Source organism: Podarcis pityusensis, assembly GCF_964106645.2.
Source record: "Podarcis pityusensis genome assembly, chromosome: 6".
Lineage (NCBI taxonomy): Eukaryota > Metazoa > Chordata > Lepidosauria > Squamata > Lacertidae > Podarcis > Podarcis pityusensis.
The window spans coordinates 40,156,039-40,227,816 of record NC_138030.1 but is presented as its reverse complement, the minus strand read 5'-3'; the positions used below and the strand labels follow the sequence as shown (position 1 = coordinate 40,227,816).

The 71,778-nt window shown below is 43.1% G+C and overlaps 2 protein-coding genes across 6 annotated transcripts; both read right to left on the bottom strand.

Annotated features, from left to right (window-relative positions):
• Positions 1–4,613: 4,613 nt before the first annotated feature.
• Positions 4,614–28,435, bottom strand: RAB29 (RAB29, member RAS oncogene family). 3 transcript variants are annotated; one of them, XM_081009113.1, is made up of 6 exons: positions 28,135–28,435; positions 27,629–27,856; positions 10,681–10,752; positions 9,149–9,330; positions 8,299–8,420; positions 4,614–7,674 (listed from the first exon to the last, which is right to left on the bottom strand). In XM_081009113.1, exons 2-6 carry the CDS (start codon positions 27,750–27,752, stop codon positions 7,545–7,547), a joined length of 630 nt encoding a protein of 209 aa, XP_080865239.1. In that variant the 5' UTR covers positions 27,753–27,856; positions 28,135–28,435; the 3' UTR covers positions 4,614–7,544. The 3 variants fall into 3 exon arrangements, with proteins under 3 accessions (XP_080865239.1, XP_080865240.1, XP_080865241.1); XM_081009114.1 differs by having other exon boundaries at positions 28,144–28,435; XM_081009115.1 differs by having other exon boundaries at positions 28,164–28,435.
• A 7,762-nt stretch (positions 28,436–36,197) lies between these two features.
• On the bottom strand, positions 36,198–71,574 carry SLC41A1 (solute carrier family 41 member 1). 3 transcript variants are annotated; one of them, XM_081009083.1, is made up of 11 exons: positions 71,427–71,574; positions 68,063–69,410; positions 56,299–56,406; positions 47,126–47,197; positions 46,513–46,657; positions 46,270–46,416; positions 44,775–44,922; positions 44,203–44,282; positions 42,577–42,711; positions 40,902–41,050; positions 36,198–36,460 (listed from the first exon to the last, which is right to left on the bottom strand). In XM_081009083.1, exons 2-11 carry the CDS (start codon positions 68,447–68,449, stop codon positions 36,275–36,277), a joined length of 1,557 nt encoding a protein of 518 aa, XP_080865209.1. In that variant the 5' UTR covers positions 68,450–69,410; positions 71,427–71,574; the 3' UTR covers positions 36,198–36,274. The 3 variants fall into 3 exon arrangements, with proteins under 3 accessions (XP_080865209.1, XP_080865210.1, XP_080865211.1); XM_081009084.1 differs by having other exon boundaries at positions 68,063–69,405; positions 71,427–71,566; XM_081009085.1 differs by lacking the exon at positions 71,427–71,574 and adding an exon at positions 71,187–71,282.
• Between the last annotated feature and the right edge of the window lie 204 nt (positions 71,575–71,778).

The following is a 71,778-nucleotide window of genomic DNA, read 5'->3' as shown; positions in this document are numbered from 1 at the left end:
TACAAGGCTATTGACCAAAGCATGACAGCAGTTATTTAGGGATGTTAATAATCTGTGGAACATGGAAGTGTTCTCTTCCATAACTGGGGAGGTGCTCAAACACCTTAAGAACGTGTGTACATGAGGTACCACCACATTATGCCACCCTGTTATGTTATTATGTTTCCATCAGTTTATTATGAACACAATGCTGGAATGGATTCAATGAGAACCTAATAGCTATTGTTACTCTTAGTACCTTTCATTAATTGGTCAAATCTCTTGGTGAATCCAACTGAATTATTGGTAAGATTGTATCTGGTACCAGGCAGCACAACAGTAGAAGTGTGCACTGTCCAATTTTTTATTGAATTGTAACCTGGGGTACAATTCAAGCACCCAACTGGGAGCACAGGGTTGAACAGCATGTCAGAGCCACTGCCGGCATTCAAAGATCCAGCAGCGGAGCAAGCCAATCGAGCGCCTGGGGCAGCACGCATGCCCTGTGCCCAGAGGCGGGGCCAGCCGCCCACAGGGCAAGGCGGGGCAGGACGCTCCGCGAGGCCTCTGAGGAGTCTGCTTGCCTCCTCCCACTCAGCCACCCTACAGCTGAGGGGGAGGCGGTGGGCAGACCGTCTGGGGCAGCACAGAGCACCTGCGGGCGCCCAAGCCACCACGTCACTCCCAAGAGAGACGCATGGCTCAGGCGCACTGCAGGCCCTGCTGTGAGTGCCGCCCATTTTGTCACCCCCCTCAGTGGTGACACCTGGCGCGACCCGCCCCCACTGCCCCCCTTCAAAGACCCACCACTCACACTGGGCACGATGGAAGGTTGGGGAAGAGTAATTGTGCTGATTTTCATTGCACCACTTCCAGGCTGGCACAGCAGACAAGCACACCACTGGTAGCTGGACCAGCTGAGAATGCAGTGGATCTTTGGCTGGCTTAACTCCACATCCTCACTGCCTCCTTTTCCAAAATACTGTTCTGCGGGTGCAGAAGACACACCTCCGGAGCATCCAAACCCCTTCCAGCAACCCAGTAGGATTGGGATTGCTCTGTCCATCTGCAGTCCTAAAGTCACATACTAGAGTGTAAGTTCCATTGAAGTCTTTTGATTAAAGAAGCCAAGGAACATACTGTAAATAAAGCAAAGAACAAAGCAACCCATGCCATACATTAATTTCACTGGATGCCTCCACATTCCAACTCCATGTTCTGTTCTGTTCTCCCCTTAATGGGCACCACATACTCATTTCTTATTTCTGGATTTCTTCTGCCTTTTTACATCTCCTTTCTCAGTACTCCTCTGCTGATATCTGAAAAACTTCCTACCCCTCCAGCTCATACATCATGACTACAGTCATACCTCATGTTACGTTTGCTTCATGTTAGGTTTTTTCAGGTTGTGTCCCGCAGTGACCCAGAAGTACTGGAAAGGGTTACTTCCGGGTTTCGCCGCTTGCGCATGCGCAGAAGTGCTAAATTGCGCTTTGTGAATGCGCACAAGCGCCAAATCACACCACACACCTGCACAGATACGGCACTTCAGGTTACAGGCTTTTCATGTTGCGAACGGGCCTCCAGAACGGATCTCATTCGCAACCAGAGGTACCACTGTACTATTCTGCCAGCAATATTAACTCCTATAATTCTTGATCAACAACCACCAGTTTAATAAACTTTCAAATTCTCCAATGTGTTTCCATGATATTCAGGAAAGAAACCCTTACTACTGAAGTGCTTAGTGATTTATATGGTCTCTTAAAGGGCAATTTCAATCACCTGCTTTATTGCAAATTCATTGTTGCCATTATAGGACAACACGCAACACTCAGTCCATGAAGGCCAGTGTTCTGTGTAGAGGCCAGTGTAGTGAAGCCCAATTGTGTATACTGCTGACCCACAATCAAACAGTTGCATTGGGAACAAAACAGACTTTGCTGAGGGTTATTTTGCTCCTTACACGCAAACTGTCTTGGTCTACTGATAAAAATTAACCTATGCACTTGTTCATGACCAAATGAAGGCCTCATAAATCATGGCAGTTCATCTTATTCTTATCAGATCATCAAGTGGCAAGTTGAACCATCGTCAAAATGCACACCACCCACATTCAGGGCAGAATGCCAGGACTGACCACTCACCTCTAGTGTGATCTGTGCCAACACAAAATCTGGATTCATACTGATGGAGCTTTTCACGACCAACATAAAGAAGTCAAAACAGATGCCATCATCAGTTACTTTCTTCATAGTACTGGAAGTGCAACTATTTCTGCAGTCTTTAGGGAAAAATCAGTGTACAGATAAAATGTTCAAAGGCAGTATTTCACTAAATAGTTGCACTAATGGAAGGATTAGCACTAGCCCTGCTGTCCCCAGATCTGCTCTGGGAGCTTGGTAGAGCCCCCAGAACAGATTCAGGGGGTGAATGGAGTGAGGAGAGGGGGAGATCATTCCATTGCACAAGCAGAAATCCTTGTAGTGACAGAACATTTTGCTTAGTTGAATAGATCCCAATGTTATTACCCAATGAAGAATAGTACAATCAATGTCTATGACTAAACTTAATGCCCAACTGTGTCTAGCTCTCCCATCTAAATCTCCTCCAAAGTTGTGCAATATATTTGGGGAAAACAGGAAGCAATTCAGCTGCTATTTTAACCAACATTATAGAAAACCCCCTACTTTACCTATACAGTGGCTGCTAGCTGCCATACCTCCTTCCCAAATTCTTCCACAACCACAAAGCCTTAAAAAGCACCCAGTCCAAAAGACCTGATGATTTAACCAGAGGGGTTCCACAGTCCTCCAGAATTCATCATTTGGAAATCACCGCAAATTTACCTGTATGCACATATTTAGGGTTGTTCTAGCAACTTATGTCACCACAAAAAGCTTGAGACACAAAATGGATTAAAGGAAGGGCCTTGGAATCACCTCTAGTCAATCCCAATAAGCAAAAAAGTCTGGATGACACCCACAGTTCCATCCCACAACTGCATAAACTGAGAAACCAGTAGATGTGAACAAGCAAAGTCAGGCTGATTTCAGATTTTTAGTTTTTCCAACACTGCATTGGTTTATTGAACAGCACAACTAAAACCTCATTTGTCCTTCTGACACAAGAACAAATACTTTTAAACATATAAAACAATGCAATTCAAATGTGTATTTAAAAAATATGTGAGATTCTGAGAAAAACACCAGCTGTTTCAGGTGAGTTTTCAATGACCATTGTTCAAATTAATGGAAGGTGGTCCATTCACTTTCCCCGTGAATGCTCCACACAGTTGTAACATTTCAATTTCCCTGGGGCAGGGAAGAATCACACTTTTGTTGTGCATACAACATGCAGTGTAACATCCAGACAAGTAAATGTGACATAGTCATATTGGTAAGGAAGGCACAAGTAAGAGCATATAATTTTCTCATTTAAAAAAAACCCTTTTATTTATACTCTTGTTTTTAGGGAATTGTTCAATTTATGCTAAAGTGCTTTTATATTGCATGATAACTTTAATAACTTTTTCAAGAAGTAGGTTAAAAATATTTAGCACCAACTAAAATATTGGGGGGAGGGGTAAAAACTACTGTGCTAAAATAGTGCTGACTGGCAAAGGAGTGATTAAAAACATTTCTATTTTTGCTAAAATGCATTTTCTTCTATGCATTCTTGTGCAAATATGTGTTTTTAAAATGGTTTTAGCAAACTATGAGATTAAAAACACACTGTTAGAATGGCAGAAACTGGAGATGTAGCAGCACTGAGGTTCAGATGCATGGCAATAGGCTCACTCAGCAGATACAACTCTGTACATTTCAAAACCATGCATTTTAAAAAGAAATGGAAAAGTAACACTAAGGAGCCTTAAACCCACCAACACTGTGCTTTCAAGAACAAACAAACCCCAAAGTTGGCTTTTGAGCAGACTGAGAACATCAGTTTGAGGTCATATAAATGGCCTGGAAAAATGTGAGCCAACAAAACATGGATTAAGCCTCTCATGTGGACATGCCCCAGATATCAAACCATATTACTAAGGCACTGCTTGGTGCAAACCAGTGGGGATGGGAATCTTAATTCAGCACATCCAGTCTCTACAGTACCCATGCTTAATTGAGTGTGATTTTGTACTCTCGGGGGAAGTGGCAGGAATTGTGCACTACACATAGGCAATGCTGCTACAAAGCAGAATAAGGATTTAATTATACAAAATCGTACATCATACTTTAATTTGGGGGAGGGGTAGAGGAATTTCTTCTGGCCTATACGTAGTCCTAGAATACCATCTGGATGAAGACAACCATTTATAGAATCTCACGGCTTGCAATCAAAGAACTGCAATCTGATGGAGAGAGGGAGGGGACTGAGCCATAAATAAAGCACAATGAATTTACAAACCCGAAAACAGTTTCGTGAGCAACCTTGCTTAAGGCTACCAAGACAGCTTTTCTTGTATGCTAAGTGGAAGGTTTAGGAATCTCCAAGAAGAAATACATCCCCCCTCCCCTAAAAGGAAACAGCAGCTCCCATTTGAGCCTCTCTCTAGCAAATTGCTTTCAGTTTACTTCCAACCAGAAAAAATGGCATAAAAGTTTTAGATCAGAAGCAATCAGTATAGCATGAGGTGTAAAAAATAAAACACACCACTCTGTTTTTATTTTAAAAGCTTACATAAAATAAGCACTTCAAGCGAGGTAACATGTCCATTATGTCTTGGCAGAAAGAGTTTTGCACAGCACTTAGTACCAACACACACAGGATTTAAACACTGAGACATTTCTTGTTTTGCAAAGCACTCTTTCAAATGTGAAAGTTCTAGTGTTTTGATCATATACCTTGCATTCCAGTTGGTCCTCTAAAGACAGCCCTTTGGAAAGTCAGCTGTTTCCCTAGCTACCTTTATATGTTTGCAAGTCAAGAATATACAGTAGCAGCTCCATGAGATAGTGGCTTGAGAGATTTTAAAATTTCTCATCAGCTATTCAAAAGGCACAAAAATAGAACTGCATGTGGAAAAGATAATGTGCATATATTGTCAATGTCTACCTATACAATGCTATACACGGGTTCACACAGATGGGGGGGGGGTCCTACAACTCCACCCAACTTAGTGCTCTATGTCCATCATCCTTGACCATTGGCCATGAAGGCTGGGGCTGATGGAGTCCAACTGTGGTTGGAGGGCAGGTTTACTGACTGCAACTGCCTCCCAATACCATAGCACATCAACCATTGTTGCATAGATCTCTCCAGATATATTAACTTAGACAACCAAACAGCAGTTGTAAGTCAGTGCACAAGTACATTCAAAGGGAGATATACAAAAACTCTCTCCTATAGATCACGGCTGTCAGAGATGTTGCTTGAAACAGCTCATGTCCAATGGATCTGTGTGCCAATAACCCAGCAGTAATTTCTGCCAGGCAGCTGTCAAATTCTGCTTTATATACAGCTTTTCGAAAATGGTACAAAGTGGAAGGGCTAGTGCTGTAGTTCAGGTGTATGACTGTATCATATATACTTTCACCATCATGTGGAAAAGGAACTATTTCTAGAAAGCCCTTAGGTTCTTCTCCTACCACTTACTTAATTAGTGCAGGCAGAAGTTTTAAAGACCTCAAATCTTTGTAATTTGTACTTCCAATTGCACAGAAGCAATCTAAGGCTAGTTTTGTTGTGCTCCCATTTCAAAGAGTACAATGAGATATTTGAATATACCGAAACACAACCAAGTTATCTAACATTGTTTTTTCTATAGATCCCTCTTCAATAACATGGTGCCGTCCAGATGTTTTGGACTACAAGTCCCATCAGTTCCAATTGTTGGGAATTGTAGTCCAAATCTTCTGGAGGGCACCACGTTAGTGGTCTATAGAGTATCCCCTTTAAAAGCATTTAGCTTGAATTTCTCTGTGGTTAGTACTTCTACCTGCAGTTTTCAGAAACAGTGCAAAGAAACTTGCCGGTGTCCTTCACTATCATTTAAAAACATTAAAAATAAAGTTATTACCATCTTGAACGATATCTAGAGAGATTCCAGTTCCCCATCCACTGCTTGTTATCCTTTTAGCAGCAACTGTTTAATAAACTTTATTTACAAAATACATAACCTGTAATACCCTATAACAAGAACGAGTCCAATGGATAAATAATGTGCCTTCTTGTCTACATAACTGAGAAAATGGTCCGAATATATATTTTATATCTTATCCAGAAGTTGTGCCCATTAGCCTATTCAGACAGACAGTTTGAAATAACTGTAATGTTATCAGGCAAAGATTCAAACATTGCAAGGCTTTAATAGATCTTTCTTTTTTGGCCTGAATAAATTTGCTTTTACCCAATCATCCAGGAAATTTCAGAGTTTGGTTGAATATGGACACATTATTCATCCACAGAATCTTTTACCCATTACACATGCATCTCCTTGGCTGTTTATTTTTTTAAAAATAGATTAAGAAATTTAAGCACCCTAATACAACTCACCATTTTGAAAAGTTAACCTTTCTGAATTATGAATTTTTAAAAACTGGTAAATTACAATTTTGTATTTTCTGCAAAAACAAAGGGCAGGAAACGGCTGGTAGCAAAAAGGTACAGGAGAGATTTAATTCTTGCCTTCTGTCCTGCTGTGTTCTCTATTCTGCGTTTACCCCCTCGGTTCACTAAAACCCATTGACGTGCTTTCAAGATAGCATTGCATGATGGCTATCTACACCCACATATTACGGCCTCCGAGAGGAAGTAATTTATCAGAATATGAAAGAGGCAAATGAGATCCTACCAGGGAAAGGGCTATAAAAACATAAAAACATTGCTACTGCTCTAATAAGGTGCATCAATGCAAAGCAGTTTACAGCTTTTACCTCAATTCATTGCTGGGCTCACTAATGAAATGGTCACAGGAAAAGGACCTGACAATTGTATCTCCCACATAAAAGCAGGGACAAAAAAGGCCAGAGTCCCTTTTGGTCTTTTTCCTTCAGCTTAAATGCAGCCACTCTCAGAAAACACACACACAAAAGCAGCAATAGGCTTATCCTGGCAAATATGGCACCTCAAGAAGGGCTGTGGTAAGAGAGAGTTGTGCAGCTGTGTCACAAGGGGGGAGAATCACAGCATGTTTCCACAGAGGATACATTAAAGGCAGTCTGCTTCAAAGTGCAAGATTTAGCACGTACGCTGGTTAGACACAGCCAGGTTAGCCAGGGCTTTGCTTTCAGAGCTCCTTGTGGCCATTCTTCCTGCTGTGTAATCTTCAATCAACTGTGGTGGAGACTTTCCCACAAGTACAAAAGGCTGCAGCGAGCAGAACAATCTCCTCCAAGTTAGCCCAACTTGCAATGAGGAATATAGAATGGGAGAAGTGTACCCCAGTGGCCCATAAGCAGGCAAGACTGTGGCTTCCATCAACCTTGCTGGGATGCCTTGGTCTTCTATTGCAGCTTACAGCAATGCCATGAGGCAGTTCAGTACTACTTCTTAAGAAAAGACAGTACTAAGTTTCAAAGGCGCTCTCGACCTCTGATCAGATGCAGAAGCCTAGGGAGGTGCAACTAGCAGCACCCCCAACTGGGCGCGGCGGCAGCTTGATGTAGATTGATGTAGTCTCCACGGCCTGAAAGAGTGATGTCCGTGTCACCTGACGACGTCAACAACATCATCATCATCTTCTCAATAAGGACTCTAGGAAGAAGCAGGATTAGGTTAGAAAGAAAGAACAGACAGCACACATTCCCCAGCATTCCAGGAACCAAATCACAGGGGAGGACTCTCTGCTGGGGACCCCTTCTGTTCAAACCCAACACAATGTGACTGTGGGGTTCTGCATTTACCTCTGAGAAAACATTACCTTGTTGACAGACATTGTTTGCAATGAAGTTGTTTCTCTGGCAAGAGGTGGGCTTGCTGAGGAATGAACACCATCATGGACCCAAAACAACTTCCGTTTTTAAAAAATAAGCAAGGCTGTGGTGCCTTACCTACAGAGGGTACAAGCTTGTTCCATCTACTGACCTAATCACCTGAGACCAAATCTCTATTGAGCATTGCATCCCAGACCTTGGCCTACAGCCAAAATGGTAGCCGTATCACTGCAAATCACTTAAATACCTGTGGCGCTGCCTGTCTCACTCCAAACCTAGCTGCAACACTGCATCATAGTGAAAGCATGACTGGATATTTTGGAACTGAGTGAAGTTGGAATTCTCTTTTTAAAGACCTCACCTCTTTTGTCATACGTTATCCATAGGCCCATACTTAGGGGATAATTACCTCTGGAAAAAACATTCAAAAATTCAATTTGCCTACCTCATCGACTCATTTACATTCTTGTTTTCCTTGACAGAGGTTTCAATCCATCCGGTAAAGCCATTCTCTTTACTGAACCGATCAATTTCTTCTCTGGTCACAGCCCATGGATAAAGGTCACACTGGAAAAGAGAATTTAGGAAAGTACAAGTTCATCTTTAGAACAGACAGGAAGAGGTGTACAATTCGTTTTCTGCCTCTGCCACAAATCTGCACACGGCCAGATCTATCCAGCAGATTATAAGGCGATGCTATAACTATTTGTGCTGCCGCAGTTTGGATTAGCAGGGTAAAATGATGAGACATCTGTGCCTCTTCTGCCCCTGAAAAATTTCTTATTACTGTTCAAAATAAACCCCTCAAGTTCAAAGCAGAGTTTGATAAATGTGCAGATATTTTATATCCTAAGCAGATGTTTCAAATATGTTTTTTTCAGGGTCATGAAAGATGCCCACTTGGGAATTTCCTCACTTCCTTAGTGATATCAGGAACAATTTTAGATGGGGAGGGGGGATGAAAGAAAGGGGGGGAGAGAAAGGGATCCTTCTCCTGCACACTTTTAGCTCTGCAGGCCTCAAGACCTTCCCCACCCTCCCTTTTAAAAACTGTGGGGAGATGGAACTGGGTCAGAGGCCAGTGAGAAGACGCATTCTCCAAGCTCTGTTCCATGCCCCCTTCTTTTTAGGCCCCAACCCTAATTCTCAGCTGCCGCCAGTGTTCACTGATAGCATGAGGACAGCACACATGCACGGCTCTTATCTCCCAGCACTTTAGGGGAGTTTCAGAGGGCTTATCGCCTTTTTAAAAAGAAAGAAAAACAGCTGGAAACACTCAGTCTACGGCCACTCACTTTATTAGCCAGCAGCAAACAAGGAACGGGGCTTCCATCCGGCAGCTTCAGTTTACTGTCCAAATCATACTTCCATTTCTGGCAGCTGGTGAACGTGCCAATACTGGTGACATCAAACATGATCACACAGGCCGATGCCTCTTTGTAATACAGCCGAGTCATAGACGTGAAACGTTCTTGACCTGGGGAGGGTTTAGGTGACGAAGGAGTTTTAGCATTACCTCAGATTCATTCCTAGGCAGCTTCCCCCTCCACATTTGTTTGATCCAACATCAAGGGAGTTGTATCTACTTTACTGCCTTCTGGCAAGGACAATGGAAAACTTGACAAAGTGGGATGACTCGTTCACAGGATGGTCAAACCGTGGTCCTACAGATGTGGCTGAACTACAGGCTCCATGATTCCCAACCATAGGCCATGCTGGCTGAGGCTGATGGGATTTGTAATCCAACAACGTCAGGAGGGCCACAGGCTACCTACCCCACCCTAAAGATTTAATGCACCAATGGATAGGAAGATGAAGCAGTGCCGGATTTATGTATAAGCTAAACAAGCTATAGCTTAGGGCCCCACTCTCTTGGGGCCCCCCCAAAAAAACTTAAAGGGAAAAAACTGGATGTGCATTTCCAAAACATAAGATAAAAAACAAATAAAATAAAACCTATATACAGCAACAGTGTTTTGTGTTGTGTAGGCTCCTATTGGTTACGTACAAATGGCTTTAGATACCTATTAGGTCCATAAATTACCATATAGCATATTTTCAACACAAAAAACAGCGATAATTTGTTGCTGACAAAGGACAGCTGGACATATAAAGGGCCCCATTATCTTCAGTAGCTTAGGGCCTCATCAAACCTAAATCCGGCCCTGAGATGAAGGGGACCAAAAGAAACCTGCAAGAACTACTAGGATTCCCTGATGATTGCCAAGTTAATCCACGGTTTGGAGTTCACCAATTTCTGTACTGCACCAAAGAAGAAATGTTGTCGCTTGTGTCTCCCCTCCCATTGCAGCTGCCTGTGCCAAACTCACTCTTTTGAGGGAGAGGGGAAACTGCCTCAAGAATTTATTTTTTTATATCAGTTATCCTTACTGAGAAGTCATACTGGTAGGTAAGTAACAAACCCTACACACTGCTGAGTTTTGCTTCCTAATTTTATGGCAGTAGCTTCGATTGCTGAAGAGACAAGCCACTTTTTAAATGGGCTGTCTCTTTGGCAGTGGAATGACAAAGCAAACAAATACACATGCCTCTTAGTCACCATTAATTGTAATAACCATCCATCAGCACCATTTTTAAGGCGTTACCCCAAAATTGCCATTTCCAGACTTACACAGGAAATTGCATAAACTGTATCGCTAAAGAGGTGAAACACAACAACACATGGATGAAAATTATACAGCTACTGTGTGGGGGAATTTTCTACCCCTTTGGAACTATCTTTGATCGATAGAAAAAGACAAACAAATCTGGGGGGGGGGGGGGATTTCATCCACCACAAACCAACAAGTGACTCTTCATAGCTTACCGGCAATATCCCACAGCTGCAGCCTCACTGTCTCAGACTCTGACCACTGTACCACCTTCAGAGCAAAATCCACTGGACAACCATGGAAAGAAAGAAAGAGATAAAATCAGTTAGGGGTTGAATAAAATCACTGTGTAGTGTGCTCCGCTTATGAGTACTTCTGCTTCAGGCCTGAGGGGCCTTAAAAGAGGATTAAACAAATGAATGGAGGGTAAGGTTCTCATGATGGCCAAGCTCTGCCTCCATGCTGGAAACATCAGGAGCGCAGCGTTCTCTTGTGCTTGGGTCCTGCTTGCAGGTTTCCCACAGGGATCTGGTAGGTCAGTGTGAGAACAGGATGCTGGAATACATGGACTAGATCAGGCATAGGCAAGCTCTGGCCCTCCAGATGTTTGGGACTACAATTCCCATCATCCCTAGCTAACAGGACCAGTGGTCAGGGATGATGGGAATTGTAGTCCCAAACATCTGGAGGGCTGGAGTTTGCCTATGCCTGGACTAGATCCAACAGTCTCTTTTTATGTTCTTATAACGGATATTAAGGCACTACACTTGAATTAGGCTGCTGTGCAACACAGCAATTGCTTCTACACTACTGCCTTGATACTATTCACGTTCTTCCTTCCAGCAGATGTTAAGCCCAGGCTATAGCATTTCTTGAGTACTGCTGACCTCAAAGCGTATGTTTATGCTCCAGTAAATCACAGAGAAGTGGTGGAAACAGACAACCATGTAGATGTCACTTTAACATTCCACCCCATTCCCCCATACAGCTTTAACCACACAGAGAGCAGTCTACAACCATGTGACAAGCCAACGGCTTCTCCAGATTCCTGTGGCCATCTGTTGCTATCCCAGACAACTCTGAAACAGAAGAGTGTGCACACATTATGTGCACGCTCACGCAAGTAATACATCCCAAATCCTGGATGATTGCTTCTATGTTCATGGATCCAGAATTATTTCCACCGAAAATATGATAACTAACAGCAAGAATAAGTATATAATAATTTCCCCTTGAGATAGAAGTCTTACATATTTCTTAGTAAGTCTTTTTTTAAAAACTCCCATCTGTATACCATGTTGATATGTGCAGGACCACTCTGTTCCTGTGAAATGTTTTAACTGCTTTTAATTTTGAATTTTTAATGGTTACAGCCCACCCCCGGAACCCGTTAGTGAAGGGTGGGAATAAATTTAATAATAATCATTTATAGATTGATTGCATATTTATGTTCTACCTTTTCTGCAAGGAGCTGAAAGTGGTATACATAGTCCTCCCCCTCATTTAATCCCTACAACAACCCTGTGAGGCAGGTTAGACTGAGAGTGATTGACCCGCCTAAGGTCTCCCAGTGAGCTTCATGTCTGAGTGTGGATTCGAACCCTGCTCTCCCAGGTCCAAGTCCAGCATTCTAACCACTACACCACATTTGCTTGGTTCTCAATCACTCTGGGTCATCATAATCATCATGGTACAGTACAGTCTTGGGCAGACATGTCAGGTAAAAATAAATAATAATAATTTATTATTTATACCCCGCCCATCTGGCTGGGTTTCCCCAGCCACTCTGGGTGGCTTCCAACAAAACATTAAAATACAATAATTCTTCAGATATTAAAAGCTTCCCTAAGGTAAGGCAAAGAGGGGGTAGATAGCTGAGAGCTCTCTCCTCTTCAGGTACTTTCCCCAACCAGCAAGATCAGGGCTTGGCAAGGTTTATCTTGCCTGGGCCAGATCGGTCCCGCAGAGATCCCTCTGTGCGTGCCTGTGATTTTCGGCACCACGGAAGCAAGTCACTGCGCTCCACTGGCTTAGCGCAGTGCGCGAGCGGGCACCTTGTTTTGGGAGCAGCTCATGGGCTGGTCAAACGACCTCCACAGGCTGCTTCCGGCCCATGGACCTTAGGTTGGTGACCCCTGAGCAAGATGCTCTACCAAGCAGCTCTCCCACCTGGTTGTGGTGCTTCTGAATGGCAGATTGGTCCACTGCAAATCAGCAACCATTCACAGTTTAGGAACTTAGGACGATGTCTTATATTGAGTCAAACCATTGGGTCCATTTAGCTCATTTGTCTACACTGACTGCCAGCAGCTCTCCAACAGGAAATCTTTCCAAGCCCTATCTGGAGATGCAGGGAAACTTCTGCATGCAACACAGATGCTTTATCATTGAGCTACAACCCTTCCTTAAATTTAATTGTCGATGAGGGAGTGAAACCGGTAGGTATTACTCAGACCTGGGGGGATGAACTAGGAGAGACCTGATGTGACCCAGCTTTGGGTACTTGGTGCAGCATCAACATAAGCTTGTAACTGACGCTTGGCCAGAGAGACAAAACAAGAAACCCTCTGGTGTACTGCTGACTTTGTATCCTCTCTGACAAACTGGTAGTGTCAGAGAAGCCCAGGATGGCTGTTTCAACAGACTCAATATTTATTGCTGCCATGATACCCATGGAGCTGTTTCAATACACCACTGACCCACGTTTATGTAAAAGTTTCAAGATAATTTTTTTTGGGAGGGGGGAGAATACATCATTGACCCAACACATATGGCAGGGCATACATTAAATCTGTGGGTGTGAGCTGTAATAACCCTGTGACCTTTGGGTTGATGATGGAAGCCCTTCCCTGAAGGGTTGGACGACTTGTATAGCTTTTCCACCCAAAAGACTAATTAAATTGAATGGATTCCTGAATTTCCCCAATAAATTGTCCATTTGTCAGGTCTGTCCATCCTGCCAAGGCCTCAGTCTCACTGTGGCAACGACAAGATGGAGACAACTGTCAAAACAATCAACCTCTTCATCTCAGTGGAACTCAAAAAAGGCTCTTGGGTTTGCTGGAGATAGTTATGAGAAAACTTCATCTGCTGACCTTCTGCCTGTCAATTTTATCACTGCATATGCCCTTCCCTGATTTATTTTGAGTCCACCATCTCACCCATTTACAACAAGAAACGCTTTAAGCTGTTGAATTTCTGTCCACTACAGCTGTCAAAGGCACAAGACCCCTGCTCTTCCCCACAAAGCCAAATCTAAACCTTTCAAAGAACTTAGGTTTCACGAGTCATAACCCAGATGTGTTACTGGTCATCAATGGACCACTGCTTAGAAATGCAAATAACTGTGAAGTATAAAAATGTCTTAAATACAAATATATTTTAGGCTGGCAATTCTACATTCAGTGCAAGCCCAGGCATGGTATTTCAGATGGCTGTGTGTGTGTGTATGAAGGGATTTAATGTTAATAAGTACAGCAGTGTTATTATCACTAATCAAACAGTCACCCAAATACACCCATTTAAGTGTTTATACCAGAAGCAACATTTTCCCCTTTGAACGGGAGAGCAATTAATCACCAATGCCCCACCACAGCTACTACAGTCTTAACATTCCATACACACACATATACAGTATTTCTGCAAAATGCCTACTACGCTGCAGGGTACACTACTGATTGCATTCACACAGCACTTTATTCCAGTTTCCCAGTATTTCCCTAACTGTCAATTTTTGCATTACATTTGATCTTTCATACAATGTAAAAGCAACTTCCAGAAATTCACCAAAATATAGAATATAGAAATATAGAGCTGGCTCTGCTTTCGTTTCCATGTTATTTGCAAACAGATTTTTTCTGGAAGCAAATAACACTGAAATGACCCCTACATTTGTGCTATACTCCACTATATTTCTGAAAGTGGCTTTTACGTTGTGCGAAAACTCAAACATAATGCAGAAAGTAACAGGTAGGGCGATGTCGGGAAACCAGAATAAACTGCTGTGTGAATGCAGCCTCTGTCTCAACCCCTTCTCCCCAATGTTAGCATATTGCAAGACTGATGCAAACCATACTTTCTCAACCACAATACTACCTTCTCCTCCCCACCAAAGGGCTAGGGATATAGTAATGATGGATTCTATTTGCATTAGCATGGTAATTTAATATGTTTACATTTCCGGGAGGGGGGGGACACACATCATTTTTTGCATGAAATTAAGCGCAGGTGGAGCTGTGGTCTAAATCACAGAGCCTAGGGCTTGCCAATCAGAAGGTTGGTGGTTCGAATCCCCACAATGGGGTGAGCTCCCGTTTCTCGGTCCCTGCTCCATGCCAACCTAGCAGTTCGAAAACATGTCAAACTGCAAGTAGATAAATAGGTACCGCTCCAGTGGGAAGGTAAACGGCGTTTCCGTGCACTGCTCTGGTTCACCAGAAGCGGCTTAGTCATGCTGGCCACATGACCTGGAAAAACTGTCTGCGGACAAACGCCGGCTCCTCGGCCTTTAAAACGAGATGAGTGCCACAGCCCCAGAGTCGTCCGCGACTGGACCTAACGGTCAGGGGTACCTTTACCTTTTAAGCCTGAGTTAGAATTAAATGTTGTCTTTGCTGCGACCTTTTGCTGTTGGGTGGTCATGCTCCTACACAGTCACAGTTACACTGAAATCCTACAACTCCAAAAGTTAAAGCCTTTGCTCACAAGGGAGTTGCTCTAGCCCCCTGATCATTTTGGCTGTTCTTTTCTGCACATTTTCTATTCCATACAAAATCCAGATGTGTCCAGACCTGTATACATGCTACCCCTGAAAAGAGTAGGAGGAACCTTTGTTCTCCTTGGGGGTTGTCACTTATTACAGCCAATAGGTGCCCTCGACACTTGTGCAATCACAATCTACGCTGCACTTGCAAAACAAAGATAGCACTGTCTAGTGCTTTTTTTCCCCCTTAAAAAAATGTTTAGGGGTATTCTCATTTTCCTACTCATATTGAAATACTGCCCCTCAATGAGGCCGAACGTAGATTCACAAAATGTTTAGGGGTATGTGTACCCCTGCATATCCCCAGAAAAAAGCACTGGCACTGCCTAGAAATCACAACACATTTTTGTTGGCTCAGTACGCCATGCCTTGACTGCCAGGAACATACAATATCCCATAATGGAAGCCCAACCCCAGGCAAAGAATGTGTGGCCTGCACATTTCAATTAAGCAAGAAAGGGCATTTAGTTTGCAAAATAAAAAATAAGCCAGGTAAGCACTCTTGTGACAAGTCTATAGTATGTTCTCAGGATGAGCTGCAAGTTCATTAATATCTACATATTATAATATTATATAAACACACACACAGGCAGTTTGAGGACTCTAGCTGAAAAACAGAATATAAAATCTACCAACAAAATACATATTTGATGGATCCGAGCCTCTAACAGCAATGCTGGCAAACAGCCATAACGTTAAAGTAAAATAAGCTGTAAACTTGTAAGTGGAACTTTCCTCCCTCAGCCTCCTATAAAGATGAATCTATTGCAAATGACTCCTTGTCCAATTCCTCCCCATTCTCCTCTTCATTGGATCCTCTTAGTTTACCCTGCACTTCAGTGAAGTGTGTTTAAGGAGCATATTCTGTGAAGCCTTAACCCCCAACAGAAAGAGCAGCCAGAGATAATCAGATCATTTTGATTCGGGTCACCCTTATATAAAGGGGGTAGTTTAAAGTAAGGCGGCTGGCCCGGCTAATCTTGCCCTAGTTTGGTTCAGTTCTTTGACTAATGATCTTATAGACTTAAGCGGAACTAAAGAAAAATATCAAAAGGACTCTTTTATAAACTTCTTCTAAACAGAACTAAAGAGAAACATCCAACGTGTTCTTTTAAAATTAGGCAGCTGGTAGAAATAGATTCTGTTAAAGGACTACTTGCAACATTAACAGGTTTATTTTCCATCACTCAGCCACATAGCCTGAATCAGAGACTACTGTGGCTGTTTCCCACTCACAGACCAAATAATAAAAAATAAAATTGCATTCCAGCAAGTGTGTTAGGACCCCTGAGAATGATACTTCCCCTCCCCACAGAGCACAACAGGAACAAAACTAAATTAGACCACAGCTATTATCCAGTTCAGTGGATCTGAAACACACTGCAAGTTGTGCATCTCTCTCTTTTCTTTTCTTTTCTTTTCTTTTTTTAAAAAGGCAGGCTGCGGAGAAGAAAAAGATAGCAAAGCTTCTCCCCCCTCCCGTCTCTACTGCAACTGATCAAAGTGGGGTGTAAACAAATCCTTTGCAGGCATAAAACTGGGGCCTTTGTACATCAGTTTCTCAGTGGGGTTTGGACTTCACTTTAATGACCTCTGACCTACTTATTCATTTGTGATTTTCCAACAGGGAGTTAAAAGGTAATAGGAAATAGTGGGGAAGCTGCACTAACCCATATACTGAAATTCTATCACACCGGGAGGCTGTTTAGCCAGAGATTTGGTGTCTTTCTATAGCTTGTGAACTATTCAGCCACAGTCCCTGTGAAGCTTTCAGTAGCATTAAACACAGCTTTTAAAGACAAATCTGTTCCATACCCAAAACATCTTCTATATGCTGAAGACTCTAAGGATGTTGAAGGTTGCAGTGTGGTTGTGCCAACATCAACTGACCCAAGGATTAAGTAAACAATTGAAGCCGATGCTTGTTCCTTGTATCTTTCCCCTCCTTGACTACAGCGGCAAGCTCCCTCTCCTCCCTTTGTAATGCTTACTGTTCATTTTCAAAAGTTTTTCCCCAGACATACAACAGTACAGTGCACAATGTATTCATCATTTTTTTCATTAAAAAAAAACCCACAAAACACATAACTATAACAATACAGCTTTCACTAATACAGTGGTTACATACGCTTCAGGTTACAGACTCCGCTAACCCAGAAATAGTACCTCGGGTTAAGAACTTTGCTTCAGGATGAGAACAGAAATCATGCTCCGGTGGCGCGGCAGGCCCCATTAGCTAAAGTGGTGCTTCAGGTTAAGAACAGTTTCAAGTTAAGAATGGACCTCCGGAACGAATTAAGTACTTAACCAGAGGTACCGCTGTATGAAAGAGGCAATACTTTACACGCTAATACTTTACAGACACCAGAAGCAACTCAGGAGAGAAGGTGACTTAGTAATATGTCCTGCCTGCAATAAAACACGTCTCTACCGTATCGGTCTCTACAGTCACAGCAGGTGCTGTGACTCTCCAATGGTTGGGCTTTACTCCCAAAGGCTCACTCTTCCACTGTCTCCCAAGATGTCAACAATATGTCCAATCAGAAGTTGTTCTGAGAGACTGATGGCTGCACAGCCCCTCTCTGACCAGCTACATAATGCAAAAAGGGATCCTAAGGCCACATTAACACACAAATCAGGGGTTGGCAAGGTTTACCGGCCATGGGCCAGATCACTCCCATGGAGATTTTCTGTGGGCCGGACTAGCGCAGCGTGATGCTGGAAATTGCGTCTCCACATGTCCGCGGCGCTGGAAATTGCGTCTGTGCATGGCCGTGGCGCCGGAAATTGCGCCTGCGCAGAAGCAATTTCCAGTGTCTGGGCATGCACAGACACAATTTCCAGTATCTGCGTGTGCACAGACGCAATTTCTGGCGTTGCACTGCGAGTCCCTGCGCTGTGCCAGTTTAGCACAGTGCGCGGGGGGCTCGCTGAGCGGGCAGCTCAGTTCATGGGTGGCTCGTGGGCCGGTAAAACGGTCTTCGTGGGCCACATCTGGCCCATGGGCCGCATGTTGCCGACTCCTGACTAAAATCTTCAGAGCAATCTGAAGATGTGGAAACTGTAGCTCTGTGAATAGGGGTCTCAGGGTCTCCTAACAATTGTCAGCACTGATAACAAATGACAGCTCCCAGAAATCTTTGGGGGAAGCCATGACTGTTCAAAGAGGCATCACAGTATTTTTAATGTGCGGCATGAACATGGCTCAACTGTCTGCAAATGCATCGTTCTCTTGCTCTCACCCCTCATTTACTTATATTTAAATACTATTACCACTCTTACATAAAAATATCAAAGTGGTTTGCAACGAAAATGCAGAAAACTGTGCATTCTTAACTACCTGCCTTGATTGAATAGGAAAGTTTTCAGCAGGTGTTTAAAAGTTGAAACAGAAGGCACACCTGCTGACTCAATGTCTCTGCATCACTGTTTCTGCTATGTGCACACCTTGGACCACCAGCCTTGTATCGAAAACTGTGACGATCCTTTCCAGTGGTGTGTGATCTCTAAGCAAGCGGCTGCCAGCAAATAACAAATGCAGTCTTTATTGAGCAATCCTCACATAGCCTCTGGAAATACTGGAAGGAGGGCAAGGCCAGGGTCATGATGAAACTTCTAATTAACAATGGCTGTAATTTCCTGGAACACCCACCTCAGTTGGACCACAGGGCATGCCCACCACATGTTGAACTTTGTGCCAAATCTTTTTTTTTATAAGATATTTATTAGGATTTTTTTAAAGATATTACAATAAAAAATGATAAAGGAAAAAAAATACAAAATAAAAATGATTAAAAACACTCAGATTTTCCATTGCTTATTTTTCTTTAGCTTGTTTCCCGGACCTCCTCATACCTCCCTTTTTTGTATTCCAGTTCAGTTTGTTGGTTCAGCAAATCCTTACCCTCTTTGTTTATCCTAATCTTTGGTCTTAAAATAGTAACATTAGATTTTTACCTCTTAACAACCCTTTTTTCATATTCCCTTAAACCATTACAGCTAGAAACCACTTAATTTCTATCCAACATCGTTCTAACATTCATTAATTTTACAATATTTCTGTAGATAATCTTTGAACTTCTTCCAATCTTCTTCCACCGACTCTTCTCCCTGGTCTCGGATTCTGCCAGTCATTTCTGCCAGTTCCATATAGTCCATCAATGGATGACAATGTAAAGACCCCTTCATCGTCTGTTTAACTCGTTGCTTGTTTTCCCTCTCTTTCTATTTTGTGGGATGAAGGTTTTGTTGGCGTAGTATGTAATGAATTTTAATATTTTTTAACTATTGTTGTGTTGATGTTTGTGTACAGGCATGGTCCTCACAATAAACGGATTTGATAGTCCATCAGCTTCATCTGCCATTCTTCCAGAGTGGGTAGATCTTGTGTCTTCCAATACTTTGCAATGAGTATTCTTGCTGCTGTTGTAGCATACATAAAAAAGGTTCTATCCTTCTTTGGCACCAATTGACCGACTATGCCCAGGAGAAAGGCCTCTGGTTTCTTCTGGAAGGTATATTTAAGTACCTTTTTCAGTTCATTATATATCATTTCCCAGAAAGCCTTAATCCTTGGGCATGTCCACCAAAGGTGAAAGAATGTACCTTCAGTTTCTTTACATTTCCAACATTTGTTATCGGGCAAATGATAAATTTTTGCAAGCTTGACTGGGGTCATGTACCACCTGTAAATCATTTTCATAATATTCTCTCTTAAGGCATTACATGCCGTAAACTTCATACCTGTGGTCCATAACTGTTCCCAGTCAGCCATCATTATGTTATGACCAACATCTTGTGCCCATTTAATCATAACAGATTTCACCGTTTCATCCTGAGTATTCCATTTCAACAGCAAGTTATACATCTTTGACAAAATCTTAGTTTTGGATTCTAATAGTTCTGTTTCTAATTTTGATTTTTCTACCTGGAAACCAATTTTCTTATCCAGATTATATGCCTCCATTATCTGATAATAATGAAGCCAGTCTCGCACTTTGTTTTTTAATTTCTCAAAACTCTGCAATTTCAGTCTATCTCCATCTTGTTCCAAAATTTCCCAATATTTCGGCCATTTGGCCTCCATATTGAGCTTTTTCAGAGCTTTTGCTTCCATCGGTGACAGCCACCTTGGAGTTTTGTTTTCCAATAAGTCCTTATATCTTATCCAAACATTAAACAATGCTTTCCTGACAATATGGTTTTTAAATGCTTTATGCGCTTTGACCTTATCATACCACAGATATGCATGCCATCCAAATACATTGTTAAAACCTTCTAAATCCAAAATGTCAGTATTTTCAAGAAGCAACCATTCTTTCAACCAGCAGAAAGCTGCTGATTCATAGTAAAGTTTAAAGTCTGGCAGGGCAAATCCACCTCTTTCCTTTGCATCTGTTAATATTTTAAATTTTATTCTAGGCTTCTTGCCCTGCCAGACAAATTTAGAAATATCTCTCTGCCACCTCTTGAAACAGTCCATTTTGTCCACAATTTGCAATGTTTGAAACAAAAACAACATTCTAGGCAATACATTCATTTTTACCGCAGCAATACGGCCCAGCAGTGAAAGCTTCAAATTTGACCAAATTTCCAAATCTTTTTTCACTTCAGCCCAGCATTTTTCATAATTATCTTTAAATAAATTCCCATTTTTTGCTGTCATGTCAATCCCCAAATATTTAACTTTCTTAACCACTGTTAGACCTGTCTTATTCTGAAACCTCTCTCTCTCCATTGGTGTTAAATTTTTCTCTAAAACCTTGGTCTTTAACTTATTCAACTTAAATCCTGCAACTTGACCAGATTCTTGAATCAGTTCTAAAACTCTTTTGGTACTAGATTCTGGCTCCTGTAACGTCAATACTAAGTCATCTGCAAATGCTCTCAGTTTGTACTGTTTGGCTCCTACCTGTATACCTTTAACCAACCAGTCCCTTCTAATCATGTTCAGCAGAACCTCCAGGACCGATATAAAAAGCAATGGGGAAATTGGGCAACCTTGTCTTGTCCCTTTTTCTATCCTAAATTATTCCGTCACCACATTATTTACAATTAGTTTAGCCTTTTGTTCTGAATAAATTGCACTTATACCGTTTTCAAAACCTTGGCCTACCCCCATCCCTTGTAGGTTCTTCTTCATGAAACTCCAAGAGATATTATCAAAAGCTTTTTCCGCGTCCACAAATATCAAAACAGCTTTGGTATTTATGTTCACTTCTAGTTTTTCCAAAATATCAATTATATTCCTCAAATTATCGGACAAGTGTCTTCCTGGGAGAAAGCCCGCTTGGTCTTTATGAATCTCTTCCATCAATACTTTTTTCAATCTCTTGGCCAAAATGTCTGCAAAAATTTTGTAATCCACATTAAGTAACGATATGGGGCGGTAGTTCTTAAGCTGAGTCTTTTCAGTCTCTGTCTTTGGTATAAGTGTAATGTACGCCTCTTTCCAAGACTCTGGTGCCCTTTTCCCTTCCAATATTTCATTGCAGACTTCCTTTAAAGGTTGTAGTAGCCACTCTTTCAAAGATCTATAGTATCTAGAAGTCAGCCCATCCGGTCCTGGAGATTTGCCTAATTGCATGTTTTGGATGGCACCTTCTACTTCCTGTTCAGATATTTTATAGTTCAGCATTAACTTACTTTCTTGGGATATTTTTTGTAATCCATTTGTCTTCAGAAATCGGTCTATATCCATTTCCTTCTGTGGCCCTTGTGCATATAGTTGTTTAAAATACCTCTGGAAACAATTTCTAATCTCAGTTGGGTTATGTATATTCTTTCCTTCCACTTCTAAATTTGTGATAGTATTTAATTTTTGTCTTTTTTTCATTTGCCAGGCCAGCAATTTCCCACATTTCTTAGCTGATTCAAATGTTTTTTGTCTCATTTGTTTAATTTTCCATTCTATTTCCTGATTCATCATTTCCATATATTGTACTTGATATAACTTTATTTCTCTCAAAATCTCCTGCGACTTTGGTTTTGCTCTCAATTTCTTTTCACTTTCTTTTATTTCCCCAAAATTTTATCTTTCTTCTCATTTTGACTTCTCTTCTTTATTGCATTCTGTTGTATCAGAAACCCTCTCATGACAGCTTTACTTGCGTCCCAGATTACTCTTTTTTCTACATTAGTATTCATATACTAAGTTCTTTTTTCAGCCTCCACTCCTCCAGCTCTTTGCTTTTTAAAGTTCAATGGCAGCGGAAGACGGACTTCCTGTTTCCACGTCTCTCCGCTCTCAGCCAAGTTCAAATCTTTTAATTCAGCTTTTAGCCTCAAATTTAAAGTGTTTCAGTCTTTACTCACAAATAAGTTGATTTTGGTTCCGGATCCAGAATTTACAGGAAAAGGGATCAGCGCTCACCGGCAGCAGCAGCGTGGCTTTGCTCCGCAGATTGCGAAACGGCTCACAGCGCCGCCACCCCCCTCCACGTTCCGGAGCCCCTTACGGGGTTCCTTTGACGTTTGGGAGGTCGCTTCTGGCGCCCACCGAGCCTCGAGACCACAGGCTCTTGCCGCCTGTGGTTTTCCAGAGTGGGTCTCCGCTTCGCCGTAGCGGACGACCCAGTTTCTGCGGAGCCTCCTCTTCACAATTAGAAGAGGACCGCCATTGCCGTTCGCGCCGCCCCCGGAAGTCTGAACAGGTCAAAAAATTTTGTCTCTCTCCTCTTTTGTTCGAAGGGTAATCAAGCAGTCTCTCGCCTTATTCCTCCTTCCTCCTCTTCCAAGTCTAAATGCACTCTCTATCTTAAATTCTTCCTTCCTCAAATCCTGTTGCCAGAAATCTGCGAATTCCTGTGTAAGAAAATCAGCCAAATTGTCTTTCTCACGTTCTGGTACAGCCCTGATTCTTAAATTTCTTTGTTTCTCTTTCAATTCAATCATAGACAATGTCAAACCGTGGTCCTCCAGTTGCTTATATACCGGTGGTATCTTCTTCTGAGTAGCAGTTGCTATATCTTTTGCTTCTTCAGCTATCTTTCGAGTCGAAGCAGATTCCTGTAGTAATTTTTCAATAGACTCTGTGTTGGTATTCACCTTCTGTCCCAAATTATTGATGCTTGTAGTATTCTGGTCAATTTTAACTGATGCTTCAGCTACTTGTTTATTTGTTTCAGCTACTTGTCTAGCTAAATTTTCCAAAGATTCATTAATTTTTCCAAGTGCCTGTGCCAAAACGTCTTCGGACGACATAACTTTTGGTTTAACCTGTGGAGGTGCAGCCCCTGGTATTCCAGATGGTCCAGATGTTGAAGCCCTTCGCTGCAACGCAGTATCTGTCCAATAGGGTCTGCCAGACCTAGTAGTTTTTTCCTGCGCCAACTCTAACTTTCCTCTTCCATCTGCCATAACACTCTCATGAGAATTCAAGGTCGATCCCACGGCTGGAAATTTGTTTTGGAATGGAAAATTCCTCTAGCCCAGTTGTTATTGTAGCAATGTCAAGCCTCCTCTAGGGGGACACAGTAACAGCCAAAGCTTGCAACTTTTAAAAAAGAAAATAGTCCTTATAAGTCCCCCAATTCACATAAAAACAACAGTTTCAGTTGCACTTAATCAGTTACTTTAAAACCAGGAGAAGTTCAGAAACACTGTATCTCTTTTGCAGAGTTAGCTGTCAAAAGTCCTCTGCTTACCGATAGGCTTTCCACAGAGCCGCATTCCTTATCTCGGGGCAGTCCGTTCCCAGGTTTTAGGCGGTGGATTTTAGCTTCCTTTCCCCCTTTTTTTGCAGATAAATACAGTTCAAACCTTTCCCCCCTCCTCTCCTGCAATCCGGAGGGGAGATCTCTTTCCAGATGTTAAGATTTAAGTCTTTTTTCAAACGTCTTTCCGAGTTTCCGCTTACAGTCTCTTTGCTTTGATCTATTTACAAGAAAGGAAGGCAGACTTCCTGTTTATACCTTCCCGCTTCGGTGCCGAATTAACTTTGTGCCAAATCGATTGCATCCTCTCCAACACAACCTACTTACGAGTCCTCGCCATGTGACCTAGTTTCTGCAGCATCATGTACCAGTGATAAATCAATTTCAGCATGGTTTCCCTCAGTCTCGCAAGGACCGATTTCAAAAGCAGTGTTAGAAATTCAGATATATAAGCTAGGCAGCCAAACGGCACCTTAAACCTAGGTTATGATCGCCACAACAGTATGTGTATTCACCAGGGGGTTACATAGATGACGCTTTCAACACTACAATTCTATGATTTTGTGATCTCAGCTATATTGCCTGACTGTAGCTTCCTCTTACAACAATTCACCTGTCCCAGTATGAAAGGAGAAACGCACACAGGGGAAATGGAACAGGTATTAACTATGGACTAAGGCAGAGGTTTTTAAACTGGGATTGCCAACCCAACGCCCAGAAATCTCCACGTAGTCGCAACTGGACCTGGACCAGTAGCAAAACACACCTGGGGAATTTCAAACACTGTTCAAAGGCAATCTCAACTCCACAGCAATCCAGGTATTTCCCACAGTGTCATACCCAAGATCTCCCTCCAGACTTTGCACAATCTGATCAATGACCAAAAGGTCCCAGACAGGACAAGAGAGTCCAATACGCTAGCATGACCCCTTTCAGGTTAGGCTTTTCGTTAATGCACCAGGTGAGATCCTTAGGAATAGTCCCCATTCTTTACAAAGCTTTACAGAACATCTGAACCTGCGTTATTTGTAGTCAGTGAAAGGGTACATCGCTCAGCTCAATGTTGAGCTCCAGCTATAAATATATCATTTATTTGATGGAGACCCTTGCTCTCTCACTTGCTGCACTTTACCCAGATGATCAAAACTTGGGTGGCACAAAAAAGGGTAGTGGCAGTGTTTTGCCCATTTCTGCCACAATTTCAGAGTTACTCTTAAGAAGGAATTCAAGATCGCTCTAAGTTTTCCCTGGGTGGCCCTGCTTCATGGCCCACCTTCCCACATTTTTAATAGTTTTTAAAGGCATTACTGTTTCCAGTAATTTAAATCATTCCCCTTCATTGAAAACGACAAGAAATCATGTTAACCAGTAGCTACCAATATAAACAATCAAATCTAGATTTCACAATAGACCACTTTTTGCCTCTTCTACAGATCATTGCAAATTAAGCAACATGGGTTACAGCAATCCCATGCCTTGCAGGACAGGACTCTTCAGAAGGTACTTGCTTTGGGGCATTTAGAATCAGAAGGGAAGAGATTTCACAAAGGGTTAAAGCAAGGACTAGCTCAGCAGCCATGATTCAATTTAATTAAAAGCAGCCGTGAGTTCCCAAGATGAAAAACTGCTGTTGGAAATGATGAGAGACTACCAAAGCAATCCTGACCAGTAGATCTGCTGGCTGGAGTGGATGGGGTGGATCTCTCTCTCTGCCAGAAGGGGTGGGGCACATCTTTATTAGTTAGAGTTTTCCCCAGGCAGTAGATCTATCACTGGCAGTGTTTCTGTTGTTTGTAAGCCCCAAAACAGGCTGCTCCAGGCCAGTGTTAGTCGACACCTTGGATCTGATGGATCCAAAGCCTCTTCATTCTCCCAAGAGGTCCCTCAGACCCATCAACTACATCAGCCAGTTAATACCTGCCTTCAGGGGCAAGATTTGAAACCAAGATCTAACAGGAATAAACAAAAAAAGAGTCATACACACACATTAAGCCCGGGCTGCTATGAGCCAGGACAGCAACAGATGGGTGATAGCTCCAATGATGTATACAATTGCTCTGCCCATTCTTTGCAAGCAAGTTCAGAAACGCCCTTTTCCAAAAACACAAGGTTAGAGTATTTCCTCTGGCCTAAAATATGATGGAATTTCTCTTAACGATTTGATAATTGATCTATGGAATTCTTTGATGCAAGTCATATGATTCATGAGAGCTACAAAAGTATTACCTTTCCATTCCATCCTTCCTCCAAGGAACTTGAGGCGGAATAGACAGCTCCCTCCCTTGTGAGCAAGAACCCTCTGAGGCAGATTAGGCCAAGAGCTGCTAACTATCCCAAAATCACACAATGAGTATAATGGCTGGCGTAGGGATTCTGATTTAGAAAAGGGTGGCTCATTGAAAAAGGGCTCTTGCACCTTTAATAATGGTGGTGAAGAGGTATTCTCAGCAGGTATAGCTTGTTGTGCAAAGTGAAGGAAGTCCCATCCTAATATTCACCCTGCCACTCCAAAAAGTGGCCACTCTTTCTAGAAACTGGCTCTCAATCTACCACAGAAACTCAAGCAATTCAGAAGACTTTCATACTGAAGCCAAAGGAGACTGGATATCTGCTTTGGCTTTTTACATCACAATCCTGAGAAATTCACTCAGTACCACTGTCCTGGTTTTTAAGCAGAGGTTGGATGGCTATCTGGAGTGTATGATCTAGTTGAGATTCCAGCATTGCAAGGGGGCTGGACTAGAGGATATTGGGGTCCCTTCCAAACTCTACAATTCTATGATTCCATAAATAGAATCTGAAGATATTTCAAGAGAATGCACTTTAAAAAAAATGCCACCACCAATCCAACATGTAAAGTGGGAAGAGTGTAGCTGCTTCCACACACTTGTCTTCAGCTCTGAAATTAAAACAGAAGGAGCCATAACTTCCAAAGCACCATACTGGTGAAATTCTGGTAAAAATAGTAAGTCTTACACACACAAACACAAAATTGAAGCCAGGCTACTCCTTATGCAGAGAACCAGTGTTTCACAACATAGTTTCTCCTATGGAACAAAAAAGCTTGAATGTTGAATGATAGATTGCAATTATTTAAGAACTAGCAACTACAAGATCATCTTGGCTACCTCTTAGAGCAGACCCAGGTGATTGAGCCTGAGCTTCCACTGCCGCCCCACCATGAACCATTTTAATTTCTTCAGTAATGTTTTATTTTGGATTTGATGTTTTAATGTAGATTGTGAACTGCTTTGACATTTAAAAAAAATTATATAAAGTGGTATAGAAATTAAATGAATAAATACATACATGGCTATGAGTAACTATGGACATATTTAAACCAGGACATCTCAATGGCGTTTTGCTACCCAGTATGAGAAGGTGGGAGGGACTTGGTTTTATTTCAACAGAGGTGCAAACACAAATGACACACCAAAGGAGGAAGTGAGAAATGCAACATCCAAAGAAACAGGAACAAAAATAAAATACAAGAGAGCAACACTTTTAATTGAACTAAACCCCCTGCCACTTAAGAGTATGACAGCTTTTAAGTTCCACAGAGCTTTTCATCAGATGGAATGCAATCAAAAGGCAGATATTTGCAATAGACAACGCTTGTATAGCACTAGAACTGTGTTATTAAATCTGTTATTAGAGCTCATCATCTATTGCAAATAAGCTTGTTGTTTTTCCAGGGGTGGCGGCGGTCGGCGGCCGGGGGTGGGGCAGAAATCCAAAACAACTCACCTCCCACCGTCGACTTGTAGTGTTTGTTGAAACTATCGTTGGCATACCGCTGGACCAGTGACGTCTTCCCAACTGTGGCATCCCCAATAATCAGCACTTTGAACATATGGTCGTGATGGCCCATGGTTTGGAACAGCCAAGTAAACTCAAGGGAGCGCACGTCGCCGTTTCCTCAATTCTTGGGAGGGGAGAGCAGCCACGTGGGAGGCAAGGACTCCTCACTTTTCCCTAGAGGGCGAAAAAAAATCTGCGCATTCAGAAGCAGCCTCCAAAGCCCAAGCAGGCGCTCCAGAGTTTAGCGCATCTCGGTTTCCCATCTGGAGTAAGCAAACACCTCCCTCTAAGAAACAGGGATCTTGCGAAGCCACCGAGCACCAAGGGGTTGGGGGGTCAGTATGCAACTTTTACGTTTAATTGTCCGCTCCCTTCTGCAGGTCCAGCTCTCGCTGAACGCAGGGAGGCAGCAAGCAGTGTTTCCAATTATTTGCGCCCAGGAGAAGACTCACCGGCCCTACCTTACGCGTTTAAAACGCACCAAGCGGATCCTAAAGAGGAGTTCTCCACCCGACGAGTAGCGAAAGCAAAACACACTGTCAGCAGCAGCCGGGCGCTCGCTGGGGAGGAAACCAAATCTGTACACGCCGTTGCACCACAGAAGCAAAAAAGTCTTTGCAGGGAAAGCGTTTGCATTGCCGTTTGCATGGAAAGAGGCTTAAGCTCTTGATAGGAGCCTCATCCTGCAACTAGCGCGCCTCTTGCCGCGGCTTCTGCGCTGCCGAGCTTTTTCCGCATTCTCCTGGCCGTCATGTGAGACAGGGCGGGGCGGCTGCCTCGCCCCGTCGGAGGAACTACAGTACCCAGCATGCATAGGGCGAAGCGCCCCCTATTAAATCCGTAAGCCGGAGCGGCTGCCTCATGGGAAATGTAGTGTTTTAGGGAAGGAAGAGCGTAGCCGCGGTCTGTCCTTCTGGAGGCAGGCACCGCGGCTCGTGCTATGTATAGATTTCTATATAGTGCAGTGTTGGTGGGGCCGGATTTAGGTTTGATGAGGCCCTAAGCTACTGAAGGTCATGGGGCCCTTTATATGTCCAGCTGTCCTTTGTCAACAACAAATTGTCTCTGTTTTTTGTGTTGAATATATGCTATATGGTAATTTATGGACCTAATAGGTATCTAAAGCCATTTGCACATAACAAAATATGTGTTTTATCAAAGTAATTGTTGAACTGAAATACAATTAAGAAGTATATTAATAGTGACATGGGGGGGCAAGAAAGCGGGGCCCTAAGCTATAGCTTGTTTAGCTTATATGTAAATCCGGCACTGTGTGTTGGTGTATAAAATCTCCTCCAATGCCGGTTGTTGCATTTTGAACTATTATTATTTATTAAATTTGTATACCGGCCTTCACCCGCAGGTCTCAGGGCAGTTCACAACATAAAAATACAAGATAAAAGCACAAAATGCATGATAGGAACAAGAATGAAAAAGCACAAACCAATAACCCTTCTCCTATACAGTGGTACCTAGGGATGTGAATGGGATCCGTTCCGGAGCCCCATTCGCATCCTGGACGCGACGTGTGCGTGTGCGCGGGTCGTGTTTTGCCACTTCTGCACATGCACGTGACATCATTTTGAGCGTCTGCGCATGCACGAGCAGCGAAACCCGGAAGTAACGTGCTCCGTTACTTCCGGGTTGCCGCAGAGCGCAACTCGAACATGCTCAACCCGAAGCACATTCAACCCGAGGTATGACTGTATACACATTTAAAAGGGGTATAAGATGCCAATCAGCCAAAGGCCTGGTTAAAGAGGAATGTTTGTGTCTGGTGCCTAAAGGAGTTTAATGAAGGTGTCAGGTGAACCCCTCTGGGAAGAGCATTCAACAAAAGGGGAGCCACTGCAGATAAGGCCCATTCTCATGTTGCTATCCTCCGGACCGCTCATGGAGGAAGCACATGAACGAGGACCTCGGATGATGCTCTCAGGGTCTGGGTAGCTTCCTATGGAGAGAGGAGGTCCTTGGGGTATGCAAGTGCTTAAAATAAACACTTTCTTCAATCCTCTTTCTCTGTGCCATGCACCATTTTATAATCTTCCTAGGGGAGCTGCATCCTTTTGATCATTTTGGTTGCCCTTTCCTGAACCTTTCTCAACTCTACAATATCGCTTTTGAAGTGAGGGGACCAGAACTGAATATAGACATCATTCTGTGTCTGGAAAAAAGCCAACAAAAGAAGAATGGCAAATCAAGTTGATGGACTATGCTGAAATGGCAAAATTAACTGGGAAGCTCAGGAACCAAGAAGACAATAAATTTTAAAAAGAATGGGAAATGTTTATAATGTATTTTCAAAATTATTGCAAACAGGTCAAAACAGCAGGATTCTAAATGCACCTGTAATGTAACAGAAAGTATATATAACTTAGGAAGATGAAAAATTGGAGAAGTATTGATATGCAGTTGAAAACAGAATTAAGAGGACCCATGGATGGGATGGGGCGAAATCAGGAGATTCAGAGTAATCTCGATATGTGGAATATGTATGATTTTTTGATGCAAGTTTATTCTTTTTCTTTCTTTTCTTTTTCTATCTTTTCTTTCTCCCTTTTTGAAAATCAAATAAATATTTAAAACAAAAAAGGAAAAAGCTGCTATGAGCGCTACATTTCTTCCTCTCATAAATAAACCAGTTAAAGGCAAATCTGTATAATTTACCATTGCTGGTAGGTATGGATTTCCAGAGAGGTAGTCATGTTAGTCTCTTGCAGCACATCAATCAGCAGGGTATTATGACACCTTGAGGACCAACACATTTATTATGAAATAAACTTCACGCCTGTAGATGCATGAAGTAACATCTTAGTTGGTAGGAGACAATAGCAAGATGGGAGTTCAAAGGAAATGAAATGCAAACACTACAGTCAGAGATAATTAGAGCTTAGATATGCGTTAAATAGGCACACCTTTAACCCTTGAGAGTAGCAGATTGGTAATAATTGAGATGATTGCATTGCAGACACCTGTAGTGTGGCAGGGAGCCATTCACAAGAAACAGAGCTTATAAATAACAGGATATCTGTGCTAATGAACAGAATGAAAATCCTTTGTCTCAAATGAGCTCACAAGTGTTCCCGTTGAACTTCAAGAGGTGCCTCTTGAAGACATTCATATTTAGACTATGCAACAGTTTAATTTTTTGTTGTTGTTCAGCCATTCATTGTAATAATTTTGTACTTTATGATGTTTTATTTTCTATTGCATAAACTGCTGTACAGCACCATGTTATATTCTATAAATAAAATAAATAGGGTTATGTCCAACATTTCCACTCCACTATTGCAAGGGGCATGTGCTCACAGGACAGAACTTTCCCCTGCTCTCCCCTGCAGCCCAGTGTGGGGAACTCTCCAGAAAATATTTTGGGGGGTATGCAGGTGTATAGCAAACAGAACTCCCCTGGATCTGCTTTGGATACAACCCAAAAACTTTTTGATGAATTGTAATTCAGTTGTACAAAGTTGCATTCTCCCTTTGAAGTTCACCAAGATCACTTAGAGTTGGAATCAACACACAAATAAAAAAAGTTCTGAAAATGCTTTTTAAAAAGTGTTTTTAAAAATACATTGAATTTTCCATAAGGCTTGCCATTGCCATCTAGTGTCACATTGTATATTGCACTTAAAACACACTTAAAATGTTTTATTTGCAGCTGTATAGCTGAGTCCTGGAATCATTTATGGATATTGCCATTTCCAATGAGGGATTTGTGTCAATTAATTTGTCTGTATACTGACCTGTCTGTCCAGCGTAGAATGCAAAAGGCCATCAGTGAGTTGTCAGCATAAACCACATGGGAGATGAGCCGATAATGAATCCCCTGGGCCCTGTGATTGGTGATGTTTAACTTCTACTTTATATGCTTACCAGCTAAGGTTTCACTTTATTCATTTCAGTAAGTGGGCTTGAGCCCATGAAAGCTTATGCTGTCTTCTCCCTCCAAATCCACAGATTATTCACTGATTGTTTAATGTCATCAAACTTTCACTTTGTCTAGCTTTATTTACTTATTTATTCTACCTTTAACCAGCAATTTAAAGCAGCATTGAACTACTGGTGGAAGCAGTAGTTCCAACTCCTTGCAATGCAGGAATCTTTTGCCCAACATGGGGCTTGAACCCACGACCTTGAGATTATAATAATAATAATTTATTATTTATACCCCGCCCATCTGGCTGAGTTTCCCCAGCCACTCTGGGCAGCTCCCAATCAAGTGTTAAAAACAATACAGCGTTAAATATTAAAAACTTCCCTGAACAGGGCTGCCTTCAGATGTCTTTTAAAGATAGGATAGCTGCTTATTTCCTTCACATCTGAAGGGTGTTCCACAGGGTGGGTGCCACTATCGAGAAGGCCCTCTGTCTGGTTCCCTGTAGCCTTACTTCTCGCAATGAGGGAACCGCCAGAAGGCCCTTGGTGCTGGATCTCAGTGTCCAGGCTGAACGATGGGGGTGGAGATGCTCCTTCAGGTATACAGGACCGAGGCCGTTTAGGACTTTAACGGTCAGCACCAACACTTTGAATTGTGCTCGGAAAGATTAAGAGTCCCGCGCTTTCATGCTCTACAAACTGCACTATTTCCTGTGTGACTCACTTTGTCCTTTAGAGAAGGTGAGCATATGACCAGAAGTTATGCAATGCAGGCAGGATGAGTGGTGTTAAAAGGAGAATATCACATGGCCTAGTAGGAGAAAGCTGTGAGGGCTGGGCATTGGAGTAGGGCAGGGCAGGCGGACAAGGGAAATTTAGGGACTGTGGATTAGAGCACCTATGGGGCTTGGAAGTGGGGGTTGTGTTTTACATACCAATAGGATCAGTGAAGCTTCAACTGCAGACCTTTTTTAACCAACAGAAAAACCACCATGAGCCGTATAAAGAAATGTCATCTTTATTTTACCAAATATAATTTATCAGTTAAATTGGCATCTGTCAATTCAGTTACAGCAACTATAAATAATGAGTTTCTTTTTCTTTTAATAAAGGTGTAAACCAATAGCTTCATCGTCATTTGCAGCCAGGTTTAAATATACATGCATTTGAGTGCAACCGGTGAGAATAAAATTATTCTTCAATGCTTTGAGATTAAATTCTGTTCATACACACCCACTTTGTTTCCCCCATCTTACCCCACTGCATACATAATAAAATCTAGGGATTCCACCCAAGTGACATGCACACACTCCAGCTCCTGGGCCTGGGGCTAAGTCTTGCAGCCAAGACCAGGAGAGTTACACTCTTTCACGGGATGCACAGACACAGACTTGGACTAGAGAAATGGATGTAATGAGGAAGAAAAGATGTTCAAAGGGGATTCCATGTACAAAGAAACAGATTGCTCAAATGTTACAAAGCTGAAAGCTTAGATGCATCCAACAGTACAACACATACAGAGGGGAGACAGATGAAGGTCATTATAGAAGTTTAACATTTAACAGCTATGGGAAGGCAAGATGAAAGTCCCGGGCCCTTTAACACTGAGTTATGTTGACAAAGCCCATTCTTAAGCAGAAACTGAGTTATTTACAAGTACTCCCAGTTGAAAGTCAGAAGAGTATAGCTTTCAGCTGTGCAAAAACTGTTATTCACAGAAGTTTGACATCTATATCCACATTTACTGTGCCACATAATTAAGTCTACCCTGCAATGTAGATTGAAAAGATGGCCTTAGATACACTTTTGCACTGTGGTCCCAAAGCTTTGTTCTTGATGGCTTGGTATGAGGGCGCCAATGCTCAGGGCAGTCTGAAGTAGGCCTCCTGAAGCCACAGGACTATGCTAAAACAGCCCCTGTTTAAGATTAGCAGCCTCAAGAGTACAGTGGTCCAACTGAGCCCTTTATGCACCACTTTTGCACAAGTTTCCATCTAGATCTTTCATTTTGATCACAGTTCAGGCCTTCCAAACTGGAGCAACACTGCCTCCAAGAGTTATTTAGAAGGTCAGGGTCCCAAATCCAAATTTTATAGGAAACTCATTTATGCTCTAGCCCAGCAAGCATAATTGTTGCTAGCAAAAGCTGCCCTGTTATGCTTAGTGGGGTTTTTTTTAATATAAAAAGGCAATACACCTTTCTGAAGGCAACAGGTATTCTATCTAATCTCAGGCCTGTTAGGCATAGCAAGTCAAATCTAGTACCCCAATCTTCTTCAGAAGACCATTGCGTATTCCAGACACATCCATACTAATTTTCTCTCTGCACTTCAGTTTCATTTAGGAATTAAAGCCAAAAGGAAAAAGCACATTAAGAAATGATGCTCCACCGTGGAGAAGCTAATGGAGAAGTAAGTAAAGAGAGCTTAAGTCAGACATGGCCAAACTGGGCCCTCCAGATGTTTTGGGACTACAACTCCCATCATCTCTAGCTAACAGGACTAGTGGTCAGGGATGATGGGAACTGTAGTCCCCAAACATCTGGAGAGCCAAGTTTGGCCATGCCTGGCTTAAGTAGAGTTTGCATTGAAGAAATGTGTTTGATTAGAGTGCCTAACAAGAATAGGTAGACATGACCTACATGCAAGTAAATACCAGCACAAGAGGCCCCCATCCAAGGACAATCTGGAGTCTTCACTTTCATTCCTAGGATGAATGAAATGGTCCCCTTGTCACACCTTGTTTTAGGGAAGCAACGTGGCTGTTTCCATTTACGTTATCTTGAGCTACTTATTTGAAGGGTTCCAGCTCCATGAGGGCCAGAGCATGGGGCTTGCAGAACTTGTGGTGAGCATGGTGCACTTCAAAAGAGGAAATGCATTGCTCACAGAAGCTAATCTGTATTTCCCCCAATGTTCCCTGGCCAGCGGAGCTCAGAATGCAGTAAAATCCGGAGTGCTCAGGCTCTAGGTTCCCCAGTACTTGGAGTCTTCTACAGAACTTTTGAGACAAAAAATAAATGTCATGCTTCTAAGATAATAATAATAAAAAATGCTGTGTCAGTTTCCGGACAGTTACTCTGTCAGATTGGATGACATTTCTTCAGATTCACAGTCATAAAATAGAACAATTTATTTTTAATACTACCAACCTTAGCCAGAACCTGCTAGTGTTGAAAGTGAGAGATGGGTCTTACTTGCTGCCATGCAATGCACCCACAAACAAACCCAGGATGTGCCATATTTAATGACCTCAACATAGAGAGGGTAACCTCTAGGAATTTATTTGACAGAGTGGGGGGGGGGGGTACACCAAGCTGATCTTCCAGACAAACACTTAAGACATACAAGTGAAGAGCTTTCATCCCTGAATACGTGAAGACTTTTGATATGAACCAACTGCTTTGTACTGTATAAGGATACATATGTGACACATTGCTAGGTTGACTGGGAAATATCCAGCACCTGTGCTGTTGCAGATGCCCTCAGATAACTTGTGTCGAGAACTCAGGGGCTGCAAAGCACCCACAGTTGACGTCAAAGTGCAGCACCGTGACTCATCTCAACGCCGGCATTTAAAATTTGGAGACAATGGGAAAATGAAACCAGTTGGTTCATCGTTTTTCAGATCAAAATGGACCGTTCATAAACGAAGCAGCATAGAAGAGGCAATAGGTTTAAAAAGGCATTAGGTGAGAGAGCAAGCGCCCAGATTCTGTGTAAAGCAGTGAAAATCCAACTCTCCTTAACAGCAATAGGCAGCTGAATATAAGCTGTACTTTGTATCAGCCTTTTTAAAATAACGGATGCTCATGTTTTTGCAAAGGAACTGGCACTAAGTGGCAACTAACAGGAACAAGGTGGATCTTAGCTGTATCACTTTTTTAAGACTCTAGTATAAAATAGTGGAAGTCCACCATAACCATCTCTTCTTGAGTCAGGCTTTTGTGGACTCCTCAGCAGAGAATGAATTTGGTCTATTCCCACCAATCATTCTGTTATTCCGAGTAGCCCAACATCCTTTAAAGAACATTCAGCCTAGGGTAGGATGCAACACAGTCAAATTTGAGTTATAGGGCAGTCTACTAATGGCAGGTGGTCAATTTTCTGAGCCATGAAGGCCTTGTTTGTGGTCAAATCAGATGCAGTACTAGCGTTGACAAATTGAAGGAAGCATGCACAGAATCCAAACCACTGAATCCGATTCAGAATCCAGTTGTGACAATAGGCAAATAACTCTTATACCTAGTTTAAATAACAAAGCAAATATGAATCGCATCTCTCTCAAACATAAACACACACACATACACACACACACACACACACACACACACACACACACACAGAGGCCCTTCACATTTAGTGTCTTCAGTGGGTGCAAACTGGGGAAGGTGGGATTTCTTAAAAATCTGATCAATTGTTCTGTAATATCCTTTAGTTCAGATATTAACCATTATGAAATTGCACTTGGTGATTGTCTTTACATATTTTTCTTCTTCTTTTATCCTTCCTAAAACATTTTTTTCCTGTACAAACTTGGCTTGAAATATAAACCACATAAAATTCCCATTGAAAATAATGAGAATCCAGTATCAAAGTTAAAGTCCCAAAGAGAGACAGTGGGTGGCAAGCAAGGCTTTGTAGAAGGGGTGGGGGTGGGGAATGTCACTGAAGGAAAAGAGCCGGGGAGTGGAGATGCTGAGGAAGGGTAGCTTCAGTCCCCTACGTCTGTGTCTCGGTCCCCGATGAGCCAGAGAATATGGAAGCTGAGGGCCAGCAGACCTGTCCCAAGCAAGTCGCCCAGCGCTGTCAGGTAAGGTATAGAAAAGTTGTCCGGGTCCATGCCTCTGCCCCACATCCAGTGGACCATCCAGTCGGCAATGTAGAGAAGAATGAGAACCTAGAAGACAGAAGCACAATGCGTCACATTAGCCACTGATGCCAAGGCCACTGGAATTGCATGTTTGGTCTTGAACTGAAGCACTAAAGCAAGCTTGGTATACACAGCATTATCCAATATTTTATGATAACGCAAGCCCCAATTCAGTAATAAGGGCACAACAGCCACTCCTGCGCAAATGTGGTGGATTAACGGGGACACAGCTCTTTTGGGAAAGACTCCTCACTTCTAGCAATGCAGTTAAGTTCCGATTCTAAAGTCACCCAGTAGATTTACAGGGCCTTCCTCTTCAGATGCTAAGCATCTACATCTTTTCCAGTCCCAGGGCCACATTCCCTTCTAGGAACCACAGGCCAACAGGGGATGGGGCCAGAGGGAAAAGCAGGCAGAGCAACAAAAGCAGATTTTCCAGTTGTACAGCGCATTTCTACATAAACAGCCCCCTCTCTGTTCTTCAATCCAAGGAAGCAAGAGGCACGGTCAGAGTTGAAGGACACATTCCAGTCAGACAAAAGCCCTCAAGAAGGTTGCAGAGCAGGGCTAGTGAGCTTGTGCGGCCTAGAGAGATTCCCAAGGGCCAGATGGAGAGACCTGGAGGACCACATTTGGCCCTCAGGAGTCAGGGCTCAGGGGTCAAAATGTGGTTAGCCACCCCTGCTGCATTTGCGACCCTCCTGTTCATTCTGCCGAATGGAGCCCAGGACCTCTATCCCAAAGTCCTGCCCTGATGGCACCACTATAGCAGGGCGAGCAACGACAGTGAGCTGACTGGAAGAGAGAAGACTCTATAGTCTGAAATACTGTGGCTGCTCTCACCTCTGGCCTCCTCTCTCTACAGCCCCAGGACCTATGGCCAACTGGCAGGGCAAGTGATGCTCTGCACATGGTTACTCATGAGAAACAACTGACTGCCCACCTCGCTTGCTGATGCTCCTCAGCCTGGTGGAGGTGTGAATGAAAGCCATTTTTATTTTTTAAAAATTTTATTAAAGATTTTCTTGTTTTACAGAAGTATGTGTAATGTCTCTCGTATTTTTTCCATGTAACATTTTTACAAATCAGTTTCATTTGTTGAGACATTGGGGGGAGGGGGGGAGGGGGCAAAGATGGGTGGGGGTGGGGTGGGGGTCGGGTGGCAATGTTTCTGTTTTGCTTAATGTATGTAGGGTTTCGTGTCAGCGTTGCTCGTGCAGGTTCTCTGCTGTTCATCTGTGTTTCTTTGGTGGTGAGAGAGGTTGGGGTTGGCCTAGGGTGTGGTTGTTTGTTTGTGATTGGCTGTGGTGATCTTTGTTTTCATGTGTGAGTGGGGTGGGTGGGTGTTTTGGATCAGGTTAGCCATACTGATTTGTATGCTGTTGGTGGGTTATTGTCATTGTCTTGTTGGGCTGTGTATGTGATAAAGGGGAGCCATACCGGGGTAAAGGCGTTTTCTTCTGTTTGTCCCCGTGTCAGTTTCAGTTTATTGGTTAATTTTTCTAGTAGGGCTGTTTTCCATAATATTTGGTACCATTGGTCCATGCTTACTCCTGACAGGTCTCTCAAATTACAGTTACTGCAAATCGCTGTAAGTAGTAAGAGAAATACTATCTTATGCAAAGGTCTCCCTTCAGACCTTTGGAAATGAAGCAACCTGTACTATGCAATGTCCCTGGAATGATAAGTTCACCAAAGTTCCCTTCTAAACTTTCCAAGCTCCTGCAAGCATAGTGGGGGGTCCATGAGCTGCATCTGGCAGGATGTTTCCTTTCTTCCCAGGAGAACTGCAAGTCACTTCCCTGAGGTTCTGTTCAGCTGCTGACATGACTCAGAGTCAGCAGCTACTTCCACAAGCGTCAAGGAAGTGGTCAGTTTCGGCTGAAAGTTCCCTGGCCACAGCCTCTCTTTCCTCCCGCGCTTTGCAGTTTGTGCCCAAGAATTATGGGAAGCCAAAATCCGCTACAAGGACAGCTGAGAGTAATCAGAACCCTCAGCATCCATTTCACTAGCCTCATCCCCATCCCCTTCCATCATTCATTCTGGCTGACTTGACAACTTACTACTGGGTAAATAAAGTCTTGAACAAGGGAGGGAGGAAATGGCATGCCCCACATCTCCTTTTCTCAGCAGGAAATCTAATTTCTACCCTTCTGTGGCCATACAAGAGTCTATGCGGGAGGAGAAAGGGTTGTAAATTCCTCTGTCAGAAACTACTTTCAGATAAAAGCTACTCAAAATCTAGCCTAATCTTAGAGGATATATGCTCAATGCAGTTATCTAAAGTGATTAGGACCTGAAGTACAGTACCTCAGAATTGTTGCCCTTAAAAATAAAATAAAAGCACAGAAATTTATTTTCTCCCTACCCTATACAGTGGTACCTTGGTACTCAAATAAATGACTTGGTACTCAAACGCCGAAAACCTGGAGGTGTTCTGGTTTTCGTACGATTTTCAGAAGCCAAACGTCCGATGTGACTGTCGGCTATTGTTTCCAGAGCACCTGCACCAATCAGAAGCTGCGCCTTGGTTTTTGAACATTTTGGAAGTCAAACGGACTTCCGGAACACATTAAGTTTTGTTTTTGCTATTTATTTTGCGTTTATTTTGAGGCTTTTTCAGTTACTTTGTTTTTGTGACTGTGTGGAACCCAGTTCAGCTACTGATTGATTGATTGATTGATTGATTGTATTACACAAAAATGGATAAAAGCACCCCCATCCAAACAATGACTATCATCAGTGCAGGTAAGAAAAAAAGTCATTTTAATTTTTATCATCTACAATACTGTCTTATTTATTTTACAGTACAGTACAATGATTATTGTTTTCATTTTATGATCAGTGGTCTCATTAGATAGTAAAATTCATGTTAGATTGCTGCTTTAGGGGTTGTTTTTAAAAGTCTGGAACGGATTAATCCGTTTTGCATTACTTTCTATGAGAAAGTGTGCCTTGGTTTTGGAATGCTTTGGTTTTGGAATGGACTTCCAGAACAAATTAAGTTTGAGAACCAAGGTACCACTGTATTAGTTCACCAATTAGTTTATTATCCAAATTAGTAGGTTAGGCATTTGGAAAGTCGTTTAGATAACTTTATTATGACAACTAAAAAGGACTGAATTGTTAGTATAAACATTTGTTTTTTAAAAAATCCCATGTGCACATATTGACTGTGCTTGTACATGGCATAAAATACCAAATAACATTTTGTTTTATAATGTGCAGAAACATAGCATACTTTGACAGAACAGCAAACTAGAGAACATGGTATATTTTGGATAGTATTTCACTATAAATGTTTATTAGTAGAAGAACAGAGGTTGGACTCTTATACTTACATGGAAGTAAGGTCCATAGAATTCAGTGGGACTTGCTTAGACATATCAAAGCTTGTGAATTGCTTAAGAATTGCATGTCCAAATACAGCTTTACAAAAAGTATTTTAAACTGAGCCTGGCACTATTTAGTTATCAGAGGTTCAACATTTTCCAGAACATTAAGTGTCAAGGGAAAAACTGTTTTAAGTTTATAACTGTGGTATGCATGTCATAATGGAAGCTGCATATGATTGAGAGAAATCATATTGGTAGATGTCAGCTCTGTTAAGCAAACAAAAAGGAATTCTTTTTTTAAAAAAAACTACTGATTTTTAAAAAGTAGTAACAATATATTCAACTGTATCTTTGAAAACAATACTGTATTCTGTAAAATGTGTCTCATTATGCCAAAGGAGCATTGGCTGCAATTCTGTATACAGTCGTACCTCGGACCCCGAACGCCTTGGTACTCAGACGTTTTGGCTCCCGAACGCCGCAAACCCGGAAGTGAGTGTTTCAGTTTGTGAACGTTCTTTGGAACCCGAACGTCCGACAGGGCTTCCGCGGCTTCCACTTAGAAGCCGCGCTTTGGTTTCCGAACGTTTTGGAAGTCAAACGGACTTCTGGAACGGATTCCATTCGACTTCTTAGGTACGACTGTATTCCCTTATCTTAGAGAAACTTCCATTGAATTACGCTAGAACTTACTTCAGATCTCTTTATAAGTTAACTACAGATAAACTCCTAGGGTTGCTGACCTCATTCTTTCTTCTTCATCCTCAGCTTGGAAAAGGAGACATCTTTTCTGTCTCTCCCGCTGAGATGTAAGAGGAAGCATGGGTCATTGCATTCTACACTCAGTTAAGTTAGAATTAGGAACTTTCCGATCAAGCATGTGTTTCCTGCAATAAACGTAGCTTTCTTATTTTCCTAAACTCAGAGCCTCAGTGTGATTATATGCAGTGTAAGGTATGCTCTTCTAGCAGTGATTCGGTGTCAAGGTCAACTTCTGCTGATGCGCTTAAACTCCAAATGCTGTCAGCATCCTACGCCTAACCATGTGTAGGTGGTCAATAAAAGATCCATGTTCATCATTCTAATCAAATTCCAGTCTCACCACTGACAAGGCAACCGAAGCCAGTGCTTACCTGGAGAAGTGCAGCAGTCATGTAGAAAATGATAAAGATCAGGGTGAGTGTTGTGTGGCCGCCTTGCATGGAGCTGATGGTGTAGAGGAAAACAAGATGGCCAGGAACCACCAGGAGGAAGAGCACGCGGGCAGACCGGGAATTCACATCTGCAGAACAGAGGTAAAGAGGCAGCAGAGGAGTTAGCATCACCACCATCATATTTATTAGTTGCTTCATTTCAGAAAGTCGAACTCAAAGAGACGTATGAAATTCAAGCATTAAAATCAAGTGTAAAACAACATAATATAAAAGTAATATGTATAAAGGAGCAGGGTCTAGGTTGGTTCACGTGGGGAGAGGTGGTCCTGAACCACATGAGGCTTTATAGGTCAAAACCCGCACTCTAAATTGGGCCTAGAAGCAAATTAGGGGGTGTGATGTGCTCAGATCGTCTTGTCCCAATCAGCAATCAAGCTGCTGAACTCTGCACCAGCTGCAGTTTCCAAGCCATCTTCAAAGGCAGCCCCACATAGAATGCATTGCAATAATTTCACTTGGATGTTACCACAGCTTAGACAACAGAAGCTAGTTAAATTAATTAGGAGAAGCAGCCTTGACTTGTTCTACCCATTAGACAGAAATCTATGTTCCTTGTCAAGGTTACATGATTAGAATTCTATGATAAACAATTCCTGCAATTGAAATATGAAAATAAGGATAGTGTATCTTTTTTTTTGCACGTTCCATTCAGTCACATAATTGAGACTTATTTGTCACCAAGCGGGATATGAAATTAGTTCACATTTGTCAGGACTTGTAGAAAGTCTGTGTGTAACAGCAAGCAACAGGGATCAATGAACCCTCAGCAAATGAATGTGAACGAAGCCCCACCAAAAAAAATTCAAGTGCATCTTTGCAACGAGTTGCAATTAATTTCCGGGATTTTCTCTACATTTGTGATGGATTTCTTTAAGCACATTTCTAGCCAAGGCGACAAAGAATCCTTAGGAGACACTGGATTCTGCACTACAAGCCTTATTCTGAAAATTGTAGTCATACAAAGTTCTAGACCAGGGATGGGGAAAGTGTGGCATTCTAGAAGTTGTCTGACTGCAAGTCCCATCAGCTGCGGACAGCATGGCTAATGGTCAAGAACGATGGTAGCTGTAGCAACATTTGGAGGGCCACAGGTTCCTCTTCCCTGTCCTAGGCTGTCTCACTGAAGGGAGAGCTGTATGGACGGACCCAGAACTAGCTTTATGTTATAGGAAGGCAAAACATCACTACAGAATCTGGTAGGAATTGTACCACTAGAAAATTTGCAGGCTCACTCAAGTGTTTTGTAATACTAGCAAGAGCTTCAAAATAGTTCCACAGATGCAGTTTGTAAACCCACAAACAACTAAATGGCTTTTAAATTTACATGAAGATTTGTTATGGAGAACAAGGAAATGGAAAAAAACAAGCGTTTCCAAAGACACAAGGCCAAACTGCATTTAGAACTAGCTGCACAGAACTCCCAAAATTCTCTAGGATACAGGAGCAAGACAGGAGGAGATGTGCTTAGATTGACGGACTTCCTACAGGGCTAGAATGGTGAATATTTAAGTCGGAGTCATAGAGAGGCCTTGAGATGCTGTGACTTTTATTATATTAAAAGGGGTGGGGGCAGTACACTACACAAACTGGCTACCTGAACTGAAGAAAGTGCTGCAAGGACTTGGACACTTTCGAGGGGCCGCCTCAGAACTCTCTCCAGGCATCCCACTCATGTGGAGGTAAGTGGAGATGCGGCTGGCTTGGACAGCCACCAGATTGCCACCAACACCTAGAAAGAACGAGGAGAGAGAAAGAGAGAGAGAGAGAGAACCATTGAAATAGCTTCCCCGAAGAATCCGGAACCAATTCCTGGACCACTTCAATACATCTCCCAATCCTTTTTACATATGCTTGTAGCTGTCCTTCCTAAGGTGTCACTTAGAATCATAGAATCATAGAGTTGGAAGAGACCACAAGGGCCATCGAGTCCAACCCCCTGCCAAGCAGGAAACACCATCAGAGCACTCCTGACATATGGTTGTCAAGCCTCTGCTTAAAGACCTCCAAAGAAGGAGACTCCACCACACTCCTTGGCAGCAAATTCCACTGTCGAACAGCTCTTACTGTCAGGAAGTTTTTCCTAATGTTTAGGTGGAATCTTCTTCCTTGTAGTTTGGATCCATTGCTCCGTGTCCGCTTCTCTGGAGCAGCAGAAAACAACCTTTCTCCCTCCTCTATGTGACATCCTTTTATATATTTGAACATGGCTATCATATCACCCCTTAACCTCCTCTTCTCCAGGCTAAACATGCCCAGCTCCCTTAGCTGTTCCTCATAAGGCATCATTTCCAGGCCTTTGACCATTTTGGTTGCCCTCCTCTGGACACGTTCCAGTTTGTCAATGTCCTTCTTGAACTGTGGTGCCCAGAACTGGACACAGTACTCCAGGTGAGGTCTGACCAGAGCAGAATACAGTGGCACTATTACTTCCCTTGATCTAGATGCTATACTCCTATTGATGAGGCCCAGAATTGCATTGGCTTTTTTAGCTGCCGCGTCACACTGTTGGCTCATGTCAAGTTTGTGGTCAACCAAGACTCCTAGATCCTTTTCACATGTACTGCTCTCAAGCCAGGTGTCACCCATCTTGTATTTGTGCCTCTCATTTTTTTTGCCCAAGTGCAATACTTTACATTTCTCCCTGTTAAAATTCATCTTGTTTGTTTTGGCCCAGTTCTCTAATCTGTCAAGGTCGTTTTGAAGTGTGATCCTGTCCTCTGGGGTGTTAGCCACCCCTCCCAGTTTGGTGTCATCTGCAAATTTGATCAGGATGCCTTTGAGTCCATCATCCAAGTCGTTGATAAAGATGTTGAATAAGACTGGGCCCAAGACAGAACCCTGTGGCACCCCACTAGTCACTCTTCTCCAGGATGAAGAGGAACCATTGATGAGCACCCTTTGGGTTCGGTCAGTCAGCCAGTTACAAATCCACTGAGTGGTAGCATAGTCAAGACCGCATTTTACCAGCTTCTTTACAAGAATATCATGGGGCACTTAAAAAAACCAAAACATCTCTTACTACTAATTATATTCCACCTTTCAGAATACAAATCCTTCCAATGTTGGTGACACAAGTAACATTAAATTACATTTTAAAAATACACAACGAATCAATCCATGATTAAATAAATCATGAAAGTTGTTCCCAGTAGGCATTTGGTGGTAGAAAGGCCTGGGACGTGTGTGAATGTGCGATCGGTGCAAGTGAAAAGAAACTCACCGTTTATAACCGGTGTAAAGACTGCCATCCCTGCAAAATTTGGATCTGACACAGTTTTATCCAATATCAGTCCTCCAACACTGTAACAACAAAATGGAAGAAAATGAAGAAAACATTCAGGGCAGAATAGCTCTCTGCACAAAAGAGTTACTGCCAACTTAGCAATATTCTGGTTTTCAATGATGCAATGAAATCACCCAGTGAATTACTACAATTCCTAAAAAACTTTATTTGAAAGGTTTCTTTGAAGTGTATAAAGTGCTTTTGAATCAACTGACATCCAGTCATTTGCGGTCTGTCTTCACTGAGGCCAAGAAAAGAGTCAAAAGCAGGCCATTTTAAAGATGGATTTCACAAAACTAGTTTCATGTGACTAAATGATGTGGTAAAAGAGCCACTCTCAGTCTTACTCTGAATAGTTTGCCCAATTAAAGGGACGACCCAATATAGAACAGAAATGCCTGCTTCCCCCCAACAATTTTATCGGCTTCTTAAGCAGCAGACAGACCACGTGGCTCAGAGTCTGAGGCAAGACATCCTTCCTAGAGAACGGCCCCTTGCCACCTTCTTACCTGCTAATAGCCATGGCAATGATGACTGGTTCCCAGCCAGAGTACAGCACCTCCCGGGTTGCTGGATTCTTCTTGGCAATGATGATCCAAAGGGGCAGCAGGGCAACAAAGAAAGCACACACCAGTGGATTCACATAGGCTTTCTCCTCTGAGTGGGAAAAAGAAACCAGAGGTCAAAGAACCACCATCGCAGGGTGAAAGACAGCAGTCTGTGGCAAGACAACCATCATATTGCAGTTTCACTCACTGAAGAAGGCAGCCTGTTTTGCCACGCTTAGGATTTAAATTCTACACGAGGCCAAAGGGAATCTTTGATATCTGCTGACGCAACACACCGTTCCAATGAATGTGGTATTCTAAGGTCACAACAACTCATATTTATTTTAGAAGTTCAAATGCACTACACATGGGCAGGATGCTACAGTCCCTGTTGGGTTACCTCTCGGTCCACATGGATGACTGAGACCATTGCAGGACCAGTACCAGTTTAGGTGCAGAGAGTGCCTTTGGGCCACAAGTTTCCCATGAGTCCAATATGTCCTAACCTTCACTGTACAGGGCATAACAGTCTTGCTAAGGAGAACCGTAGCACAGCAACCCAAACCTTCTGACCTAAAAAATGCATTTGCAGTGATACTTTATTAGATCTTCACATGGATGCAGTTAGAGCAGCCTTTCCCACTTACGACTCCCAGCTGGCATGGACAATGGGGATGGCGGAGCTAGAGTTAGGCACTGGAGCCTGCCAGTGGGAGATTCAGCAGTAATGCACTCTCTCCCCTTGAAACTGCCTTGAAATAGGCAGTTTAGATATTTCTGGAGTAGTATATTATCATCTGTCCTCCAGGTCAAAAATACTTGGATACTTTTCAAGTAGTACCATCTCCCATATGCACAGACATCTGTGGCAGCTGTTACTATTCTTCTTAATATACAAGCAAAGCAGAGGAATGTAGTTGAATCCCCACCAAAACAGCCATTCAAAAACAGGACAGAAGAACTTTTTTTCTCAATAATCTCCGTAGTAATAAACTACAGATGTTTGAGCAGATGCAAAGACGGCTCACTGTAAAACATGATTTGGGAACAGGGAATCAGCAACCTTCCCTTCCCTCTCCATTCCATTGTCAGAACTACTCGTGGTTTAAAGTTACAAGTGCACCAATGTGAAACAATGCTTCCCTGGAAAGGCAAAAAAGTCGAAACCATGGTTACGAGGGAACCTGGTTGGCATTAATCATGGTTAGTGTGAGTGCACATGTAACAGGAGAAGTGGGATGGGAATGAGGACAGAGGAGAGGTAGCACACATCTGAGATCAGCTTCCGATTTGCAAGCCATGCTTGCAGGGAGCCAGCAACAGGTGTGCACCAGACACCAGTACAAATGTGAATTCACCTTATAAATGAGACTGCTGGGAATAAGCTTGGGAATTTTATACGGAATGAACGGAATGATTCATACAGAACACAGTCATGCAATCGCCTTCAGCTTACCTAGTTCGATGTAGAGACCCCAGCTGATTCCAGAGAGCAGGGCAAGTGTGATGAGGTCACCGAGACTGGCAGCTATAGGTGTAGCCACATTATCAGGGTTGATGCCCATCTTTCTGGAGCCAATGATTACGCCAATCATGATCATGCCTAGACACCAGAGAAAGGAAATGTTTCAGTCTTGCTGCGAAGGTACTGCAGGCAGAGCACCTCTTCTTCCCTCCTTATATAGCATTTGCTCCTTACCCAGCACAAGGGAGGCTATGAAGGCTGTGGCCACACTACTGGCACAGAGGAGAATGGCATGGCCAATGCTGAAGTGCCCATCTGGGATCCAGCCAAATATCACTGCAGCAATTGAAGCCAGAAAGCCAACCACCGTTGCTTGAACCTAGAAGATGCAGTCAGACATTAGTCGGAGAAAAAGAACTTGAAGCTCCTATTCCCATTTGTGCAGAATCATTCAGGAAGCTACTGCAATTCAACAGCAGTCATAGAGGTTACTGCGTGTCCTGACCAACACTGCAATCTCACTGTTTGGAGCCAGCCAAGCCAGCCCCTTTGCTCTGAAGACACAGGCTTCCTATTTGTTGGGTCAAACACAAAGGATACACATCTTCTTCCAGGCTATGGCAGAAGGTGAGGGTGGGGCATGGAGAGATATTCTTTTTGCACACAGACTCTAAATATTGCAAACAAATTTGATAGCAGGGGTGTCTGGCACTATGCTGCTCAATCTTTAGAGCTGATGATCACATGATGGATGCATTCAGAAATTGTGGAGAAACTGACAGGACTTTCGTCTCCTTACAAGCTGCCCTTCATGTTTAAAGACATCATACTCTTGCCCAAAATTCACCTGAATCAGAGCCATGTTCCCTGTTATCATCTTCCAAAGCTCTTTGGGAGTGTCCATTTGTCCAATATTAGCCTGCAAGATAAAACAGAGATTAAACATTATATTTCAACATAAAGCAAATGGACCAATGCATTCTGAACTGGTTTTCAAAGGATGCTTACAGCTAAACCACAGATTTTAATGTGTAGGGAGCTGGTATTGTGAGTCTAGGCTTGGGCAACGTTTTGGCATGTGGATCAGTTGAAGTAGTTATTATTATTATTATTACATTCATTCATATACCTTGTATATATAACTATATATTAAGTTTAGTTGCTCTGGTCCCACAGCCAAAGATAAGCTGTGTTACTCAGGTTCAGCAAAAAGGTCCAACTCAAGGTTAGAAGAACTGGAAGTGAACTTCCACAGCATATCGATGTTTTATGGAGTTATGCATGGCAGTGCAATAGGCAAACTGTACCAGAGAAAACTCCAATTCTTGGCTCAGAAAAAACAACCAGTTGCCTTTTATTCCAACTGAAGATAAGGAAGGGAAGATAATGTGAAGCGGTACAAGCAAAAAACCACTTGCTGTTTAAGACGCAGAACCCCCACTCCACCCCCATGGCTCTGTCCAAGAATGATTTCCATTACTGCTCACAACATCAGTTATCACAAGGACTAGAAACATGCTTTTCACCAAGTCACAAGAGACTTAAAAAGAGCCAAGTTAACACAGCAGAGCCATGGATCTGAAATCATCGGTAGCCTTAGATACATAATGCCTTAAAAGAGCTTGCTAGCAGTTACTGTAAAAATATATTGTGCAACTTTTCATTATTTCTGGGGGTCCCAGGACCCAGACCCCTTCGACTTATGCTTAATTTCATTTATTGGAATCTTGAAAACTGAAAGGATCCCTGTGGGCTCAAGTAATGAAATTAAACGCTCTTGTCAATTGGACTCAGAGAAGAAACATACCTCTGGCAGATACCCAAGAAGTAACTTCAGAGAATGAATAAAGCTTATCCAGAATACAAACACTCTACCTACTCCACAGCCTGCTTAAACAGTGAAAGTCCTTACTCCGTTGGAAGGGGTCACTCATAAAATAAATTGTGTCAAATCTGTACCTCAGACACCACCATGGTTTTGAGTCTTGGAAGACCTGCTCCCTGCCTTGCAGGCCTGACTGACTGCAGCTACAGAAGCTGAGGGTTCTGATGAGGCCAGAGACCATCTTGGCTGCTTTCCCAGTCTGGGCTAGGTTTTAGATCAATTATCCTCTGAGACAATTTCTGAGCAGCCCAGGAGATACTGCTGCGTGACTCCTTATTGCGCCATCAGAAGCCATAAACCACTGAGAGGAATCTGTAATGTGGCACTAGGGTGACCATATGTCACCAGCTCAGCTGTGACAGGCCAACTCCACCAGGCCTCCTCTCTCTCTGCTGTCACCTGGGGGCAGCCATTTTCTTAGGCTGCCTCAGTAGGAGAGATAGGACTCAGGGTTCATTGCATCCACTTTGCCAAAGACTTAGCTCCATCAGGCACCTCCTGCCTCTGAACTGTGCTAGCTAGTCAATATGGGAACAACTGTCTAGAAATAGGTGCATGAGCTTAGAGTTTTATTTTCCTCTTCCCTCCTTGTCCCTTTTCCCTTGTGTGTTGTTTACTTATTTATTTGAACGTAAGCCTGTGGGTAGGGAGTGTCTTATTTTGATTCCATGTAAGCTGCGCTGGAAGCCTTTTGGCTGGAGAGTGGGGTCCCACTGCTCTAAATAAATAAATATTTGTGGTGAGAAAAGTGTAACACACAAACTCGGAAATTATGAATGTGGCCAGCAGCACTAACTACTTCTGGCAGCTGGTCAAAGGCTCATCACTGTCATAGAAATCATTACTTGCCATTTCCACAACCTTACATTCGGTCCATAAATTTTCCCTTCAAGCCCCTTTTCACCAGCACACGCAGAAAGAAAAACTGCCATCAGCAATGGAATGTCCAGCAAACAAAAGAGGCTTAAAGCAGCCCTAAATTAGACACATTCCACCAAGAAGAGTGGGATCCAAGTCATGCAGTGCTAAAATTGCTGCTACTTTTGTTGTGAATTTGGCCCAGAGACTCCTTGTTCTCGTGCAATTAGGTTAGGGTATCAGCATAACCTGGCTGTAGGCAAACACAAATTTTAATCCCCTGTGCAGGAGAGAGAGAGAAAAAATATTAAATGGCAAAAAAACAAAACCCTATTTTGGGAGTCTTAATGCGCAGCTAATGAGAAGCTGTACTAAGCTTCCTTCCCACACAGCAAGCCTAATGACCAAGCCCCCGGAAGACCTCCTTCAAGAAGCCTCTCCTGATTTCTTCCCACTGCAGGTGGGCCCCCTGTGGATCCTTTTCCTTGAGAAAGGAGTCCATGTGATTTCAACACATATGAACTCAACTGCAGCCTTCAAGAAATAAAAGTTTATCTTTAACAAACAGCCCAACAAGTACTGTAGTGGAGCTGTTTTCTACCTCTAGCACTGTCCTGCAACCTTGTTTTAGAAAGGCTTGCATCTCATCCCCCTCACTGCAATCCTGCTAAGGGAATGGTTTGCAAAGTGGCATCCAGGGATCTCTGTACAAGCACCAGCTCCTCTTCACATAGATGTTCTCGGGCTGCTACACACGCCAGGTTTTCAGCGTGGGGAAAAGCCATATCCAGATGTTGATTGGAACACGCAACAATGTCACTGGCTTTCCCACCCTCTATCAATATACACAGGCTTCCCGCATGCTGATTTCATCTCTCTCTCTCTCTGATTTTTATTAAATTTTCTGTTTTACAATTTAGAATACTCATTTTACATCCTTAAGATATCAATGACTTCCCTTCTTCTCCTTCCATGATTTATTTGACATATCATAAATCCCTCCATATTTTACAAAAACTATACCATTTAGTATTCCATTATTGCATCCATCAAAACTTATTTACACTGTTGAATTTATCTTAACGCTGCCAGCGTTTTCAGCTGTACACAGTTATTTCCCATATATTCAATAAACGTTTTCCAATCTTCTTTAAACGTATGTTCTTCTTGTTCTCTTATTCTCTATGTTAAGTCTGCAAATTGTGCATATTCGGTCAGCTTAAGTTGCCATTCTTTTTTGGTTGGGACCTCGTTCGTTTTCCATTTTTGGGCTAACAAAACACAGGCCGGAGTAGTAGCACACATAAATAACCATTTTTTGATACCTGGGAATTTCAGTCTGAATTATCCCCAACAGAAAGACTCTGGGGTTTTTTTTTGGGGGGGGGGAGTACTTTTAAACATTTCCCCCCACTTTATTATGGATTGTTTCCCAATACTCTTTTACCCTTTTACAAGTCCACCACATATGAAAGAACGTTCCCCCACCTCTTTGCATGGAGGAGTCGCTTGCTGGTTTCCCATGGGCATCCCATTGGCCACTGTGATAATAGGATGGAGGGCTAGAGGGGCCATTGACCTGTCACAGTAGGCTCCTCTTATGGTTCTTTTGTAGAGTCAAATATAAGAAGCCTATTGGAAATCAAGCCTTAGGAGAGAGTTAGGCATGTTTAGACTGGAGAAAAGGAGACTGAGAGGGGCTGCAGACATAAAAAAAGATGGAGCAAGCTTGTTTTCTGCTGATCCAGAGGGTCGGACCCAAACGATTGGATTCAAATTACAAGGTAGGAAATTCCAACCAAACATAAGGAAGAACTCTCTGACAGTAAGAACTGCTTGACAGTGGAACAGACCTACCTCAAAGGTGGAGGGCTCGCCTTCACTGGAGGTTTTTAAACAGAGGTTGGCTGGCCACCTGTCAGGATTCTTTAGCTGTGATTCCCGCATTGAAGAGGATTGGAAAAGATTGCCCTTGGGGTCCCTTCCAATGTTATAATTCTATTTCCAAAATTCAATGAAGGTAAGCTGGAATGCTTCCTTAAAGGAGTAAGGTCGAACTAGGACAAACAGCAGCTATGAATGTGAAGGAGACGCATTAACTCCACTCACAGCAAGCTTTGCCTACTTAGTGAACTGGCATTCACAATCAAACTGCAGACTAAGCCACAGAATGCATTATGTCAATATTATGCTGTTAAATATACTATGTCACCTACTGATAGCATTCAAAGTGTATGCAGGAGAAGGGCCCCAATACTATGCTTTGCCCCAGGAACGTTGAGGAGGAGGAGTTTGGATTTGATATCCCGCTTTATTACTACCCTAAGGAGTCTCAAAGCGGCTAACATTCGCCTTTCCCTTCCTCCCCCACAACAAACACTCTGTGAGGTGAGTGGGGCTGAGAGACTTCAAAGAAGTATGACTAGCCCAAGGTCACCCAGCAGCTGCATGTGGAGGAGCGGAGACGCGAACCCAGTTCCCCAGATTACGAGAGTACCGCTCTTAACCACTACACCACGCTGGCTGGCACACTGGCACACTGGTTGAGGTTCTGCAGCCACCTGACCGGCGGCAAATGCTATTAAGCAATTCTGCTCCCTACATCCAAGGACTTGCCAGAGTGACAAGAGGAGGGTGGGAAACAGTAAAAAGCTTTCTACCCAGCAAGAGGGAGTCTCATTTCCCTGCCAGGACTCTTTTGCTGCCAGTGCCACTAAGCTCTGCTGGAATGTAGCAGAAGCTTAAGTGGTATGACTGCGGCTCAAGTCCTAGGAAGCACAGCTCAGAGCAAGAACTATTTAGAGAAAGAAAATAGTGCCCAAGTCAAGGTCATGACAGAGAGTGTTGGCGAGTTTATGGGAGATGTGTCAAACTCAAGCCCAAACCTGCATTTGTGGAGGATTCAGGGTAACCAGATACTTTTTCAGGGTGGGTGGGGAGACCAAGGAAGGCGGTGGCGGCAGGATGAAGGCCGTAGAATAATCACTTTCCAGCAGCTGTTTAATTACTGCATTATTCTGGGAGATGTACTTTCTGTCAAGTTCCTTTGTTCCCTCACACCCTCAGATTTTGAAAACGGTCCCCAGGTGAGTGATTGGAATACCTTCAGCCTCATGAGACGATAGGTTATGCAGCCTTACTTCACATCTGGGCCATGGCATTAAGGAGATATTCCAAGGCACCCACAGAAATAGATACACTGAAAATCAACAGCTCCTGGGAAGGAGAGATACACACTGAAGGCAAAACCTTACTGCATCTCTACTCTTGCCCCAGCTACATGGCAGTTCTCTCCATCACTGGAAGACAGATAGGGGTCAAACTACATGTTGCTATAATTGCACTGTTCTAAGTGATACACCAGTGCCATTGTTTTAAATTAAAAACAAGCACAGGGCCCCCCAAGGCGGATCAGGATCAGTGTGAATAGGGAGAGGGAAGTTTCTTTCTTCCATCTCTCACCTTGACCCCACCCCCCCAAAAAACCACTACAGTAGTTAGTAGGAGCATCAGTAGCACAGCGGGGTGACCTGTGCAGCAAATTGGAATAGTCAAATAATAATACTTCCATTGCTTTGCTATTACCATTATGTCGGGGGCGGGCAGTAATAGGCCAGTGTTAAGCCTCCTCTCTCCACAAATTGTGGTCCCAGTGTGGATCAAGCCCCCTGCATTTGGTCGCAATTCTTTAAACACACTGATGTCACTTCAAGTGACACCATTAAAGCAGCATGCAACTATGCCCAAGGTTTCAGTGATTTCAATGCTCACAGGACAATCTGACCAAGCCTTTAAAGCCGCTTATACAAGAATGAATGGAGCAGGGGCCAGGTAACTCAGGGAAGCAATAGCAGACATTGGTCTCTGCATGGTTCCTTACAGCTGTGCAGAAAAGGCTGAAAAGGAGTTTGTTCCACCATCCAGCCGATCAAGAGGTAGGTGCTTGGTGCAAGTTGAAATCAGTGCATCCAAGATTGATTAGGAAAAGCCAAGAAACAGAGGAGGATGCTTGCACAAGGTGCCTGGCATAACTCATGGTGCAGCAGACTCATACCTCTTCCATATTGGCGGGGCAGGATACCATTATGGTAAGCACTCTCATTTCGTGGTCTTGTTGCCTACTTCAGCATTGGCAAGGGAATGAAGCAAATGGCAGCCTGTCCAATGCTGAGCTTGCACCATGAAGGTGTCCAAGCACCAGACTGCAACAAGCATTGTTTCAAGGAGTCTCCATGCAGCAACGCAGCTAGGATGAAAAAGCCTTTTGTCCTGCTCACATTCTTTGGGGTGTGGGGAGAAGAACACCTCCCACTGACAAATGGACAGCATGCCTATGCCAAGATATGGGATCCATTCCAACTCTGGACAAAGTATACCTTTGCCTCTTTTTGCCCTTTCTGTACAGTGGGAACAATCAGCTTGCCTCCTTTCATGAAGAAGTGGGTGGAGAAGGGCCAAGCAGACGTCGGGCATCACTCAAAATCATTGAACGGGGACAGAATGTCAGTATGCAACTTAACTGTTTTAGCTGGCGAAAATATACAGAAAGGCTGTAGGCTAAGCAAATGATGCATCAATGTTTAGATGTTCCAATAGCCAGCAGAAATGGTGGCAGAAATGGGCCAGATGGTTAAGTTAGGCTCACAAAGCATTGCCCTAACCTCTCGCAACTCTCTTGTACTTCTCTCTACATTACAGGGGGGTGTGCTACCACTTGGATCTCCAAGAGCATGGAGACATGGAGATTCAAGCAAATACTGCAGAACCCACATCATTTTAGGCAGTGCATCCTCAATCACAGGCTTCTTTTCCAAGAGCCAAACTGGACTAGCAGGGCAAGTGTTTGGTTCCAAGCCTGTATTTGCTAACAGGGGGAACTGTTGGCAGAGGGGGATGGTGGGGGAGAGAATAAGCAGGTGCACAGGGAAAGAGTGTTTCACTCCTGCCAGTTCTCCAGTACAAATCCCTCTCAACAAATGCTCTCCTGCTGCAAGGACCCCACCATGAGTTGCACGGATACAGGAACTCATTGTTTCCCCTCTTGATATCTCCCTAACCTATATTTCAAGCACACTTGTTCAACAAAGGAGTTTTCAAGGGTATCTGAATATAAGAAAACAGATTTAATCCACAAACCAAGACACACACCCAGCAATGCAGCATCTCGCCCCAGAATCTATTCCCAAAGGTTAGATTTTTGGCAACATTTCTGTGCAAATCAGACCAGCTTTTGTGTTCCTTTGCATCATGAAGGCCAGGAGCAGGATGTTTACACTGAGGATCATCCTTATTGTACTAATGAAGCAGATATAGTGAAATATTAAGCCAAGGACAGACTGCTTTTTGTACTGAAATAATTGCTTCTGTACTTCCTCCTCCTCCTCCTCCTCCTTCTTTGGCGATCACTCGTAGCCGAGTAAGATTGTCTTCCATAAACAAGGTTCATGTACTTCCATGAGGGGGAGGGCCCAGCAAGTCAAAGAAATATCAAGCATGGATTCAACAACTATTTGGGCCTCTTTGCCTGAGATGTGATATCTACTGCTAATGGATTTTGATATCAATCAGAAAAATAAGTAGGATTTCAGTGACTCCAAGATCAAGCGTGCTTCAATATGACAATTTATTGTGGACTTGGTGGTGTTCATGCATGCAATATTTTCCCCACAATATTCACACAACATCTCCCTTATCAAAATGCTATCCAATATTCCCAATTTAATCCCAATTTACTATGCATTGTTGTTTTCACAGAAACTGTAAAAATAGATTAAATGAGAAAACAAAGGATGACATGAGGATGGCATTGTACGGATGTTGTGTAAAACTTGTAACATGAGCAGCACCCTGAATCCACAACAAACTGTGACATTTAAGCACCCCAGTTCAAGCACAGTAAGAGGATTAAAAAAAATTTTTTTTTTACTTAAAACTTACTTATTTCCCCCCCTTACAAATACGTTCCAGAGTGGGGTTACAACTAAAACAGTTTCAAATACATAAAAACAAGGCAAATAATTTACAACCAGAACTAAAGACAAACATCAACACTGGAACTCGCCAAAAGCCTGGGTAAATATCTAGGTCTTCAGTTGGTGTCAGAAGCTTAAAAGGAATAGGCACCAGCCATATCTCAGAAGAGAGAGAAGGTCACTATTTCTGAACACTTAGGCTGTACAATTTGAGATACCAATGAACTTGTTTATTTCTTTGCACCTCTGCACTTATACTGGAGTGCAGGGATACTCTCTAGGGGTACTTCCTCTAAAGCGCATGTTTTCCAAGTGTCTCAGAACATTCTAGAAATACAAATTGAGAGTCAGGAGCTAGGAGTTGTTTAGGTTGCACTCATGCAAGAAATCAATGAGCTGCGCTATGCTCAGCAAACAACCAAGTGAGCACAACAGTGGTCTCAGAATCTAAATCTAGGAGGATCATAGCGGCCTGATTAGGGAAAAGCCTTCCAGCTTCCCCTCTATAAAGGATGAGACTGGCTGTTCCTTGGTTGCTTTCCAACAACCCTCATGAATCCATCAAAACGCAACTTGCTTGGGGCAGCTTGTTGTTGGCGGAGGAAGAAGAGAGAAAAATGAGCAGAGGTATGGATTGAAGTTATTCTTCCATTCGGACAAGGGCAGTGATTTCCAACAACTCACTCCTCTACTTGTGGTCCTCCAGATCATAGCCCACACCACTCCCAAGGTCCCAAAACAGATTTTCAGGAGGCAGAGAATAATGGGGGAGATGCACTTTCATTCATTCCTTGGTGTCTCCACACCTAGAGACAGCGCATGCCTGGAATAGAGGTTGGCTACATTTAGACTTTGTTGTTTTTCTATAGGCACACGAAAGCAGCCTTTGTGCTCACTACTTGAATCAAGGAGCACCTGGTTATGCTACAGGGCAAAGGGAAAAGCAATGCTGTGGCTCGGGCAGCAGTGTTTTTAGAGATTGTGATGCTGAACTAATCAAAGTGCCAACCGTGGCTAACTTCACACACATGTCCCAATGTAGTCTAACCTTTATGAGCTGGCCATCTCTACGTTCAGAAACATCCAGCTCTCTGTCCGAAATATCTCCATCTGAAGAGATTAAGCATGTTCCTAGTCCTCATTGTTTGCCTGAAAGGTATACATTGGCTAGAGTTCATTTCAAGGACTCAAGGGGGGGAAGTCCTTTTAAGTCAACACCTCTTCAAGGTATATGTAGGGCAGCCGGGGGGCGGGGGGGCAGATATAAAGGTACCTGCCTGACAGGCATAAGACCGAAATACTCACAGCTGTGGAGAGCCGAGATGCTAGTGTCATCTCCAAATTTCCCTTCAGTCCTAGGAGTGCTGGAACCAGGATGAACACTTCGGTCACATACTTGAAGACATCCCAGTGCTGCAAAAATCAAGGAAATCAGTTCAGAATCTAGAAAAAGGCGATTGTTTAAAAAGAAGCAGTTATTTATTGAGATGGGTTATTAGGAACCTTACGATTCTCTAACAGCGTATTAGGATGTCTTCAGAGTTCAAGCAGCAGCAGACTAGCTACTAACCTCGCTGTTACCGTTGTCTTCCTGCCATAGGGGTGGTTTCAGCTCAGGAGGGGAAGAAAATGTAATATTATTTAAATGCACAGGGCAACAGCTAGGCAATAAAGGCAGAAACTAAGCTTGTGTACACATGACTGGCTTAAAACACAAGGTCGTCCCCCCACCTACACACCATGTTTTTCAAAGCACCTTTGTAGGTTGTTGCACAGTTGCATGTGTTTCTGGGTTTCCCTTTGTGTGTCTACACCAGTGGCCGGAGAGGGGGCGCTGGTGTAGTCATATGTCATACATTTTAAAATTAGAATTGAAGCAAATTGGGGGGAGGGGGACACACCCAAATGCAGCATTTCTCAAGGAACTACAGGATAGATGTAGCTTGCAGCAATCATCATATATACACGGCTTCACAAACCAGTGGTTGACGTGCAATGAATGCAGAGTAAACAGGAGTTGTGTACACAGACTGAGCACACTGTGGCCTCTCCTTTGCCATGCACAGGAATTTTGTGACTGATAAAAGACAGATGGCAAGCCTTGATAAATGCAACAAAGGCCGAGGACAGCAGGATGCTGTTTTGCTTAGGGGTGAACAATCACCTATTTGCCTCCATAGTCTGGATCACAGAATCTGAGGTCATTCAGGACTCGGGATGTGCCTGGTACAGCTGGGGATCAGACTCTTGGTTCAGATTCCCAGACGAGTGTCTGTCACAAGGCCATCTCCTTCAAGGCCCTGGATTACCACTTCCCTTCCCGATTAAAACACGCAAAACAGAAACAGAGGCGGAGGTGAAGAGGAGGCAACAAAAACAAGTCTGCTCTCTTCCCATCCTCAAAGCTTTAAATATCCTGTCCCTTCCAGTATAAACCTGAACACGCTGCATAAAGGGCAAACATGGGTTTCTTAGGCAGTGCTAATTACATAGCGCAGACTCTATATGCAGCATCTGGGATGCTTTGGGGAGGGAAAACTGACCACAGGAAAGAAATAAAGGCTTGGAGGGAAATCTTAAAATGACCTTTTACTTTCCTCCAGCAAGGTTCTTCTTAAGGTTTGTAGTGAATATGGAGCCCTAGTATTATAGTTTGGCCATATTGTGCCAAAGGTGTATTTATTTAATCAATTTTATATTGATTAACTACAAACGCTTCCAAGCTCCGTACAAGAAAGCAATACAGAAAATCAGTTAAAACTATAAAATCAGACCAGTTAAAATGCCTGCTGGTCTTCAGTAGATGCTGAAAATTCAACAGGGAAGGGGCCTATCTGTTCCTAACTGGAAGGGAGTTCCATAGAATTGGACCCCCACCACTAAATACACAGATCCTGGTAGATATAGAAGTTAATTAGCACTAGGGACAATGGTATCCAAAGCTGTTGTTTATGAAGAAGCCAAGTTCCTCTCTACCTGGCTCTACTCTTGATACAGATCATCCATCAGGGCAACCAAGGCTGATTCAGTCCATAACCACACCTGGATCCGGATTGAAAAAGATCCAGGAATTTATATCATCCAGGAACTCCTGCAACTGCTTGGACACCACCTTCTCCATCACCTTACCCAAGATTGGGACATTTGCAAATGGGCAGTGGTTATTATAGCTCATACAGTCTAGGATAGGCACCTCAAGGAGTGGGCGCACCCTATTGCCTGCTCAGGCATAGGCAGCTGCCTTACACCTTGTACAAACCTTTGGTTTTATTTAGCTCAGCCTTGTCTACTCTGGCTGCCAGCAACTGTCCAAATCAAGGTGTCAGGCAGTGCCTTTTGAACTGGTGATGCTAAGGACTTGAACCACTAAGTTACAGTCCCTCCCTATAAACATGACACAGCCTGCCCAAAATACCCCTGAAAAGGTAGAGACATCTAACATTGCAATTGGTTTGTCTCACAAAAACTGAACAGTAATGGTTATATGGTACACATAAATCCTAGCCTGAAAGGAAAACTGAAGATACAGTAAGACATGGGAACTGCCTTGACTGTGCTCTCAGAATGTAACAGATTAAGCATAAATCCTACATGAATACGGGGAGGAAAAACTGGGGTACTTACAGAAAGTAGTGGTTAACCGCAGAAGTAAACCTTATTGAATTCAATGGGGCTTACTCCCGAATAAGTGTGGCTAGGATTGCAGCCTAAAGTAAGGGCCTCTAAAAATATTCCTTTAACCACAATGGTGCTTCAGGGTGCTTTTCGCCTTTAAGGTCGTGAGCGGGAGCCAAGCAGCTCCATTTTCCTCAATGATTATTTTTAGGAGTGACTGGCAGGCAGCTGTGCAAGACGGCTATATAGCGAGCGCCTGCTCCTTCAGTGGATGTTCCCCAAACTCTGTGTACATGAAACCAGTCACTAATTATCAATATTCACTTTGTGGAGTGAGGGTGGATTTGAGGCTGAGGAACACTTAAGGTTAAGGACAATCCCCAGGATTGTCTAAATTAAGAACATGAGAAGAACTGCACCGGATCAGGCCAATGGCCCATCTAGCTCAGCATCCTGTTCTCATATATGTCTGTGGGAAATCACACACAGGATCCGAGCACAAGAGTCCTCTTCCCTCCTGTGGTTCCTAGTAGCTGGTATTCAGAAGCATTACTGGGGCCCCTGACTGTGGAGGCAGAGCCTGAGTATTGTCATCATGGCTAGTAGTCATCAATAGCCCTCTCTGAGCCCTCTGAATTTGTCTAGTAGACTTTTTAAGTCCTCCAAGATGGTCTCCTGTGGGTCTCTTGCGCTGTGTGAAAAGTACTTTCTTTTACCTGTTTGGAATCTTCCAACATTAGATGTCCACAAGTGTTAGGAAAGAGGAGGAAAAGGCAGTATTTGGCAGCCTTTAAAAGAAAGCGCCTCTCCCTTGCAAAACCTCCTTCTTAACAGCTTCTTTGCTCACAGGGTCAAAGTAGGTGAAGCATTAAATTAATTTCATGTACAGGTTTTCAAAACCCGCATCAGCTGCTGTGATGGGCTGCTAATGATTGAGATCACAGGAGGCACAGACAGAGAATGCGATGCTTTCTTCCCCTTCTACAGTCTTCAGGGAACTCTTTGCTATGCAGGGGCTATTCGCATTGGGAGGAGAACTCAACCGTGGTGCCAATAGGGTTTCATATACACATTTGACACGGTAGATAGAGAATCAGTCTAATATAAAAGACACTGCAAATGAGAAATCTATTAACCATTCAGCTAAATGTGAGAATTATCCATAAAGGAACACACAACTGTGGATCCTGCCCGCTATTACCGGTATATGGACATTAAAATATTACTCAGGTTATTTGGGAGAAAGATCTTTATAAGAATTAATGCCGTTCTAAGAATTTATTGTTAAACAACCAGCAAGGTATGGTAAGATAGCATATACCAGTACTACTATTCAATGTGTTTAAGTACAAATGCATTTCAAAAGCTGGGCAAGATTCCTGCGGTGCAGGGGGTTGGACTAGATGACCCTCAGGACCCCTTCAGACTGTACAATCCTATGAATTTAGGTTATGTTTGAGTTTTCTACCCATAACCCCCCCCAAGGTAACTGCTTTGATGCACCAAAGGTAGTTTCACTGTATGTTCACTGCATCACATTAAGTGGCATTAACAATACAAGTCGAACCAAATTCCTTACTCATAAACCCCTTAAAGGTCTTGCTTTACTTTTCTGGAGATTGGAATAAAGTAAGTGAACTCATATCAAATTGTGTTAGGGTCCTGCATTGCAGGGGGTTGGACTAGATGACCCTCTGTCCCCTTTCCAACTCTATAGTTCTGTGATTCCATGACAGACACTGGCAGACACTGATTAGAAAACAATGAGCTAAGAGTTCAGAGATAAAAATAAGAATGCAGAGAGTTTCTTTCCAGGCAGAAAAAGTTAGCTGTATGAAACTTAATATGAGAGTGAATGTAACTCATTTTCACTCTCTTGGTTTTTCCACAGCTCGTAGGCTACAGTTCAACCACGAAGCAAAGCTTAAGAACAAGCAATTTAGGCAGGAAGCATTTTCAAAACATGTCAAACTAAGTAAAATGATGAATTAGGCATCGGAGCAGAGACTTTTGGGATCACAATATCAAGTTATTTTTCTCTAATATTCCTGACAGGTTCCTTGGTGCCTGCACTTCAAGCTGGAGCAGGCAAAGGATCCGCTAGGAGTTGTAACTGGATCCAGCGGGAATACAATCCAAGTAGGGATGTTCCCTAAGGGAGAAGAAGCTCTTTCCAAGGAAGGGAAACAAGAGCCTTCACTTACGCCAACTCCCTTTTAATACACGCAAGGCCAAACCTACTGGCGTATTTAGAACCATGATCAGGATATTACCGGCTCCTGCAGAGGGTAAATATTGCTGCAAGTAGAGAGTGTCTCTCGGTAAGAGATATCAAAGCGCTAAAAAGGGCGCCTCTAACATTAAGCCTCTTATGTAAGGGGAAAAGATCTCCTAAAATTTCCACTGTGAAGACATCTCAGCCAGCAGGCATATGATAGATAGCACAATTAATGCCCCCCCCCAAAAAACAAAAATTAGATGCAAGATGTTTCCCTTGTATTGCAATGGGAGTCCAAGGCATCCTGTATAAATCCCCGCATAGCCAAAAGGAAAAAAAGAGTTTGCTTTGCTGGTACTTTCATGTTGCTAGCCAGATGAAAAAGTTTGCAATTATTTCACATCCATTACTGTGAAAGCATCTCCCCTGCTAGCCTAGAATCTTTTACCCATCCAAGCATATCCTGCGCCAGATGGGTTTATACGCAGCACTTAAAAGCTGCAGGCTTCAAAAGATCCACTTTCTGAACAACTCTGCCTTTAGCTTTTTCCGTTAGAACTCTGGAACTCTAAGCTTCACAAGGGTGCAATGTGTTCTTAGAACACATTTCACAGATCCGAGAAAATATATATAATTAGAGATTGCTAAATTTAGAGATTACCCTTTTAGTTCCTATGCACAGTACAGATACTGACCCAAGATTTGGCTTGGAAAGTCATTTGAACCCAGAACTGTGGTTAAGGTCTCTTCTCCTTCACCGTAATTTGTAGCCAGGGTTTGTTAGAGACTGGGTGTGGGGGCTGTAACAGAGCAGTAGGTGTGGTTCTAATATAATGACTGGACCTACAAAATCCCTCAGTAGGAGCACCAGGGGAGGCTTATGAGGTTGCAGCTGCCTGCCCTGAAACTATCTGCTTGGGAAGTTAAAGCAAACTGAAATTCAAAGGGCTGTAGTGTCACATCAGTCATATTAGCTGTGAAAGGGAATGGGTCTACTGCTGCTCTCCAATACATACTTGTCAAATACCGTCTCACTACCCTGCTATCACCCAGAGTATAGTCACAGGTTGGCTCTCAGCACTTTCCATTCACAGAAGTTCAAGTTCCACCCCCTAAGATGCAACAGCACCTGGCAACTTCAGATCTAAAGATCAAATGAAGTTCTACGCTGTCTTCCAGATTGTCTTCTAGCATACTAATGCCACCTTTTGAAGTCCAAGAATGGAAGGTTTCACTCCTGTCCTTAAGCACTGATATTTGGATGAAGGAGGGAAGAAAGGAAAAACGAGTGGCATTTATTCTGCTTCAGGCAACGCATTATTACAGCCGAGTTCCCATGAGTAATCATTATAAGCAGTGCAGAAAGAAAATTACAGTCATCGGATGGCAGTTCAACTTTGTAGCCCTTGCCAATTAGATAAGTAGAATCTTGATGTAAACAGCTGGGACCAGGCCACAGAGAAAGGAGATCTGCAAAGCAGGTCAGAGTCTGGTGAGTTTTGACAGGGGGAAGGATATGCTTGGAAACACCATGTGGGCCCACCAAGCTCACCATTCTGAGCTCCTTGAAAGAAGGTTGGGATGCAAATAAAAGAAGCAGTTTTGTATGACTGGTCATGGGCTACTGTCAAACACAGGATCGATATGGGAGTGCACTATGAAAGCTTCTCAGAAGAACATCCCTGTTAGTCAGGCAAATAACACCCCAACACTGAAATCCTATGCACAAACAAGTGAGGAGTTCAGTAGGAGTCAGTAACCATTCATAGGATCAGGCTGTATGAGTGCTGAGAGTGGATAATTAATATAAACAAGCATCCTTGGTGGAAACTCACACATTCTGGAATGCCATTCCTCTTCCAGATGCTTTAGCCAGAGTGTTTTCTGGAAACAATGCAAGACCTTTATATTTGGGCAAGGGATAAGAAAGCTATTTAAGCTTTAATTTTGAAGTGTAATCTTCCTGAGCTGCTTTTGGGGGGGGGGTGTCAGGTGTTTGCTTGTAAAATGCCTGACCACAGATGGATGATAAGGTTGGGAAGAAGGATGCAACAAAGCACAGATTAGACGCTGATCTCATATTTATCAAGGCACCATGAATGGCAGAAGCAAAAAAAGAAAAAGAAGAACCCTACATGAGTTTGACGCCTCCAGTAGAAATCCTCGCTGTCCAGGAGAAACCATGTTAAATGCAAGCAATGAGCCGCCTGACTCGGATTATTAGAGGGCACATTTGCAGTTTAAGAGGACAGGGTCAGGTTCAAAAGAACAGCAGCTGTGCCTGAAGCCTTTGCATGTTTAGTCTTTCATTAGCATCGCACATCTGATAAACAAATGACAGTGTTTATTTATTCCAAACGTGGCAGGGTGGAAGCCTCCAAGCGCCAACATGCTGCCAAATGGTAGAATAAGCAGATGACAGCACCCTCAACACCTTCCGTCATCGCACACAGCTCCAGACGTTTTATCAGACTATGGAATTGGTATCTGACATGTTCTGGATGAGCCTGCATCCCCCTCACAAAGATCAGGTTCACTAGAGGGTTGCTTTCGGATCCAACATTGCTGAAGGATTTATCAAGGGCACCTGGAGATCACAATACCTTTCACCAGTTATGAATAGCATGCCAGCTGAATCTCTTCTGAGACAGATGGATGGGTGACAACTATTGATGCGCTACTATATTTAGGTTAAACTGCTCTAAGACACTATGTGAAGAGTGCCTTTGGAAAATATCAAAAAGAGGTGCAGAATATGATAGACTGTTCACCAAGACAACACCATGACCATATTCCCCAGCATTAAAACATCTTCACTGCCTTCTATGTCCAATTCAAAGTGATCTTTAAATGACCTGAGTATGTAGAATACCATCTTCTCCCATACGAACCTAATAAGCTTTCCAGTGATCCTTTCCCGTCCAATCTTTTTTTTGAAAAAGGTCATTTTGCACATGCATGATACGTATCAACTAAACTGGAATTGTAGAGTTGGAAGCAACCCCAAGGATCACCTCGTTCAACCCCCTGCAATGGAGGAATCTTTTGTCCAATGTGGGGCTAGAACTCACAACCCTGAGATGAAAAGTCTCATGCTCTACCAACTGAGCTATCCCAGCTGGTAAAAGGTTGGTCCTTTTTAGGGATCAAAGCAGCTAGCTCAAACCCCATGCCCCAAATTCCACATACAAGTTTCAGCACATGGCCTCTGTATAAAAGGTATGTTAAATTGGAATATGGGGGGAAAGTGGGGAAAAGTGAGTATATTTGATAGACAGCTCATGTGACACTTTACAACTGCCACTTGTTACCTTGGAAAGTTGTTTGGCTATTGTGCCATTTGCTAGCAGACAAGGAAATGTGAAAGCAAAACAAAAGCAAATGGGAAATGGGGACAAAACACCCACCCCCATTCTTCAGACCTGGCCCTCTGCACCTTCATGTCTCACTGTGTACCATTTTACTGTAGAATAGTGACTATTCTTATCCTCCCTTGTTAAGACTGAAGATCAAACAAGCAGTATAAATACGCATCCATTTTAATTCTCACTTTCCCCTCACCTCTTCAGCAGCCCAGTCCTTTGTTCAGTATCAAGGCATGCCTGGAGGCCTTTAAAAAGGGCAAGGGGAAAATTGATCACTTGCAGAAAGACAGTTGCTCACTGGCTCCAAAGAGTCCGAACTGCTATGCTCTGCCAGTGACAATCCACCCCTAGGCAATTGTGCGTACAATAGTTTCATGACATAACTCCGGGAACTGTGGTTTCAAGAAACAAGTGCACACAGTGCTGCACCAGGATATAGACTTATCTAATTGTTCCTTGAAAGCCTCAAAGAGAAAGAATGAACAGCTTGCTCCAAGAACAGGGTAGCCAACCTCCAAATGATGTTCAACAGCAACTCCCATCACCCCACACTGTTGGCCATGCTGACTGGGGCTACTCCTGGGTTAGATATTTGCTCACAGCAGGCATGCTCTGGTCCATGGGGTCACAAAGAGTCGGACACGACTAAACGACAACAAGGGAACAATTCTGGGAGCAAGGCAACAGACAGCAAACTATTTCATCCCTAACCCAGAAAAAGGTCTTCACAACTCAAGATTCATGAAAACAAAGGAAGAGGTGGCAAGCCAACCCCACAGAGCTGCATCTCAGTGATCCAGAGAAGAAGATGTGTTTTTGCAGGTGGGGGTGAGAAATAAAAGTGTGGGTGTCAAACTGCTGGGGAACCAAGAGACTCAAAAAGACCACAAAGGAAAAGAGCCACCCAAAGGAAAAACAAATTACATTGACTGGTTCCATGAGTAAGACTTGACAACACTGACATTTAGGGAGATGCCAACAGGCTCCTGCTGTTAACTTTCAAGACCTACTTATTTCTGCAAAAAAAAGTTGGTGGTTGTTCAAATTTCCCACTGAGCTATGAACAATCTGGGAGTGCTTTCCAAATACCAGTGGGAATGAACCAAGCCTGAAGGTATTAACAGCTTTGACTTTCAAAGAAAGGTGGCCAATATAAGCAGATTAGTCTCTTTTAAAAAAAATTCTTAGGACATCGTCCTAAGATTTTGCTTTTGTATAATTCCATTGTGAGCAGGAAGGCTGGAATATTGGTATTATACTAGTTCCCATGTAACACAGATGCATGCAACATTCTAAAGCATGACAGTCATTTAGAGATGCTTATTTCTGAGCAAGACAACTTCAGACTATATACTGCTCCACTCCCAATGAGAAGCTTACATAGCGCCGGAAAAGAATGAATCACATCCAATATAGAACGTTTTCCCAATAAATCACTCTGGAAGAAAAGGTAACTAGTACAATGCTGACTTGCTAACAGGTAAGATGCCCACTAGCTTGTATCTTATCAGTTAGCACCTATTCCAACAAAATTGATTTAGGATTAATTTTAACATTCACTTTGGTAGGGATGTGATTTCTCAATCTGGGCTCAGTATTGGGACTCTTCCAAAGATTCCATCAACTGGATCTGGAAGTCCTCCAAGCTGAGGCTGGTAGGGTATTAATTTCATGCACACACTCACTTATGAATTATATTTTCATGATGATCCAAGCAGCGTGAAAACTTGCATAAAAACATATCACGTGAAGTTGTTATCATATAGATAGTAAAAGACAGGCCTAACACCCTACACACTGAAAAACTAGAAGGTATATATTGCTGCTGCATGAGAAAAAAATGAAATCCTGATTAGTTTGCGCATTTATGCCATGACTGAGCCCCTTCCCCAACCCAAACTGCATCTGCTGCCAATGAAATCAAACACCCAGGATATTGTATAATAATGACCAGGTCTGAGTTTTAGATTTACACAGCCCCATCTTGAGAAGTACACTCCAACTACACTTAGGCAGTACATAAACGGCTATCAACAAAGAGTGTGGCGCTGATAACCAAGGTTGCAGGTTTGATCCCTGTATGGGACAGCTGCTTATTCCTGCATTGCAGGGGGTTGGACGAGATGATCCTCAGGGTCTCTTCCAACGCTACAGTTCTATGATTATAAGAAAGAACAGCAACTAGCCATGATGGCTATTGCTCTCCCTCTAATGTCAGAGGCAGTAAGCTCATGAATATCAGCTGCTGAAAATCATGCGGGTTAACTGCTGATGCATTCTGGACTGCTTGTGGCCGCTGTGAGGAAAGGATGTTAAACTAGATGGGCCTCTGGCCTGCTCCAGCAGGACTTGTAAGTTATCAACATAAAACAAAACATTAACACCGCCCCCCCCCCCCCATGAATCTCATTAGGTTTAATGACCGGTGCAGTTCTAATTTGTCACACAAAAAGATGAGCAAGAACATTTGGCTACAAAGCTACACCATGCTCTGTTAATTTTTAAAATATCCCATCTTTCCATCAACTCTAACAGAACTCTCACCCTCTTCATTTTCCCCCCTCACAACAACCTAGTGAGGTAGGTGACTGGTCCAAGTTTACCAGTGAGTTTCCTGGCTGAGTGGGGATTTAAAACCTGCTCTTCCAGGTCCAGCTATACCACACTGGCTTTCTTATTTCAATTTCTAGTGACAACAACTCCCTCTAAGCTCCTGAAAGCACAGAAATGGTATGATACTGAAATTTCACGAAGTGTTTAAAACCAAGGTGCTTAAGTAGAAGCTTTTTTAGCTGAATGTTTAATGTTAAGCTATAGTAGGTCACCCGGTCACTTCAGGAGGCAGCCGCAATTTGAAACTGTAGGGTCGGATTCTGTCCAAAGTGCTACCTGGCTTGCATAAATGAGGCAGATAAGACTACTGAGACAGAGCCTCGGCCTTTAACATTAACATGACCTGCCAGATAGCTGTACTGCAGGCATAGAGGCCAGTGACACCGTAATCCCAGTAACTCAGCAATGTCATCTGAGAGCAAGGAGGCAAGCTCCACATGACAGCTAGTGTTTCAAGAGATATCTCCACTGTGCCTTACATTTCTAATATTTATTTAGAAAAATATTAAGGAGATTCTGCATTTGGGCCAAGCCAGACCACATGCAAAAGCTGAACACATTTTCATCCCTCAGCTAAACAAGTCTTTTAACTGGATAACAGCCGATTGGATTTGCCAGCAATTAATATCACAGGTCTCGGCCCCCGGCTAAAAACGTTTACTGCAGCTCTTTGAGTTTTCCCCAGATTGGCAACTCTTCAGGCACACATATGATAATCAGTTCTGTAAACACCACCAGAAGTGCATTTTTTAAAAGTTCACTTCACATTTTTGGGTGTGTGTGTTGGGCTTGGCACTACTGTATTTACTTTCTAGGGTCTGAACTTTTGGGAGAACTCTAGATGTCTTTACATTCCTGACTCTCCATCTCTAAGAAATAGAAGTTTATTTTCAATTCAGAGGCTGGGTTTTAGAGTTTATGTTCCTTTAAAGCTGAGATTTATAAGAAAAAGATGGGTCTTGGGTTATTAAAAGGCATTCAGATTCAGGAACAGAAAGAGTGGGTCACACTGCTATTGACCACCTAAACTTTAATTGCTTCCAGAAGAGGGAGGCTTATTCTACCTCTCACATGTGAAATCTAAGGAAGATGAGCCTGAAAAAAAGAGAGGAATAAATATATAATGGTTTCTAATGGAAAACCTCTGCCTCCCACCAAATCACTCTCATGGGATTTAAAAGACACTAACAATAAAGCAAGTTACAAGTCCAGATACAGAATTTTGAGCCCATTCCATGCTGAAGGCTTTTAGTCTTACCTGCACAATGTCCAGGACCATCCCAGCTGCAACTGTCCCAAACCCTGCCAGCAGGAAAGGAAAGAGGACTTGCAGCCCAATGGAAAAGGAGGTCTCTTTTAGAGGAGAGGCTGGTTCTGGGCCGCGGTCTGTGCTGGTATCATCACTCTCTGTAGTTTGACTGCCATTCTCTAGCAGAGCATCTTCCTCACGCACCCCTTTGGCATTGGCTCGGGATTCTATCACTACCACCTCGACACCTCCTCCTTCTTCAGGCCCTAAAAACTCGGAAGATTCAACGAGATGTTCTCGGTCAGGACTGGAGAGACAGTCTATAGGGCCAGCAACAATGGGTAGCACCACGCCATTGGTGTGATGAGCTTCCTTTTGCTCCAGCTTGGAGGTCATGTTGCAAGATTATGCAGGCTGTCTCCAGCCTTCAACCCTTGATATACTACAGAAGGGACCCAGCAGAGAAAAAGTCTTTTGCTTGGGGGTTAAGCCAATATGCCTTTCGACATATATATTCCAAGTCCTCCAGTTCGACAATTCTGTCCTTAGCCGCAAGGTCTGCTCCCCTAGCAAAAACCCCCATCAAGCACAATCCAGAACGGGAGACGCCAGCCACAGAGCCAGCAGAGACACTGCAGTAGATTCTGGTGAGATCAAATCCGCTCTGCTTCAACCTTCCCTGGAGTTCTCTCTCAAGGCAAGAGTCTTTGGGGCACACTCAGTGCAAAATGTAAAGTGCCTGCAATTGTTAGTTTCTTTGGTTTGTAAGTTTCCAGAGCATCAGCTTCTCAAATCCTGATATCAAGCTCAGGTCTTAATGCAACAACTAATTCAGCTGCTCTTTAAAGTGGATGGGGAAAAGAGATTTTTCAGCAAAACCACTTTATAGATTAGAGTCTTTAAAAACAGTTTGAGATAAATTTGGATTCTAGCTTTAAAACAAACAAAAATACAGAGTAAGTGCCGAGTTTAGTTTCCTAGGCAGTTCCTGCTACCCAGAAAGTTGAAAGGCTTGAAAAATTCTTCCTCCTCTTCTCCAGAATGAAGATCAGGGTTGCCTTGATTTCATGAGATTCCAGCCAATTATGAAGGGCTTGGTTCAGGTCTCCAGGCTGGCCTTCTCACCCTCTCCGACTGTCTCTTCACACTCTTCCCAAGACAGCCCGGCTATCAGTGAGCTGTGAGAAGGGACCACCCTTTTTCTCAGAAAGGAAATCTCTCACCTTACAACATGCGGCAATGAAGGCTCTTATTTAAAGCAACATGAAGATCCCAGACAGGCTTATGCTGTGAGCTTGTCCAATGCTAGCAACGGAAAATTCTTCTACAGACTCTTCAGGGAACACACTGCTCTCACCTTAAAACACAGAAGAGTGGAAAATGCATGATACAATTTTTAGGCAACTAAAGAATAACTCTTTCATTCATAAAGTCCCTCCCTCCCATGTATTAGTGTGTACATCAATAGCTTTACTGTTCTTCTATATGCCGGTGTTGTTGTTTTTAATTAAAAAAAACCCCTAAACACACATCAATATAAAAACAGCTGCAAAGGAAGAGGCCCTTATGTTTCCTCTGTTACCACCATGTCTATCCAATTTCCCCTTCCGAATTAAACTCCGTCTGAGATTTTCACACCCGACAGTCACAGGACATAACGCACAGATGTGTTCCATGCAGAGGATAAACACCATTGTTCATTGCTGGTGAGCCAATGCAACTGCAACCAATGAACACCCTTGAAACAGTCAGGCAAGCTTGCTGTACTTGTTGCATCAGGGCCATTCTTCAATCAGGATGGACACGCATGGCATTTCTGAGTCCTAAAGCCAGAAACCTGACAGCTTCTGCCTGCAACAAGTAGGAAACCCATAAAATCCACAACAGCGGCATGAATGTGTATGTACACTACTGCCCTCTGCTGTGTGCAGGATGCTTTAATTCACCAGCTAGCTCACAAGAATGCAAGCAGCAGAGCGGAGCAGAGTGGAGTAGCAAGGTTCCAAGTTCCATTCTCCTTGCATTATAATGCAGCCTCAAACCTTAAAGTTTGTCAGTCTTTAAAGATATAATTTCACTGTGTCTTTAGGGTAAAGAAAGCCAGACACATCCCACCATCTAGTTCCTTTTCTTCCCAAACAATTGCTAACATATGGCTTGGGACAGGGTGGAAGGTGCATTAGCAACCTATGTATTGTATTTACACGTAGAGCCACATATGTAGCAAGCCATCTCAACACACTACAGCAGTTACCAAAAGAAAATATTATTAAGGGCCATGCATCAGTTGTTGCTAGCAACACAAAGGTCAGTCACATTAGTGACAGACAGTGTTGCATGGGTAACTGTGAAGTCAATGCAATTTTGAATATAGAGGTTTAAACCTTTGAAGTATGTTCCAAACAATTTTACTCATGAGCATCAGACAGCCCCATTGCCTAAAATCTAGAATTTCTTCTAATGTTTATTGCAGGAGAACATAAAAGAGCTCCCGGTTACAGTTTGAAGACTCTCACGTGTGAAGGAAGCATAATACAAAACACTCATTCTTGGATAAGCAACCCAACTTTTGTATTAGAATAAATTTGGAAAGGAAGTGATGTTTAAGATATGAGTTAGTCAGCAGCAGCTCATTTATCATGAAATCGCATGACACACATCACCTACAATGCAATTTAGGGTTCTGAGTAACCCATCTAGTTTCATAATCCACACACAGACACAAGCCCTTTCTGACAGCAAGTTACAATCGGAGTATCTCTTCACACGCTGTACCCTCATCCATTCTATTAATACACCACATCCTTAGATCAATCCTCCAATACTCTACACTCGTGACCCTGCCTGCTCAGTCAGAAAGTCAAGTCCAAGCCAGCCATAATCTAATAAGACACATTTATGTTTTTTTATTCTTCCCACCGATCCACACTACCAATCTATTCCATCGCCCCAGCATCTTACCATGAAGGGAAACAAAGCTATTTGCCAGAACACCAGATTTGAACCATAAAGCCGCATTAAAACCCCACTATCTTTACAGTATGTATGTACCCTTCAACCATATACACACACACTCCCCACCCCAAAGAAAAACCAGATGCCCAGAAAATGGTACGAGGGAGCAGCCACCTACCCTAATGGGGACTCTGCTTCTTAGCTATCTCCATCCTACAGCAATTATCCTAAAACAAGCTATTCTTCCTTGCCGGTCCCCCCACCAAAGCACAAGTCCTCGTTGCAAGGAAGAGGACTGACTAGGTGGCTCCGTCGTAAGCCAAGCCCCTTGCCCTGTCCCTTTAAAGCCTCCCTTAGGAGCCCAAGGGGTCTTGAGGCCAAGGAATCCACTCCCACGAGGGGGGCGAGGGGAGCCTACCTGCCACCTCCTGAGCCCGGCTTCTTGCCTCTTCTGGGATCCAGCCCCTTCTCTTGCTCCCCCGGCCCCCCGACGGCGACCTCTCGCTGCCACTGCTTACATTGCAATTGGACTGGGGATGGAGAAAGCGCTGCTTGCCAGAAGAGCAAGGTAAGAGGCGGAGCTTGCATGTAAGCCCCCTCCCCTCGCTCGAGGAGTTGACAGCCGCGGAGTCCAATGGGAGCGCGGCGCCCGCCCGCTCGCTTCACGTCGGTTGGCTCGCCGCCGCCGACGCGGATGACAGGTGCGAGCGGCCCCGGCGGATTGGTAGCAGCGCCGGCCAACCGCAGCAGGGAAGGAGGCGGACTCGGCG

What these genes read in the sequence shown, in the direction of transcription:
- RAB29 (XM_081009113.1), bottom strand. Translation starts at nt 27,752, where the DNA reads ATGGGCCATCACGACCATATGTTCAAAGTGCTGATTATTGGGGATGCC. An exon ending in GTTTGCTGCTGGCTAATAAA is followed by an intron (nt 8,421 to 9,148) that starts GTGAGTGGCCGT and finishes TCTCTTTTCCAG; the next exon opens with TGTGACCTTTATCCATGGGC. An exon ending in AATGTAAATGAGTCGATGAG is followed by an intron (nt 7,675 to 8,298) that starts GTAGGCAAATTG and finishes GCTTCTTCCTAG; the next exon opens with AGTCCTTATTGAGAAGATGA.
- SLC41A1 (XM_081009083.1), bottom strand. Translation starts at nt 68,449, where the DNA reads ATGACCTCCAAGCTGGAGCAAAAGGAAGCTCATCACACCAATGGCGTG. An exon ending in TGGTCCTGGACATTGTGCAG is followed by an intron (nt 56,407 to 68,062) that starts GTAAGACTAAAA and finishes TGATTTTTGCAG; the next exon opens with CACTGGGATGTCTTCAAGTA. An exon ending in ATTGCCATGGCTATTAGCAG is followed by an intron (nt 44,283 to 44,774) that starts GTAAGAAGGTGG and finishes TTGTTGTTACAG; the next exon opens with TGTTGGAGGACTGATATTGG.